The sequence below is a fragment of the Marmota flaviventris genome, chromosome 10, assembly GCF_047511675.1.
Source record: "Marmota flaviventris isolate mMarFla1 chromosome 10, mMarFla1.hap1, whole genome shotgun sequence".
Taxonomy (NCBI): Eukaryota; Metazoa; Chordata; class Mammalia; order Rodentia; family Sciuridae; genus Marmota; species Marmota flaviventris.
The window spans coordinates 103,482,257-103,554,345 of NC_092507.1; positions in this window are offsets into that span (position 1 = coordinate 103,482,257).

The following is a 72,089-nucleotide window of genomic DNA, read 5'->3' on the forward strand; positions in this document are numbered from 1 at the left end:
AGCAGGAGGCTGTGACCTTTCAGAATTCACAATGCTTTGACGGTGGAGTCAGGGCATCTGCAGGGACACTGTGTGCAGCAAGGTTATGATTTAATGACAAAGTAAGTCATCTCCTTTCTTGCTGATTGGTATGCAAGGCATGAGTTGCTTTTCAGCCTGAGGTTCTTTTTACCTTTTGAAGATTGTACAAACCTACTCCTTTCCCCTTTTCTCACAACCCATTTCTTACTATGGACTTTTTATACAATGATAATGAATACCAGGTGTGGTGACAAGTCTTGCTTCCAGAGATCAATGGTCTCCATCTCTCCCTGTCTCTCTCTCTCTCTCTCTGGCAAGATGCCATCCCTTTACTCACTGGGCCTGGGGAGCATGACATGATATAAACCAAAATAAAATGAAACAGCTTCATTATCTTCCAAAAAAAAAAAAAAAAAAAGATTAAACTGGTCTACTTTGTGTCCTGATGAGCTGTCTCTGAACTATGTGTCCATGATCGTTTTCTGTCTAGAGTAGAACAACAGTATGGACTGTCTGTGGGTTAATTAATTTCTTGGAAAGTTTATTCATTTCTTCCTCTCCCCATTCTGAACACATGGAGCGATTCATCCTGAGTCAAAATATTCAGCTTCTATGCCACATGATCAGAACATTAGCTTGAGGTCTCATCACAGTGAGTGAGCAGTTAGGAGAGGTCCCTTTACTTTCTTCTTCAGCATTGTCACCAACTGTCAATGGTGCATAGACCATCACACCTCAGAGGTCCCATCTACAGCGGCTTCCCCTCGGCTCCTGGGAGAGGCTGGAGGGGGTCAGCAGTGATGGCAGTGCCCTTCCCTTCACTTCCTACCCAAATTCATCATTGTCTTCAGGGCTAGATAAAGCCCTCACCACCCTTAGGAAGCCACCTGGATTTAGCTGCACATCCATTCTGGTCACAAAGTTGGTGCAAAACTTCTTTCCCTGCCTTAGTTCTAGTCACAGGCTTTTTGGATAATGGGCCTCATCATTGAGGTCCAGAGGTCTGGAAGGTGACGCCTTTTTGCTGTGATCAAAGGTGTCTTACACATGTGTACGGTTTCTTTCTTGGTTTGTCTGTTAAGGTGATCCTTTCTCATTATTTTCAGACCATGTTCGCTAGTGTGTTTTTCTTGCCCCAAATGCATCACAAATTTCTTCGAGGCAAGACCCACATCCAATTATCTTCTGCTTTCAATACTGGGCAACATTTTCGGCACTCAGATGAGTAGGCAGGTGCTCAAAAGTGTCCACTCCCTCATCAACTTCCAAGTGGAAGTTCAGGGTAAGGTCCTGGAGCCCTCACTTAGCTGTGTGAATGGTCAGTTCAAACCTCCTTGTGCTCCTGCCCCGCCTGTCTATAAAACAGAGAGGCTAATGCTGATCTCACTGGCTCCTGTGTGGATCACATGGGTTAAGGCACAGAAAGTACCTAGAGGGCCTGACATGCCATAGACACTTGCTTAAAGAGACCTTGAAATCCTGTAGGCGCATAGCACCCATCTCCCTCACCCTCAGCCCCTCTCTTTCTTTGGGACACCTCATATCTGATGAGGTGGCAGGTGATCTGGGTCTTTTCACATTCCCAGGAATAAAGTGCCTGGAATCTCCTGCCCATCGCTGCTATTTACGTTTCTATTCTTCCCTCTTCTTCTCCCCAAGTCTGCCCCTGCCAGCGCCTATGAAAGCTTCATTAATCGAAAAGAAAAGAACCATGACTCAGCAATGGTGGCCCTGGAACATGATTGCAATTCCCGACAGATATTTATTGCAAAAACATTTCTCTTTATATAACAATTTAATCAGGCCGAGGTGTGATAAGCAGAGAGGCAGCCATTAAACAAGGCTGTTAATGCGGCAGAATCGCCTCCTGCTGATGGATGTGGCTAGGCATGGCCGTTCCTTAGAAATTAAAGCAGAACCGAAATCCATTTGCTGCCTGGTGGCACGGAGCGCTGTTGTTATGGCTTAACACAGCCGTTTCCTGGGCGCTGTGAGGCCGACATATGTAAAGCAGCCCCCTGCCCCTGCGCCAGCTGTAATTCAGAGAAAATATCACTTTAATACGCTTTTTCCACAGTCACAGACAATTGACCTTAGAGACACTTGATTTTCCTGGAGCCACAGGTTGGAGGCAGCAGGAAGAAAGGGAAGGAGGCAGATGAGGACGATAAAGACAAGCTTCTTTGGGGCATAAAAGAAAAGACTGCTTTTGAAAAGAAGGCTAGGCCGTCCCACCTCCTGTGCTTGCAATAACTTGCCACTCAATAATGCCATCGAGTTTGCTCACCTCCGTCAAAGCCTCTAATACTCCTTTCCTGTGTGTTCTTCTGTCATGGTTATCATAAAGGCAGGGGGATGTTAACAGAAGGAGAGGGGCACATCTCAGGTTCTGCTAGGTTAGGGACTTACTGATGTGCAAGGGATCCAACTGGTCAAGCTCCGGGGCAGGACCTGGCTCTGTTCCAATGGATGCCTCCACCCGATATAAACAGGTGTCCTGGAACTTGGCCGAGTCCTGAGCACATCCCTGCCTCGAAATTCACAGCAGTAGCTTATTGATCTTTGTTTGTATCACTAGTTACTGGAATAACTGTGAGCACACAGTAGGTTTGTTTGGTTATGAAATGAAGGGACATATGAACCAAGTAGAATCATCAGCCTTGGCTATTTACGCTCCCAGAGATTCCTCACTCTTCTAAGCATCACTCTTGGGTTCTCTCAAACACTCAGAGCCTCTAATACATTTAATATCCAATCTGGCTGAATCTGCCCATCTCTCCCCCTGAACACGATCAGATTTCTCTGCAACTTTTTAGAACAGCCCTATTTCATAAAGTAATAGGTTCTTGAACTTAAGTTCTCGATGGAATCTCTACATTTAGAAGCACAAACACCCTGCACCTCCAGGGTGTTGCAGGAGAAGGAACGAGTATGTTTCCCTCAGGTTCTCTCCTGCCCCAAGTGCAGGGTGCTAGCTGGAAGGTAGACTTTTCCAACAGTTACCTAAGACCAGAGCTTCCTAAGCTTTGGTACAGGGCCAGGAAGCTATTAGGAGCAAAACAAAAACAGAAAAGAAAGGCTGCCAGTGTCACCTTCCCTGTTGCAGAATCGAATGTCCATAAGAGTCTATTAGGATCTACTCATTAAACTGGAGGCAACAGTATCATTTGCAAGCAACAACAATGCATTAGTCTAAACAGATCTGAATGTCATCCTATCCAAGGACTCACCAGACAATTAATTACAACACAAAGCTGGACGAAAAAAAATACAGCTCATAAGAGCAAATAGCATTCTCATTGGTGATATTCAAGTTTTCTCCAGGTTTCAGATTTAGAAGGAGGGTCAATGCTGGCAGCTGCAAATCCTCAGAGACCTTGCAGGGTTTTTTGTTTTGTTTTTTTGTTTTGCATGGTGGATTTTTGCTTGCCCCTCTGATTTCCTCTCTGCTGTGAGCTGCACCAAAGGAGTCATTGTGCCAGTCTTGAGTGAAGGACCAGGTATAATCCTGGCTCTCAAGGAGCAAAGAGCTGAGCATTCGAGAAAAGCCAGACACGAAGCATGATAGTACAAGGCAGTGAGTGGTCATGTCATGCAAGGCAACGAGTGAGGAGGAGGCAGCCAGAAACACTTTGAACTGGAAGATCAGAGAGACTTTGAGGAGGAGATGATCTTCCAGCTGGGTATTTAATATCTGGCTTCTGACTGCACCTACACATCGGCAAGCTGATCCATACAACCCAGAAACCAGTGGAATGGCTGCTGGGGCTGCTAATTCTATGTCTATGCACATCTGTTCAGCGGCTCCTGGCTGTCAAAGCCCCAGTGCCTCACTCCCACCCCAAGACTACCTCCGGTTTTCTTTGCAGAAGAGCTTACCTCTCACCCATGTCCACCCTCTGCTTCTGGCCTCAGCCTCGCTGTCTCACAACCATAAGGAAGCTTATCTGGGAGGCATACCAAGGAAGAGCAGGGAACTGACCTCAAATGATGTCTAATTTATTTACACAACATATTTCTATAATAGATTCTATAATGCTCGTATACTCATCAAATTATTTTATTCCCTATCACACTTTATACCACATCTTAAATACTTTACCCCACAGACCAAAAATACCTTTGCTTTTGTTTTTATTTGGGTTTTTAGAGCATTATGCACTGTAAGAGTGAACATTTCTTAACTGTTGAAAGAAAAATATAGTTTATCAAAGTCAGGTAAGGTCTACATATGCCGGATAAATTTTCTTCTGCACTACCTGGTTTGTTTTTGTTTGTGTTTTGTCCAAGATTCCTAAAAACACACTAGAAAATGTTACCTCCTAGTTACATTTGATGGAACCCTTCACCAGGCCCATTGGCTAAAGAGTAAAGTTCAAGCACATTAAAAATGGGAAGGTTTAAGCCTTAGGCAGTGTTGCACACCTGTACTTCCAGTAACTCGGTGGGATGAGCAGAAGAATCTTAAGTTCAAGTTTGAGGTCAGTCTCAAAAAATAAAAAGGGTTGGGAAGGTAACTCCATGATAGAGCATCCCTAGGTTCAATCCTCAGGATTCCCTCTACCACCAACGAGAGAGAGAGAGAGAGAGAGAGAGAGAGAGAGAGAGAGAGAGAGAGAGAGAGAGAGAGAGAGAAATAAAATTTTTTTTAAATAAAAATGAGTAGTTTTAGACATACAGCAGTAACAAGGTGTTGCCCGCAAAGGGGCGTGGTTAGTCCAGGTCCTTTAAGGTTGAAGGTGCAACCTTAACTTTATTTCAGAAAGTGCTTATGTGAAAGAAAATGGTAGCAATGGTGGAGGTAAGGAGCTGGGAGTTGGCATGGCCTGGAGATCTGTCAGACAATGATGTAAATCGGCCCCAGTGAAGGAGCAAGGGAGAGAAGATTGGGTGGAAGCATCCTAGGTTCAAGAAGTCTAAGAAAGGTTGGGTAAAGCCACCAGGGAGTCCTTGAGCCAAAGTGAGCTGGTAAAATAGTCAACAGCCCACAGGACTGAGTCCACCTGGATATTCCTGCTGTGTCCATCGCAGGGCAGGAGTGGCCTGCCGGAAACACCACCTCCATGCAAACAGGGCTGCAGATCTCAGAGTGCAGCGGCTACTTGTCCTGAGGCAGGAGCCTGCAAGGCCTGTTGTGTGGTGTCTACCAGGTGGGAATTATGCCTGAAGGAGTAGCTCCTGGTCAGTGGGCAGGACCCCCTGCAGCTCCCTTTCATGTATAAGAAACATCCTCACCCAGGGTGCTCTTGGGAGACCCAGATGGTCCTGTCCTCAGGGTCATCCAGCATGAACACCTTCAGAACCACCTAGTGTTTTTCTTTAGGACAGTTTGCTCTACCGAGTGAGGAGTGTCCTAGGGAGGAATAACAAATCAATTCATTTCAATCAGTTAGTCTTCGAGATTTAAAAACCATCGAGATCATTTCCAGATTCCAAGGAAGAGGAACATAAGAAAAACCTTGTCATGGGAACTAGGAGGGTGAGGTGGGACATAATTTTTCCTATTTAGCCATTTTGCCCCAGGTAAATCTCGCCCCTGTGGCCACTCCTGCTTCCTGTGCCTCCACCCTGACATGGGCCACAGGTTGCCAGGGACTGGCAGGCCTCCTGGGGAAAGAAGGAGAGAGCACCTAAACGCTGGTAGTTTCCTTTGTTTCTGAGAAACAGAAGGACCTGTTCCTCACTGACAGTAAGTCTAAGGGTGATTTAGCTGACAGAACACAGATGAAGCCCAGGAGGCTCAGAACCCTGAGGAAGAGAGAGGAAGCTGGCATAGAGTGAGCATCTATTCTACACCATGCTCTCCATATGTGTTTATGTGCTTGACATTCAGAGCTAGCCCGTGCCGTGCTATTATTATCCCTATTTTTCAACGATGCCATTGATGCTCAGAGATTTGCTCTAGACCAGACCCTGCCGTCAGGGTGCAAATGCCGGCCAGTCTGAATTCAAAGCCTCTGCTACCACCCAACCCTGGGCTGCATCTGAAAGGGAGGACGTCAGAGGGTGGGAAAACCAGGGCTTCTCCCAGGGGTGAAGGTGGAGAGCCCATATAGAGCCCACAGAGAGCATTCCTGTCTCAGGCAGCCCACAGGGAAGGTAGTGCCCTGGTGGGGAGGGATGATGACTGAGTTCCATGTCTCATTCTATGTTGGAGTTGGCAGGCTGGGGTGTGGGGGTCAGTGGCTTTCACAGTATGTTACTTCCATGGTAAGTGAATGCTTGCTGCCTCGGACAAGGGTGAGTGAGTCCTTAATCAGTTGTCCCAGATGAAGAATCGGCTCTCAACTGCATCATTAATTGCTGTTCCCACTGCAAGAAAGGGGGCTGGGGAGGACACAGGCTTGGACCGCAGTCAGGTCCTAACACCTTGGCGTGTTTCTGACAGGACGCCAGTCACCATTCTCCACAGGTTACTCCCTCCTTCTCACCTCCCACCATTTGCTCTGGCTGGAAACTGCTGGAATTCTACACAGTTCCTACACCTGCTTGGTTCAAGGCAAGATTCTCCATGAAACATTCTACTCCTCTTTCCCTCTTTTGCCCAATTTTGGAAGCAACAGGAGACTGGGGACCTCACCTGTCCAATGTATTCCTGGCTGCATCCCTAATGCCTGTCCCTGTCACCAGCATTGTATTATCATTGCCATCCTCACTAACATTTGGCCCTGAGCTTGGCTACATCCCAGGAACCATTCTGAGCACTTTACCTGTGTTAGCTTATAAATTGCATGCTGTCGATACTGCCCTCCATTTTCAAATGAGAGGACTGAGGCATAGACACAGGAAGTAACTTCCCTGTTGTGACACAAGTAGGGGATTGAATCACAGGCAGTCTGCCCAGTGCCCACACTTCTGAGCTCTGCCCACTTGGACTCAACAAACACTTGCTTAACAGAAGAGGAAGGGGTGGGGTGAGATGGTCTATAGTAACCTTAAACTTCTTTGGAACTCTGTCTTTATCATTGCATCTGTTCTGTCCTGATCTGTCACCTCCATGTGGGCATTTGTCTTACCCCCCCTCTAGTTTTCCTAGAAGGACAGACTTCTGTTTGAACTCTCTCTGTATCCCACAGTGCCCAGCGTGAGACAGGTGCCCTCTAAATGTTGAGTGAACAGGCTCATCTGGACTCTGAAGTGAGTTAAGATGGTGGGAGGATGGGGTCAAGCATTTTGCCCCAAGCCTGCCGAGACCTCTTCTTGTCCTCACTTCCCGTGAGCCATGGGGATCCTGCCTGGGGAATACAGACCCTCTTGCCACGACTGCTCTGAGGGCTTCTTGTTGATTTTTATACAAGTAAGTGCTCCAGTAGATGATGGAACTCAAAGTGAGAATCATTTCCAGAGCTTCAGTGCTGTCAAGAGCTCCACCTCACCATGTGGAGGCTGCTTCTCCAGTCTCTGGACCCATCTCATGTCATTTGTGCCTGCTGACCCACAGCCTGCCCATGTAAAAGGATCAGAGAGATGCCTGGGTGTGGGTCCTGTGTCCTCCCAGCTGTCCCCTCCACTACCCCATACAGGAATACTCAAACCTCCCCCCTGGGTCAAGCCAGGGCTTCCTAGCAGCCCTCCCACCTAACTCAGATTTTGGCAAAGCCCAGTGCCCTCCTACTTCTGCCCCCAGCAATTCTCAGCTGTCTACATGCAGCCATCAATTAGCTCACCTTGCTAAAAGGAAAGAGGGCTCCAGGGTGCTCTGAGGTGTGATAGGCCATAAGTTTCGACATCGGATTCATGTGACATAAAGGATTCTTGTAAAGTGTTGGGGATTTTTATCCTAAAGCACAGGTCCTGAAGCAAGAAGGTTTATAGTACATTGGATGATCAACAGGAATACGGTGACTTGAGCAGAGAGGTATGGACAGGGAGTGGTAACCAAGCAGGAGGAGAAAGGCAGCTTCCAATAAGGTCAGACCCCAGAGAGGACTCATAGTAATTTTGTGTTGTATACATTCCAGGCCAAGACACACCCTCTTTCAGCATTTAGGAGATCACAGGAAGAGTCCCATGAGTCCAGGTTCCCCAGAGCCCTCTCCTGGGTGAGTAATGACCTGATCCCTCCTCTGGATGCCTTAAAGGTACCTTCAAGTAAATATCTTACACTAAACTCACAGCCTTTCTCCACAAAACTGTGCCCTCTGCTCCAGGGTTCATTTCTCAAGTAATGGCCCTGCCATCACCCCTTCAATTGCCCTCTTCAGAGACGTGGACATCATCTTTGATCTGCTTCATCCCTTGTTCCTTACATGCAAATCAGCACCACGTCCTGTCCATTCTATCTCTTGAATACCTCCCGGGTTCTACTGCTTCACTTCCCTGGATCACCTGGACCGTGGCAACAGCCTCCTCGCTGGTCTTTCAATCCAAAGGCCAATGCCTTTTTTCTAGGACTGGAGAAATTTTTTTTTTTTTTTTCGAAATCCCCTTAAATCACCATCTCGCTTCTGAATGGAAGTCCCTTCAGGGGCTTCCCGGAGCTCTTAGGATAAGGTCGAACATGTTTAGTGTTAGGCTTCCCCGGCTTGATCCCTGCCCACCGCTGTGGCCTCATTGCCCAGCCTTCTCCTCTTCACTCCGCAGGCTCCAACCGCTCCTTCCTCTTAGCTTCCTCGCTGTGCGGTTCTAGCACATGCTATTTCCCTGACGGTCCCAGGAGTCGAAAGACATAAAGACAGAGGTGAACACTTGTTCTTTTAGAGCCTCACAAAATGCTCAGCTCCATAACAAGTGCTCAACACACATTCCTTGAACAAATGTGGTGAAACATGAGGCTGAAGCTTTAAGTAAGGTCAGAGAAGCTTCTGGGAGCATTCCCTTCCTACACGATGGTCCCCTGAATAACTGTCCCAATGAAAACAATACAAAAAGCAGGATGAATGACATAAGAACGGCTTCTTATGTGGGTTGCTGAACTAGTCATAAAGTAAGGGTGTGTAAAGGCCAAAAGCTGAGTGAAAGCCAAGACCCTAGGAGGTAAGGAAGAGCCTCAGCCAACTCTTTGTCCTTGGCATATCTGCCAAACCCTGGGGACTCTAACCTTCTATCTTGGTGACCGCAGAGGGACTCAGAAACCAGGAGATAAAGCCTTAAGCTCAATCACGGTATGCAAGCTAATAATATAGATTGCATAAAGCTGAGACAACAAAGGGCTCTATCCTCTGTGAAGGAGTGAATAGAAATAAAGCCACTCTCTGGCCTTCCTCATGCAAACCCACTCCAGTCTAATCGTGAGAGAAACATCAGACAAATCCCAATTAAGGGACAGTCTATAAAATACCTGAGATCATCAAAAACCAAGGAAAGTCTAAAACTATCACAGCCAAGTGGAGCCTTCAAAGTCATGATGTAATTTAATGTGGTATCCGACATGGGACTCTGGGACAGTAAAAGAACACAGGTAAAAACAAAACAAGACACAAAAAGAATCTGAGTTAAGTTAGTTCATAATAATCTATCCACATTGTTCTGTTGACTGTGACAAACATACCATACAAATGTAAGCTATTAACCAGGGAGGGAACTAGATGCAAAATATGTGGATCGATCTCTCTCTCTCTCTCTGAAACTTTTCTGTACGTCTAAAACTATTCTAAAATTATATTGAAAAATTTAAAAACCACTATGCAGAGGGGAGAAACAAGGGAACATGTCTTCTTTTAAAATTTTTTTTAGTTATAAATGGACACAATACCTTCATGTTTCTTATTTATTTATATGTGGTGCTGAGGATTGAACCCAGTGCCTCACACATGTTAGGCAAGCACTCTACCACTGAGCCCCAGCCTCAGCCCTGTGTGTAGGTCTTAATTTAATATTGGGAAGAGGGAAAAACTCTTCCCTGATATGTATAACCATTTATGGTCCAAATCCTCAGGCAAAAAAAAAAAATGATTTCAAATGGCTTTGGGTTGGTTCAACTGCTAAATACTAACACACATTCCCCCCCACCCCTGGAAGAATGCAGTTTCACCTGAGGCTTCAAATAATTTCCCCAGATGAAGTTCCAGCAACATGAAGTTATCATAAAAAATTACAAGACATGTAAGGAAACAAAATGCTATAAGTCAAGTCCACCCCAAAACAATACATAGTAGAGTTAGAATTCTAAGTATTTCAGATATCAGAACTGTCAGAAATAGAATATAAATGTTCTTAATGGGCTTCCACAAATAAAAAAGAAACTTGAAAATACTGAGCAAAAAAAAAAAAAAAGATTATTATATACAAGTAAAAAAATAATTTAAAGAGAAAATGAAACCAAAAAAAGAAAGAAAAAGTAACTATTGCAAATGGCCTTGTTTGAAAAAAGAGCAAATAGAATTTTAATGAGAAATATAATAGATGCTAACTCACTGCACAGTTAAATAGTAGCTTTGACACAGCTGAAGGAGGACTTGATGGATTGAAAGACAGATTCAGAACATAGCCCAGGGAAGCAAAGAAAAGATAAATAGTATAAACTAAAGAAGGACAAGGTAAGAAATTATGAGGTTTCCTTGCTCGACTGGAACCATAACAAAAAAAAAAAAAATGAGGAAGAGGCATTGGAGAAAGGGTTGGCGAGTAGGAATTTTCCAGAATTGTTAAAGAACATAAAAACTCAGTTCCAAGAGTTCCAAAAAATGCTGAGCAAGAATGTAAAATGAAATCTTCACCTCAGCAAATCTGAGCAAATCTGAAAAACACAAAAGACAAAAAGGAAAAAAAAAGCTAGATCAGAAACAGACAAAACTTATTTATGAAACCAGATATAAAACAGTACTTATCTTTGGAGAGATGGGTAATGACTGAGCCTTTAAATCACAGCCATCACTACATGGGTATATTCACTTTGTAAAAACTCAGCCGACTGTACATTTATGATTCATGTACTTTCAAGTAAGGAATATTTATACTTTAATTTTTTAAATATCAAAGAGAAAGATGACATTCAAAGGTAATTAGATCAATGACTGGCTTTTCAACAGCAATAGTAGAAGCCAGAAAACAGTCTATTAATATCTTCAACGTGCAAAGAGAATGACTTGAATTCCATTCCTTGTGAAATCATTTTTTGAGAACAAGGATAAAAAAAAAAAGTGCATTTCAGATAAATGACTCTCACTAACAGTCTAAAGAATATACATTAGGCAGAAAGATCTCAGTTGGAAAGTCTAAAACAAAGAAGAGATGATGAGATATGAGGTTGGAAATACAGAGTCAAACCTAAATAAATGTTGACTGTATAAAGCAAGAATGATCACCTCTGGATTTTAAGGTTATGCACAGCTATAACTCAAAATACTCAAAAGCATTCTAAAATTCTCAAGTTATTTGGAAGATAAAAATATTAACTAATTTTAGACATTAAATCTACAGATTAAACTAGAGTAAACAATAAAAGAAACATAAAGCAATTTTCAAACTAGTAAGAGAAAAACTGTAACAATAATAATATTAATAGTATTTCAATCAATGCAAAAGGTAGGAAAAAATAGGAAAAAAAGGAATTGAGTGGACTAGGGATGTGGCTCAGTTTAAGAGTACTTGTCTAGCATGCTTGAGACCCTGGGTTCAATCCCCAGCAACACACACACACACACACACACACACACACACACACACACACGGTGGTGGTGGGGGGAATAGGACAAATAGGAGGCATAAAATAAAATGGTAGAAATAAGCCTAAAAATAATCAGCAATCACAATAATTAAATTGATAAACTCTTCCATTAAAAAGAAATGATTGCCAGGCCAGAGTTTTTAATTCAACTTAATGGTTTTTTTCAATGCAAGAAGATAAAAATTTAAAGTGGAAAACATGAAAAGAGATATAAGTATTAACAATTAAAAGCTGGTAAGCCTTATTAATAGTAGATTAAATGCATTATCAGGTAAAACATTAACTAATACAAAGAGTATTACTATACAATGATAAAAGTTTCAAATCACCAGAAAGATACAATAATTCTAAACTTGTATACATTCATTTCATAACATAGCCTCAATATATATAATGCTAAGTTTGATGGAACTGCTGGATATTGACAACCCCTTCATAAAATGTGAGATTTTGACATAACTTGTCTAGGTAATTTATAGATCCAGCAAGCAGAATGATTAGGAAGGCCTGAACAACACATTTAAAAGATTAATTGAATGGACACATATGCATGTAGAATATTGCATCTGTTAAATGGTGAATACACTTTCCCCAAGAACCATGGAGTATTTACGAAAAATGGAGTAGCTGCTAAGACCATAAAGCAAGTCTTAAGAAATATTAATTTTATGAGATCACATTATCTGACAATTATGCAATTGAGTTAGAAATCAGGAATGAAAAAGGAAATAGTACAATACCAAACATTGGGGAAATGGAAACATGTTTCTTAACAACTGATAGATCAAAAACATCATAATGAAAATTAAAATTCAGAAATTATTGATAACAAAAATATTACATGCCAGAACATGTGGGATGCAGCTAACTTAGTAAAGTTCATAGCTTTGGAACTTAATTTAAAGGAAAAAAAAGAAAAGGTTGAAGTTCTTAAATTAACTTGCCTCCAATTTAAGAAATGAGAAAAAAATTTTAGATTAGCTCCCCCTAATACACACACACACACAGACACACACATACACATATACACACACACATACACACACACAGAGAAAAGCCATGATTTCCAGAGGGACCTAAAATAGAGAATTGGCATCTGATGAATCATCCCAATGTCACAGATTTCCTCTCCAAGAGCTGATCTTGGGAGTTCAGTCTTCCATATTGATGAACAAAGGATTGTGTGGCCCTTGGAGAAGACGCAGTAAGTAATAAAGCTACTAACTCTACTGTAGGCAGGCTTTGGTGCTTGGAGAGTTTACTGAGAAGGACATCTGGTGCATGCCCCTCCCTCACCTGGCTGGTGATGCACTTGCACCTGTGACATCTGTGACATCATACACGGCCCTTGGCCCTTGGTTTAAGTACCTGATCATCAGGTTCCTCGGGAGTATTTAGTACCCTTTGACTTGTGTTGGGCCAAAGCAAGAAAAGAACAGTATGTCTTGAGTCTTTTCCTTCTTAGTAGGCTTAAAAAAACAAAACAAACAAACCAAAACATTCTGTACCAGGAAAGACAAGGACAATGAAAAAGTCACCACGCAAAGTGGGTGAGTATGATGTCAAACTGGGTGCCTCTCGGGAGGACCGAGGTTGATAATGACTCATTTGAACTTTCTGAGGAGACCATTTGTCAGGGAGGGAAAAGCAATTCCTCCAAAACAAAAAGAAAATGGAAACCTAAATTCCAAGGCCTGGATCCCTGCCGTTTATATTGATTGGAGAGGAGAGAAACATTCTCCCTGGGGGACGACCCAGCACACAGGAGCCTGGACAAAAATCAGCAGACACCCCCCTTCCCTCCAACTTCAGGGGTACCTTGCCCCCCTCTTGAACTCATTCCAGCTAGAGCCTCTGCAGAATTCATTAAAGTATTTTAAAACCAGAGGAGCATAATTAGCCCATATGTTTAGATGAGCCACGCACACACAGCCCAAAAATAAATAAATAAAATATAAAAGTAGGGGGGGGAGTGAAGAACAAAACAACAAAATTAACTTAGCTTTGAGTGAGTGTCTAATAAACTTGACATTTTTAACAGGCACATTGAAATTTCCCCCATGTGCTGGTGACAATGATAATAATTGAATGCATAAGGGATAAAAAATCTATTTAAAATAATGACAGCAGCCAAAGCTGTTGAGAGCTTTCAAATTCAGGTTTCTGTTTGAATTCAATGTCTGTAGCCTCTCCTCACTTGGTTTACCTCAGCCTTGCCTCTGGTGAGGCTCTTCAGGAGGCTCTGAACCCATGGGGAGAAAGCCCACCACGTCTCCCTCCCAGGGGTTGGGCCACAGGACCCATAAGAGTTAGGATCCCTTGCAAGAAGGCCTTCTTGATCATAGGGTCTGATTTCTCTTGGAAAATCACCCTGTTCGTGAGGCCTGGGGCTCATCAGATGAGCTTCTGGGTTACAGTACAGAGGATATATTTTCTTCCCCTGCTGAGCCCAGCCCAGGATCTGAAGGAAATGGAAATTTCAATTAAAAAAAAAAAAAGAAAGAAAGAAGAAAGAAAAAAGTATGTGAATGTTACACAACTACCATCTATATCAAATTTCCAAAAATATTTATCAGCCCAAAAGTAAACTCTGTATCCACTAAATAGTTATTTCTCATTCCTCTCCCAGCCCCCAGCCTCTGGCAACCATCAATCTACTTTCCATCTCTCTGGATTTACCTATTCTGTATATTTCATATTAATGGAATCACACCACATGTGACCTAGTGTGTCTGATTTTTTTTTCACTTGATCTTGTGTTTTTAAGGGTCATTCACATTGTGGCGTGTGTATTTCATTAATTTTTATGTTTCACTAATATTCATACATATCACACACACACATATATATGTCACATTTTGCTTACCTTTTTATCTATTGATGGGAAGAAAGTCCTTTAGGAGGTACCTTGGACCTGCATTAGATAAGTGGCCAGCAGATTATAAAATCATAAATCATCCATTTAGAAGTCCTGATTCAGAGTACATTAGAACTCCAGTTCTTTAAGAAAAGGACGTTGGATAGATGGATGAATGAGGAGATAAATGGAATTGTTGAATAAAAGAACATTGAATTTAAGGTTCAAAAGCTTAAGCTCCAGCCCCTTCTTTGGCACAGATGACATTCAGATATTTCCTTTCTGTGGGTCTTTGTCTCCCCACATGAACAACTAAGTAATTAGACTTGATGGCTTCCAGTGGTCCCTGGATCTCTCTCTTCTTGGTATCCTCCCAGGATAGAGGGGAATCCTGACTAACTGAGCTGAGTTATAAGCGAGACTCCCCAGAGGCAGAGAAATGGGTAAGCTGATTTACAGATGGACCCCCCTGATGTGGGTATTCTGTTGCTGCTTCCCAATTTGAGTTGGGTTATCCAGGACTTTCTCTTTGGTCTCACTGAATCCTTTATCCTCTCATATCTACTCGGTACTACACCTCAGCCGCTCCTCACTCAGTGACACCCAGTGTCTTTTAGTTACTCTGCTCCAGCTGTCTTACTCTAAGCTGCATTTCTCCAAATTTATGCTTTTCTATATCTTGCAAAACAATTGAACCCTCAAGGCTGGACCCTGAGCCAAAAGGTCTCTCTAGCACCTACGCCCCACCATCAGGCAGCACTGCTCCCAGAGCTGACACTAACCGAGGCCACTTCTCCCACCCAACTACCACCAACATCAGGCACTTGTGGGCTATTTTATCAACAAACTCGTGTGCAGCAAGTTGCCATGGAAATCAAACAGTGATTTGTTGGTATTGGTATCCTGAAAACAACTGTGAGCCAAGCTGAAAAAATACCAGGGATCGGGGGAGAGGGAGGGCTGTCAAGATAGAAGAGATGTGTGTGTGTGTGTGTGTGTGTGTGTGTGTGTGTGTGTGTGAAAGGAAAGGAGAAAGTTTCTTGCATAATCTCCATGGGGCTCTGGAAAGAGAGGAGAAGCCCACTAGGTGGTACTTGAGGCTGACATTCACATCCTGGTGTCAGGAAAGAAACTGAGGGTCTGCCCACTGCTTTCCCTGTAATGAAGATTAAAAGCAGTAATTAGGTTAGGCCTGGGAACCTAACCCATTACCATGCATCTTTCCAGAGCAGGGGCAGGTATATTGTCCTGAGCTGGCCTCATGGATCACCAGGACAGCAACAAGCTAGGGACAGGAATGGCTTTGCTTCAGAGCATTTTCTTGGCAGTGCTCCTCCTTGAGGCCCACAGATGGGCTCCTTGAAGAATGGGCCCTGTAATGACTCCCAGAGAGACTTTCCAGGTGGAGCCTGGCCCTTGTAGTGAAAACCTCCAAAGGGAGGCCCAGGCCAGCCCCACACCACCCAGCTGCCAAAGTCAGCTGGGTCCAAGGAGCAGCCCCACCTGATGCCCGAGGGTCAGGTCTGTACACCAGCTCAAGTTTTATGTAACTCTCCGAGCCTAGGATTTCTCATCTTTTAATTGGAATAATCTCATTTGTCTTCTATGGCTGAAGAACTGCATGAAGGGAGCTGACATACTGTTGGACACACAAGTGCTTAACAAATGTGTATTTATTCCTCGTAGTTAATTGCAAATCTAGGAGTCTCTTCCCAGGGAAGTGGCTCTGCTGAGGCAGCCAGAAATCTCCTGGGTGCTCAAGGGTGACAATGGCAGACACAACAGCAAACTCTATGGAGAGGCAGGAGAAGAAACCCTGGGGAACTGGCATTCATTAAGGTTTTCCATGAGAAAATGTTCTTCCCGCCACCACCATGAACACGCTCACCTGTCACTTGTGAGTGATCTTTGGCTAGTCACTTATCCCTTTGAGTGGACTTCAAGTCAGAGTGTTTTTCCTTCTCCCAGGAAGTGGTTGTGGCAGGTTTTGTATTCAGTGAGAGGACCTTCAGTCTCTCTGGAAACACAAATATGGAGGCAGGGGTCCTCCCCTGAGCCTCAGAAATCATATCAAGAGAATAACTTCCTACTGGACTCATGGTCACAGCCAGCCAGGAGTGTGGGTTCTGGTAGGTAGTTTAGCAAGCAGAGGTGGATAAGGGGCATAGAGCCTGCATATCTCTGCCTGGTTCAACAAGGATCTCAGCCCCTTGCCTCTCCTAACCTGAAAACATTTCTCAACTGTCAAAATTACCCAGGCTTCCCTTAAAAATAGGAGGATGTGTAGATCTCTGAAAATGCTCCACATACAGTCAGAGATTAGGGTCCCAACCCCTGGTGCTGGCTTGCCTGGTGTATGGAAAGAGAATCTGATTGGTCATAAGGAGCCTTGGGTTGATAAACTTTGTGACTTTGGGAAAATCATTTACCTCTCTGGGATGCTTCCTCATCTTTAAAATCATTTGGCTGATCTTGGAGCATCTTGTGGATGCAGAGAATCCATGACTCTACTTTGAGGGTGTTTATTCCTGGAAATATTAACTTGTACAATCTTCTCAAGCTGGGAATGGTCAGTGACTCTCACCCACAAATCGCCACCAGTTAATTGTAGCGACAGAGATGGGCCCCAGGGTTAGAAAGCTCACTCGTTCATTCAACAGTTACTCTTCAAGCATCCCTTGTATGCTAGGTACTCCTCTAGACTTAACAAAAGAGGTAAAATTCTTGTTCACACAGAGCTTACCGTCAAGTAGGGGAGATTAAAAGTAAGCAAACATACAAGTAAATATGGTAGGAAAAACTGCTACAGAGAAAACAAAAGCAGGGTGAAAGTATCCCCCCTTGTTCTGGGTGTCCTGGGTGGTGGCGAGGACTCTTTGAGGTGGGGGTGGTCTGGCAAGACCTCTCTGCTGCAGCGATATTTGAGCAGAGACCTGAAAGAAGAAAGGGGCGGATTTATAGGAAGAAATTAGATAGGGAAGAAAAATAGAAAAGTCCAAATCCTCTTAGTAAGCTGTAGCTCAGACAAGCAGCTTTGCTGTCTTTTTTAGGAGGCAATGCAAGTTTTAAGCCTCATTCAAAATTCACTGTAGAAGCAGTATTTGAAAAGAAACTTCAAATGACCATCTTAGTAACCCTTTTCCTGCCTACCCCATCACCTGGGCTCTGGAGTCAGGCTAACCTGGCTCTGAAGGTGAATCTTCACTTAATATCAATCTGGGCTCCATGGATGGTCTTTGCCTCTCTACCTAATTCTATCATTTATACTATAATGTTTTTTATTTCCAAAAATAAGTGCTTCCTTCACAGATTTCCAGAGCTCACACTGCACACCTTGTCAGGCAGGCTCTCCTGGGGTCTCCAGTGTCCTCAGGGAGGATGCATTCCTTGTTACAGATCCCTGGTCCCAGAGCCTCATTGCCTTTATCCGCCCACAGGTTTTCTAAGGGGTTAGATCACCTTCAGCCTTTCCTCCCATCTCCAGGAAAAACCCAGCAGCACTGGACCCTGCCTCACCAAGCAGAAACTGGGCAGGCTTTCTGCAAGGAGGTGAGCCTGGCAGAGCAACCTGGAAGCTAGGGCAGCAGAACTCTAGGACCCACGACTGGTCTGGGCCACCTTGCAGCTCAGCTATGCTCGGTGGCTGGGGACAGGCTTGGGAGCTGCCTACAAATTTGATGGTACAAGAAGCCGTTTAAAGTTTTATTTTACAAAACAGAATAAATTAAAAATGCATTAGGAATGAGGCCCTTACTTAACTACAGGGTGTGCTAATGGGCTTGGAGCCTGCGCTCCCTCCTCCTTTAAGCTCTTAATGACTAAGCTTTAATGTATTTTATTTCTTGAAAAACAATCCCACAAGTGCTCAGTACAGTCGGAAAAAACATTTCTAAAATCATTAGACCGCTGCACGGTAAATATTCATCACAACCGCAGCTCCCACCTGCTCGCAATGAGCATTGATTTTCTTCTTGCCGTGTTTTGCTCTCTCTTGCTTCTCATTTCTCTTCTATTCTCCCCTCTCTCCACCTCCTCCCCTCAGATTCTCACTGGAAGCTTCAGCAAGGCTTGGCAGGGGCTCTCTGAGGAGATATACTTTCAAAGGGAGTAGAAAAGTCTGTCGATATTCAGCCCAATAAGAACTACCATACCACCTGCTGCAAGGCTTCCTGGTGCTTGTGGTGGGTCAGGGGCCCTGTGGCCATGAGAATCCACTGCCGTCCCTCACTGATGCCCGAGGTGCTACCATCAGGCATGATCGCATCAAAGGAAAACTGTTAGTTTGGCCATTCAGAGATTTAGAATCCAGTCCTAATCTGGTTAATATCATCGTGTGATGTTGAGCAGGTCACATCACTGCTCTACCCATTAGGATTGTCATCCATAAGATGACAATATTGGGCAAATCATCACCTAATTGATAGTCTATGATCTCTCTAGCTGAAGAGCTGGGCTTCAATCCCATGCTAGCCAATCACTAGTTGTATGTATATCCATGCTCAAGTTGCTTAGCATTTTTGCCTCGTTTTTCTTTATATATATATATATATATATATATATATATATATATATATATATATATATATATCATAAACATGTATGAACATGTATGTATAAAACACATATCTTGGAATGGTGTTTGAAATCTAAAATTATAATATATACTGTATGCTGAGCACTGACCCCTGCACATATCAGGACTCGACAAATTACCATTCTTTTGTCTCTACCTGCAGTCATTCCTGTCCTCATGTGGGACACACAGAGGCTGAGCATTATGCTACAGAGTTGGAACATAAATGTTCTGGAGCAGCTGTGAGGTATTCTCAGAATGAGAGGAAGGGATAAGACAACTGCCCACTTAGCATCTGGGCCCATGTCCCCAGGTCTAGAGGAGATGGAAGAGGGATCTCTTTGGGTGAATGTATTAACAGAGGAAAACATAACCAAAAAGATGAAAGCAACCAAACCTCCACCTTCTTTGATGCACACACCTATCACTCCCTCATTTGATATCCAAAATCTTGTGAGTCAGAGAAAAGTTATTATATCCAACTTGTAGATGAGTAAACTGAAGTTCAAAGAGGTTTGCACTGTCACAAGGATGGTAAATGACAGAATGAGGTTACACATCCAGAGCCACCAACTCCACATTCAGACATTAACCAAATTTCTCTTTTACTCACAGCTATTCAGAAACACAATTTATGACAGTGAGACAGATCATCACAAACATCATGCCAAATTAGGGCCTATTCTCAAATATTTTGTGTGTAATACCTACCACTACAGAGGGGATCGAGATTGTTGGTAGTTTCTCGATTCCTGCCATCTGCCACCAATGAATGGAGATTAGCAATGTAAGTTCTCAGAATTCAGCTGAGTTTCCAATAAGTGAGAAGTGCTAGGGTGAGAGTCTCTGACTCTGTTCTAAATTAAATATTTCTTTCTCTTCATGGTCTATGAACATTGGTCTAATATACGATTAAAAAAACTTACAGAGAGTTTATAACATGTCAGACACTGTGACAGGATATATGACACATCGTCACAATTAATTTTTGAAATGGCTCAACAAGGTGTACAACATCATCCCCATTTTATAGATGTATGAAAGGGAATGTTCATATAAGTCAAGTTACATAACCAAGGTTGCATAGATAATGAGACATCTATGACTGACTTCTCCTTGACCTTCCTTACTATAAATATTAAAAAGTAAAATATTGTTATGGAGATCCACCAGCAGATGGAAACTGAGAAGGGGGAGATGACCTGTGGGCCTATGTGGGATCGTTATTAAGATCCATGGCATTACTTCCATATAAGAATGGATAAAGAAACTGTGGTATAAATACAAAATGGAATATTACTCAGCATTAAAAGAGAATAAAATCATGACATTTGCAGGTAAATGGATGGAGTTAGAGAATATCATGCTAAGTGAAGTAAGCCAATCCCCCAAAGCTAAAGGATGAATCTTTTCTCTAATATGTGGATGCTGATCCATAATGAGGGTGGGGAGGAGTATGGGAGGAATGGAGGAACTTTAGATAGGGCAAAGGGGAGGGAGGGAAAGAGAGGGTAATGGGGGTAGGAAAGATGGTGAAATGAGATGGACATCATTACCCTAAGTACATGTATGAAACAAATGGTGTGACTACTTTGTGTACAACCAGAGACATGAAAAATTGTGCTCTATATGTGTACTATGAATTGAAATCATTCTGTTGTCATGTATAACAAATTATAATAAATAAATTTTAAATATATGTTACATATTTTTAAAAAAATCAAAAAACAAAGGTCTGGGGCATTATCCTTTATATTTTCCCACAAAGTTTGTGAATTGGCTAGTTTCAAGAAAACACACACATAAGTAGAAGCTTCCATGACTCTGGCATTGACCATCAGGTTGGATCTTGGTCAGCAGTGATGGGGTATGTTTGGTTTTAGGTCAGTGAACTAAGAAACAAACAGGAAATATTGCAACCAACCACAGAGGGAGCTTAATAATAATAATATCTGGATATCCAGATATCTTAGGAGCCTTTCCCACTCCCCACCCTCAGGAAGGATGAGTCACTCCCAGATATCATGAATGCTGCTTCTAAAACTAAATGCCACTTTGCCCTGGGAGCGGGAGAAAGGAGGGAAATTCAAGAGCTCATTTCTCTTCTTTAATTAAGCAGTGAATAGAAGATAAAGCATCTGTCCTGCTGATCCTTCAGAGGATGAGGTGATGACCAAAAACAGTGCAGGTGATGGTGCATCCTTAGTGAGCGCTGCTGTTTCAGCACCTTGGAGAGGGCCTGGACTTTCCTATTCAAAGGTCATGAGCTCCTGGGACTTTTCCTGATGACTTTTTGCATAACCTGCACTTTACACTCTCTTTCTGGAAAGAAAGGAACAGCTGCAGACTGAGACTAGCATGTTAGCATCCAAGGAACTTTCTCAGCCTGAGTGGGGAATTGTCCTGCCCTACTTTCACCCATTCACTGTGGTCACATAGCAAGTTTCAGAATTTATCAGTGCACCACTATCATCAAGCAAGGTAGAAATGAATAAGAACACTGCCTGTCATACTAGGAACTCAATATTATTTAATAAAAGACTCAATTATATATTTGTATCACCAATAATTGAACCTATATCCTATGATAAATAATGCTTATACACTGTTTAATAAGATACCAAAATATAAGGCATGCTTTAAAACTATTAACTATTATCCTAAGAAAATACCCAAAATGTGAACAAAGATGTTTAGCACAACATTGTTATAATAAAAAATAGAAATAACCTAAATGTTTAACAATATGGTAATATATATGATAGAATAAAACAGTTATGAAAAGATGTTTTTAAAATGCCTTTGTGATTAGATGGTACTGATGGAGATTTTTATGCTTGGGAATTAGTGAAATTTACAGCAGAAGCAGAGAACTGTTGAAAACAAAGTAATTAAACATTTCAGTGGCTGGCCTTAAGAGAGATCTGATTCTCAGTCTTGAGTCTCTCAATACTGACAGAGTTGACAAAAGTTGAACTGATTTGGTAGCTTTTTACTAAGGAGATATAAACATGGGGTCCTCATCAGTATGAGTTGTTGAGTCTCCAACCCATCCATATGGACCCAATGACTAAGAGTTAGAATAGTGAGAATGACCAATAGGAGGGACAGCAAATTGCCAAGGCAGTCATGTAAGCAGGGTTTGTTGTTGCTGTTTGTTTTCCTTTTATGTCCTCTGCATCTCCCTCTATAGCAGGGGAGAAAGATGGTTAAGAGACAGGGAACATATGAGAAAGAACAGGCTGTGTCCTCCACCCCACCTTTACTTTCTGGTACAAGCTGCAAGTCCAGCCCACCCCTTGGGTATAAGAGGAGATCTGAGGAGAGCTTGGAGTCAATTGATTATGAGATTGAATTTTTTCTAATGTGAACCATTAGGCTTATAAAGAAAATGAGACCATCTTAATAACTGAATGTTATTGAAAATTGTACTGAGATATTGTCAGGGATGTCTTTTTCTTAGCAAGAGGGGAGGATTTGACATAGCACAGTAGTAGACAATTCCTGAAAATGTAGAAGCATTGCATGTTTATATCCCAATGAGTTTGAGATGTTATCATCAAACTTGTTACATTCATAATATAATGACATATATCAAGACACAAAATAAAGACACAAAATTGTATATGTAATAGGTTTTCATTCTGTAAAATATACAAAGGACTCAAAGAAAAATATATCAGAAGGATATGGGTAGATGAAATGATAAGAAATTTTAATTTTCTTCTTTATATCTTTATTTACCAAATTTCCTCACTGGATATATATCACTTTCATAATCAAGAAAAGAAGTTTAAAGAACTTACTTTTCTCTGTTTCTTTTCCTAAGGCTCCACTTTTGGGGGCAGGCTCTCCATTATTTTTGGCTGTCTTACTGCTAAAGTCCCCTTGAAGGACAGAGAAAAAGTCCTATTTGGGGGTGAACTAAAGCTTCAGTCTAACCACGACTCCACTTCGGATGTTGATTTTAGTGTTTGTCTTAGGGACGGAGAGTAGCAACATTTCAGGGGCTGGACCCTGTGCTCAAGGCTCCGTAGACTTTCCACTACAGGCTCTGAAAAAAAAATTAAAGGAACCATGTTCTCAGGGGCAACTGATTACCGTGTCAACTGCAATTGGTTTTCCTAGAGCCAGAGGAGCAGAATAGCAAGTGCTTGTAGTACATCATGAGAAGCCTGGTGGGATTTCATCCATATAAATAATCCACACAGTGTCAGTTCTAATTTTTCATTCCTTGACATAGAAGCATGCATGGAACAAGGTTAGAGAAACAGAACTTTTCCAAGACACAGTTGTTTGCCTGAAGATGAAGCTTGAATGATCTGCACAAAACCACCACATCAACACCTGAATTACAGGCATCCAAAGGTGCTCAGGTACAATTTAAAAAGCCAGGACCAACAGCCACTGGCTTCAACAGGAGGACGGGAGAAAAGTATGGTCATTCGGGTTTAGGAGAAGCCAATAAAATAAGCATGTATTTCTAACATAATTTTATCTCCATGGATTTATGCTACATTACATCCATTTTACATCAATGAAGAACTCTAAAGAAGTAAAACTAGCAGGGAGCCAGAAGAAGAAATCTTCAAAGGTTTTGGTCATTTATGGGATGTTATTCCAGGAAAGCACCTGGGTACCCTGACCTGCTTCTAGAAGATTGAGGAGGTTGGAAAAGGACTGTATGAAGAAGGATCCGTGGTCAGAGATGCTGAGTCTTCATGATTTTCACCTGGGTGAGGATGACCCTGCTTTCCCCCTCACAGGTAGAAGACATAGTTCTAGGTAGAAATAGTCCTAAAAATTATTAGAGGAGATTCTCATATACTAAGAAAATTTTGTCTCCCAAACCCTTTCCTGCTTCTGAATACCTAAGCTCTTCTAACAGGGATCAAAGCCTTTAACACAATTAAAAGGGAAGACTTTGTGTAACAACACCCCTTGGAGAATAAACACAGTTTCTTAAAGGTGTACTAATAAAATTTCAGATTCCAGGCTGAAGGTGAGTTTTCATGCCAGGTAAAAGATAGAGATCAGGAGGTGGCGTGCCTCAAGAAGAAAAGGAGACTCTAGTTGTCATGAAAGGAAAAAGAAAGAGAATGTCTAAGGGTGCCAAAGAGACCAACTTCACCCTCTGGCCTAGAAGGGATGAAGTTTTCAGGAGGACACAGAAACCCTCTAACTCTTTGGGAGAGAAACCAATATAAATTGAGAAGTCCTTGGGTTGTTCTGAATTCATTTCTCGGTATTCAATTCCAGACTAAGAACCATTAAGGCCAGGGAGTAGCTACAGTGTGTCCATTGACCATCCATGACACGTCAGACTGCACAATTGGCCTTTCTGATAACATGCTTAACTATGGTTAATTGTTTAAATGAGTCAGGCGGGGCAAGAATCAGGAGACACAGGGTTAAGGGTGTCTATCTATATAATAGTTATGACACCAGCTTCTATTTGGAATGAATTTGTGCCTTCCTTTTGAAGAACTTTTCCATTGTTGGCAATGTCTCATCGACACCGTTTCCAAGAACTATCAACATTCTTTGAACAGCATTTGGCTTTGTCATAGGTGGGCCAATAGCCAGAGCTTGGGAAGCTTTTGTTGTATAGCAATTTCCATCACAATAATGCTGGGTCAAAAAGTTGTAATGTGATTTCACCCAATTAGCTCCTGTTAGCCTCCGAAGATCGATTTCATTTCCTTTCTCCCTTCTTTCTCCACTCTCACAACTATTATCTTGTCAATGGCCTCATCCTTTCCCGGGTCCCTTGGAGAAACAGCTGCCCCTCCTCCTTTGCTCTGGATCTTATCCAAACCCACACCCCCTGCCTCTTCAGGAACCAGGAACTTTATTCCTTCAATTGTCCCCGCTCTTTCTGTGTATCTTCACCTTCATTTCTAAAGTTTGCTCCTTCCAACGGTCACACACATGCTCCAGTCACTCAGACCTTAAAATAAACAAACAATCAAACAAACAAAAAAACTCCTTGATTCAATGTCCCCTACTTCTCTGAACAGTTTTTTTTTCTTTTAATATTTTTTAGTTGTTGATGAACCTTTATTTATTTATTTATTTATTTATTTATATGCGGTGCTGAGAATCAAATCAGTGCCTCACACACATTAGGCAAGCGCTCTTCCACTGAGCTACAAACCCAGCCCCTCTGAACAGTTTTTTTTAAAGAGCAAACTGCAATTGATACCTTTTCCACTTTCTTATCTGTCAGTCACTTCTCAATGTGCCATTCCGGCTTCTACCGACCAGTTCTCCACTGAGACTATTCCCATCACTAGATTCTTACGTTTGCCAAGATCAGGGAAGCCTTACCAGGCCATGAATTTGTGTGGCTTTTCTACCTTCAACTTTGATAACCACACCTCTTTTAAATGTTTTTATTTGTTTTTTTTAGTTATACATGACAGTAGAGTTTTGACATATTATATATACATGGAGTATAACTTTCCACTCTTTTGATTGTACATGATGTGGGCTTATGCAGGTCATTTAATAATACATGAACATCCAATTCATTCTGTCTTTCCTATTCCCATCCTCCCTCCCTTCCCTTCATTCCCCCTTTTCTAATTCAATGAACTCCTATTATTCCCCACCCCTTATTTTGTGTTAGCATTGCATATCAGAGAGAATATTCAGCCTTTGGTTTTGAGAGATTGGCTTATTTCACGTAGAATGATAGTCTCCAGTCATCTATTTACCTGCAAATGCCATAATTTCATTCTTCTTTATGACTGAGGGATATTTCATTGTGTATATATGCCACATTTTCTTCATCTAGTCATCTGTTGACAGGCACCTAGGTTGGTTCCATAGCTTAGCTATGTGAATTGAGCTGCTATAAACATTGATGTGGCTGTAACACTTTGTTATGTTGATTTTAAGTCCTTTGGTTATATGCCAAGAAGTAGGATAACTGGGTTAAATGGTGGTTCCATTCCAAGTTTTGTAAGGAATCTCCATTCTGCTTTCCAGAGTGGTTGCACCAATTTGCATTCCCACCAGCAACGGATGAGTGACACCTCTTTTTGAAATGTGCCTTGACTTTGTCACCCTGTTTAATCTTTGCCATCCTCCCATGCCCTGGACACTTCTTCTTGATCTCTCACTGGACCTTCTCTCTGTTCCCCCTGTTGAATGCTGATGCTCCCTGGAGTGCTGTCCAGAGTTCTGAATTTGACTCACTCCACACACTCCTTGGGAGAGCTTGTCCTTTTACGCTGGGATACACTCATGGGATAACTTCCCCTCTTTCTATCTCCTCCCCAAACCTTCACAACTCATATGTCCTTATTGGATAGTTTAATTTGGATATATTTATATTTAATCACAAAGATAGTAACTTCAAATTTAACATACCTAAAATGGAATTCATATCTTTCTTCCAGGGCCTGCAAATGTAAAAAGTTAGGTTATTTTTTTAGAATCTCTCATTGTCTTCCTTCGACTTCAGGATAAACAAAGAGCTCCTTAGTGTGGCTTTCAAGGTACTTTATGCAATCATGGTTAGCTCTTGCCTACCCCTTCTAGAAATTACTTGAGCTTCCTCTGCATTCCTCAGCAAAGCAGGACTTCTCAGAGTGCTACAAGTGCACCATGCTGTCACATGCCTTTCTTTGCACCTGTGTATTCTTTGTCTGGAATGTCCTTTCATTTCTATTTTGAAAATCTTACCAAGGAGTAGCCCATTTTCTGAGGAATCTATTATAGCAAAGAGATGAATCTGTGTTCAGGTTCTCAGTCTTGAACATATTTGGACTATTATATATGTCTCAAGGGGTCCTAATTTTTAATGACATATTTGTCTTTCCTTCATATTTTCCTTTTCTTTTGGTATCTTTATGGGATATAAAGATATGGCTGTATCTTTTTAGTCATATTTACTGAGTCTTTGTCTGGCTTCTATTAGATGCTTAGTAAATGCTTTTGGACTGAACTGACTTTTCCCTTATGAAAAGAACGAATATCTGTGAGTTTATAATAATTATAAACGTTTGAATGATGAATATCTTCAAACGTTTATAATTATTATAAATGAAAAATCAGTAGTTTTTTCCCCCTCCTATCATTCCTCTTTCTTTCCCCTCTTGGTTCTCCTGGACAATTCATTGACAGATCTCAGAAGTGCCAAGATCATGGAAGGACTTGTAGGAAGATAGGCGAGTAAGTAATGCTCAGGAAGGTGCTCACTTGTTAAAGATTTACTCCCAACTGAGCATGCCCAGAAAATCAATAGCACCTTGACTTTATTATGGGACAACAGCTCAATGAGGAAGGCTATCTCTCATTCCAGTCAGCATCAAGGTCATCAATGTCAGCAGAGAGGCAAACAGATCTTCCCAGTTTTGAACTTCTCTGGTGAAAGGGCAGAGGCCCTGGATTTGATTAATAAAGGAGTAGAGAGCCATTTGAGGGATTTTCTTCCTGGTATATTGGAAAAGTCAGTCTGTGAGTAATATTAAGAAAAACAGTGTGGGCTGGGGATGTAGCTCAGTAGTAGAACAGTTGCCCAGCATGTGGGAGGCCCTGGGTTTGATCCCCAGCACCACAAAAGAAAAAAAGAGGGAGAGAGAAAGAAATAAAGAAGGGAAAAAATAAAGAGAAAGAAAAGAAGAAAGGGTGGGGGGAGGAGGAAGAGCAGTGTGGAAGAGAGATGGAGGAAAAGCCAGGTGTCAGTATCTCTACCCTGACTCTTCTTCCCCTGTGGTTCAGAATCCTAGCAGAGATCAGGAGGATCATGAGAAGAAAAAAATAAATCTTTAAACTGAAACAGAAATTCAGGATGGTGGTGCTTGTGGACCAAGTGGGCTTTTGCCTTATGAAAAGCAGATCAGGAAATATTAATCCTTGCCTTGAATCAGAGGTAAACCCAGATCTTTAGTGGACCAAGGTACCCCTGTCTATCTGGGACCACCAGCCCTATGCTGCTCCATCTTCTGTACTATGTGATAATGGAGGTTCTTTTTGGAACTTTAGATCCAACAGATACCAATATCTCTTATTATCAGTTCCTTTCTATCATATTCCCACTACCAAAATCTATTTTTCTCTTATTTTCCCATTTCTTTTGTCCTGGACTCATTTTTCACTCCTTCCCTCTTAGAATTTTTTTTCTTGTACTGAGGATTGAACCCCAGGGTTTCATTCGTGCTAGGCAAACACTCTACCAATGAGATAAATTCTGCCAATGAGGTCAATTGAGATAAAGGGCATTGGATAGAGTTTGACATACAATCAGATTGTGTGTTAGTTTTTCATCACCTTGATCAAAATAAGTGACAAGAACAACTTGGAGGATGAAAGGTTTATTTTGACTCACAGTTTCAGAGGTTCAGTCCGTGGCTGGCGGACTCCATTACTCTGAACCCAGGGTGAGGCAGAACATCATGGCAGAAGTGGGTGGCAAAGGATAGTCACTCAGTTCACAGCGGCCAGGAAGCAGAGAAGAAAGGAAGTGAGGAGCCAGGGACAAAATATAAACCACAAAGGCATGCCTCCAGTGACCTACTTCCTCTAGCCACACCCTACCTGCCTACAGTTGCCCTCCCAGAACAGTAGCTCCTTCAAATCATTAATCCATCAAATGGACTGAGCCACTGATTAGGTTACAGGATCTCATAATCTAATCATGTCACCTCTAAACATTCCTGCACTGTCTCACACGTGAGCTTTCAAGGGACACCTCATATCCAAACCATAACAGATGGCAAATCTCATTTAATCTCCCAACGAAATGTCTCTCACATTCACCCTTTCCTTTGCTCAGATTTCTGAAGAGGCCTGTTTATCTGTACAATAGCTGCCTAACACCTTGACCTCTCTACCTGGCTATTGGAGTCACTTCTGATTATTTTCCCTCTGCATCTTAAAAGCTTTCAAAGCCTCTGCATTGCATACACTATAAAATCCAGGCTTCTTTCTCTAATACTTATGAATCTTTTCGTGTATGGGTGTGCACAGTACAGAGGATCAACCCCAGGGCCTTGAGCGTGCAAAGCTAGCCCTCTACCACTGAGGTACATCCCCAGCTCTCAAGATTCATTCTTAAGCGTGCTCTTTAATATGGATCAGAGCACAATTTACATTTCCAACCTTATTTCGCAGGTTTACTGCCCCCATCCCCCGCCATTGCTTTATACGATTCCAGAATTCCTTCTGAATTTCTGTAACCATTCTGTCTCTCAGCTTTGAAACTTTAGTTTCACAATGAACACATCTTTCAAAGTCAAACTCTATCAAATGCTCCCTATCCCAATTGACCTTTATTTCCTGTCCCAACCTAGGTGACCTCTCCCATATAAGGACCTTGAGCATCTAAGATCATGTTCATTGAAATCCTGGTGACTTGCTTTCTTGTACTGTCGTGTACCAACACTATCACCCCTAAACTGCAAGTACGTAGAGGGAAAATGCTGCGTCTTACCTTATTAGCATTTCTATCATGCTCATAGAAGATTCACATTCATAGAATGAAAGAGGTAACAGAAAGAAGTAGATTTCTGGGGCATACTTTAGGAGGCATGGCTTACCTTGGAGCAAGATTCTCTCTGAAGTGTGGTCTCCATGATTTCTAGGCCTTCCCCCTAGAAGCTCAGTTGGTTCCCCACCAGTCTGACCCCCACCATCCAGGAGAACCACAGATTAATCTGAATCAGGAGATGAGCAGGACTAGGTCAGACCAGGACAATTTCCTGAGGTGGATGAACTGGGGATGATTTTGGAAGGAAAACAAGGTGATATTTCAATTGGAATAGAGGTACAAGGGACAGCCTTCCAGGAAAGAAGTAGCAGATGAGTAGATGTGCGAGGGCACAGGAGTGGTATGGTTTTGATGGGGAAAGTAAGCAGAATCTCAACACTGGGAAGTGAAGGGAAAGGAGGATGTTAAGATGGAGTGAGTGGGAGTTCACACAGGGGCCCCCAAAGGCCAATCCAAGCAAAACAGGGCTTCCTTCTCTGCTTGGCTTAATCCCAGAGAAACCAAATGTCAGGGTGTGAGAGTTTCCAGATTACAACACTAGCTCTAGCACTCCCTACTTTGTGTGGTGCTGGGGAAGTAATATAGCCTCTCTTTGTCTCACTTTCCTCATCTTTAAAATAGGAACAACACTAGCACTTTCTTTATAGGGTTATGATAGAATTAAATAAGCAAAAAAAATTAGAATAGTGCTTGAGTTATCCAAATTAATTATTTTATTAATCCAAGGGGAAACCCCAAGACCAGAGTCTAATACTTTGCATCATACAATTTATTAAAACAGATAAATCTTGGAATTTAGGAGACGTACACCAGAAAAGACCTCTTTATATATACATTTACCTACAGAGAACAGCACGAGACCCCAGAGGAATGGCAAAGCCATAGCTAGCTGGTCTTAGGGCTGGACAAGGAGTTCCTGAGAGTCTGAAGCCCAGTGTGGGGATCCACAGAGAGGCCTGACCTGGGCAGGAGCCCCAGAGAGGTACTCAGACCAAGGCTAAGGCAGATACCACCAGTTCCAGTGGGCAAAGGATCAACACAAAGGGGAAAGGAGTGGGGCAGAGCTGGGAGCCCCCCTTCTGCAGGGTGTTTGAGAAAGACTCTGAGCTGGAGCCTCATTAGCAAGAAGAGGCTGACTTCAGAGCCCCCCTCCCCCAGCCCCCAACCTGTGCCATCTCAGAAATGCTCGAGAAAGTCAGTAAACAGGTATTTGGGGAGGCTTTTAAAAAATCCCTGTGAACACATTCTTAGCCAAGAATATAAGTTGAGAGCAAGGAGCTGCAACATGTGAGAGGGGCTGAGCATTATGGAGAGAGCATTACATCCCCCTCTGGGAAACACGACTGACACAGCAAAGAAACTTAATGAGACTCAATATCCTGCTTCCTCTAGCTGCTCCTTTGCAGGGATGGGAACGCAAATCTCCAGTGAGGGGAGGTTATCTGATGCGGGGTAAAAAGCAAGGTGGTTTGCAGCAAGTGTTTGTTAAGTTTTCCTTGGGCTTAAAAGGCCAGCAGGGGCCTTTCTTTGCAAAACAAGAAGGAAGCGGAAAAGACAGCCTGTATGTGGAGGTCCTGACAAGTTTCTCCCCTCGTTAATTCTACCAGAAAGGAGCCTCCAAGGCTGACCTGATGCCATCAGCTCTTGAAAGTGTCCCCAATGGGACTGGGCTAGGCCATCTTCAGGGAACAGCTCCCCAAGCAGGGGAGACACAACCAAGTTCAAGACACAGCATCTCTCCCCACCATGTGGCTGGAAGAGTTGTCCATTTTCTATTTACCAAGGAGGAGAGGGAAATAGTGATTAAAAAAAAAAATCTCTAGGTGTTTTGGAGATGAAGTGAGATGGAGATTAACAAGATTCAAATGCCTAGAGTGAGCAATCCCAGCGCTCAGGAGGCTGAGGCAGGAGGATTGTGAGTTTGAAATTGACCTCAGCAGATTAATGAGGACCTGAGCAACTTAATAAAATAAAATAAATAAAATGTATTTAAAAGGGCTGGAATGTGGTTCAGTGGTTAAGCATCCCTGGGTTCAATCTCCAGTACCATATATATATATATATATATATATATATATGAGATTACCTCTGAAGAATGCTAAGATACCACTGTAACCTTAGCTGAATCAATACATAATCAACTGGGAAAGAAAAAAAGAGAGACAGACTGAGGGAGGGGAGAAGAAGGTAAGAAGGAAAGGTCTTATTGTCAAACAGGATTCAAATCCCAGGTCTACTCATTGCTAACAAGCCAGGACATCAGCTTCCCTCCCTTATAAAACAAGATTGTCGATAGGTGGATGTGAAAGTTCTTAGCCTGGTACATAGTAGGTGCTCAACAAATGCTTACTCCTTTATTAATTTCCCTAAAATGTAGGGCTGTAGTCATGAAAAGAGAATGGGATTTATAAACTGCAGATCTGAATTCAAGTATAACTTTGCTGCTTGCTGTCACTATTTGCATGACGTCTTACAAATCGTTCAGCCTCTCTAAGGCTTCAAATTTACCTACATTGTGACTGATAAAAACAATCTATCAATGGGATTGGTGTAAGGTGAAATGAAATAATACCTATGAAATTCATAGCATGATACCCTGTCCTTTGAAAGTCTCTGTAAACTATAGTCATTATTACCAGCTACTTGGTAAAAGCACTTTGGGGATTTGGGGTGAAGGGCTGGGGGAATGTGTAGAGAGCAATTAGCATCCCAGGCACTGAGTATTTAAATAGTCACATGTATATCTTAAGATATCTGGAATATCACCTGATCTTGCAACGCTGTACCTGGAAGTTACAAAAGTGGAAGCCCATCACCTAAATGGGCTTTTCTTATGAATAGGGAGGGCCAGTGAGTGGGCAAAATGCTACAAATCTGCTTCCAAAGAATCTGCTGATCATCTTCATAGGAGCCAGCTGATCTTCCCAGCTCAGGCGGAAAAAAAAAAGTATTTGGGGCTTTGGGAGATCTGTTTCTACTTATGGTACTGTAACATCCAACTTGGAAAACACTGTTCACCCACCACTCACTGCTAAGAAGAATGTGTTAGCACCACAGACCACACACCAAATTGTCTTGCTAGAAGAAAGACAGCTGAAAAGTCTCACTTTGCTGCAGACACAATGATGTCACTGAGGAAATATTTAGGGAAGAGAGAAGAGGAGGCAAAGGCAGCTGACTTTCCTACTCCATCCACAGGGACCTGTCCTGGAGGGCATTCCCCTCCCGACTCCTTGCCCTGTTTCTTTCTCTGCACTTGGCAAGCCGGGAAGTTGGGAAGCTCCAAGCTTTCGCAGACTCATCTTTCATCTTCAATGACACTTTGAGTTTATTAAGAAGTAGGTGCTGCATCTCCCCTGCCAGGTCTTGGGGGAAGGTTGAAGTTGATTAATGTTCCTGGGGCCAGGAAGAAGAGAAAGGGAAGAACCTCTGTTTTGGCCATCACACAGAGAGGAAAACGGGGTCAAATGGGAATCTGAAGGGTAGCGAGAGGGGCAAAGTCAGCCCTGCAGGAACTAATCCCTGCAGACTACCCTGTCTGAAGGTCCCATGAACACAGTCAATCCCTACCCTGGATTTGTAGGGACTCAGCTGAAGTTCATTATGTTTGCTATCAGTCCCTCTGATTGGGGCAGCCTTGTGTTCTTGAAAATATCATGTGAAACAATGAGTGGTTCTTGATTTACCTTCCAATGCTTTTTTAGATACATCAAGTTCTGAAAGGAACTGACTTGGAAAAAGCTGAATAGAATTTTTAACTCTCCCCAGGAATATCTACTAAGAGGCTAATTGAGAGCTGATTACCTTCAGCCTGGCTAGGAAGAGACCCAAGGCCAAACCTCTGCTCTTTTACTCATGGATTGGTTGAATTTGGAAAAGTCAGTGACCTCATCTGTGCCTTGGTTTCGGCATCTACAAAATAGAGAAAATAATACCACTCATTCAACTGATGTTGACAGATTTATGGATTAACATAACTATGTGCCAAGAATCACGTTAAGGATTCTAGGATGAATAAGATATGGTCCCTACCCTTGAGGAGCTTATGATCCAGTCTATCTACTTTTATCAGATACTCTTATGTATCACTTTAGTTATTTTTGGCCTCACCTGTCTTATCTCATCTGCCACTAAAGTTTCCATCTTTATGTAGGCTCCAACTGACTTCATATAGGCACTACCTAACAGTGCCTTCTCTCATAACCCTGATACACAACTCTTGCCTCCTACCTTGAGAGTTTCCCATTGACATTGGGGCATGGACCATCTCCAGACCCTGCTTACTACACATGCAGATGCAACCCAGAAATGTAGGGGAGTTAATGCTCCTTGGGGGTAAAACTTTGACCACTAGATAATGAAATGCATAGATCAATTCTTCCCCAGTTCTTTCTCTGAAAGAATTTCACTAAGCTACATTTTGCATGGCTTCTTGGAAGGCTAGCCAGTGAAGTCAAGTCATCAGTCACACTTTATCACCTGTCAGTTGAAAAAATGCATCCTCATAATCACTTTCCGTTCTTCCTTGATTCACCCCCTTGATATTTCTTGCTCCAGGGGATGCCACTCCCTAGTAAAAATAAAAGCATATCAATCTCTTTATCAGTCAATGTAGTCTGAACTTCAAGTTTTTCCAGGCTAAGTTGGTATCAGAGTAATCTAAGAGGTAAACTCTGAGGATGCTCTTAGAGGGTAGCAATACCATCTATAGCATACAGTGGCATAAAAATACTAAACTTTTACCTCTTGTTAACTGGGGTAAAATATAGGATGAGTTACTGAAATATGTTATAGTTGTAATGCTTGAAAAATGTGAAAGCATAGCTAATTGTACAGAAGGAGTTGGATTTTATTAACTACATTGGAAGTCTTGACTAAAGATAATGATAAGTTTAGAAAAACTATCAAACTAAGGCACCATGTGAAAGTGAGAAAACCTTCTATGGAAGTTTTAAGGAGACTTATTTCCTCTAGTTGCGGGATACACAATGTTGAAAATTAAACCCAGGATCTCATTATAAGGGTGCTATAATGCCAAAAAGAATGTAGGCACAATCTCTGCTCCCTTACATTTGAATCAAGGCTCAGATGGGAAAAGAGAGGGATTATTAAGCCTAGAATAGGTGTCATCTGGGTAAATGAGCCCAAGAATCTTGAACTTGGATTGTCTTGAACATTGCAAGTTGGAAAAATCAATTCCTTCTCCCTTGCCAGGGAAAACATCATCCTCTTGCCTGGTGACCATGAAATAACTTCACCTGTATCTTGCAAGATAAGAACTGTTCTCTTCAAAATCTTCTGCTATTCCTTGATGACTCCAGAGATAGGGAGTCAGGATCAGGATAAGATTTCAGCATGGTTCAAGCACAGAAGTACAGTCCTTGGTCTGGGAAAAATAGTTATCTTCTGAAGGAATTATAGAACCTTGCTAATATGTAACAGCAGGGACCAGGATAACCTGTAGAAATGGACCTTTGTTGGAGTGGGAGTCAAACAGAAATCTAGAAAGGAAATATTTTTTGACCTGAAAAAATCTCACTTATATTTTGGCAAAGACACCTATAGCTTTTCATCACAATCTTTTTGGGATGTTTCTTTAAAACTTGGACATGATAATGACTCATAGGAAATTAGTGGAGATTTTGGAACTTCTTTGGTGTGGTATCAAAGAGATTCCAAGGTTCAAGAAAGTATACTATGAGATCTGAGGGTCGCCACCTAACAATACCTTCCAGGTTTGCCCTGAGCACAGCCTCCTCACTGGGGCATTAAGGAATACTCAGATGGCGGGGGGGGGGGGGCATTAGCATCATTGAGAAGTTCAAAGGCAGCTTTCCTCTGTAAGCTGAAATTGCTGGTTGAAGATGCTCCCATGGAATGGGGATTCCTAGTGTCAATGAATTGGATAGGATTGAGGAATAGTCGAAGTTGGTGGCTGCATTTAATAGAGCACAGTGGATATTATTTCTGTATTGTACAGAAAGGTCAGAGCAGAAATCGGTGCCTTGAGTGGGAGGGATCTGTGGCATTGGTGGTGATATGCTGGTAAATATCTAGAAACCAGCTTCAAAAACAGATAACCCTTATTTGTAGCATTTTCCAAATTCCATAGTATAAATTCCTAAATTCCATAGTATAAATACTCCCACCATGACCGTTTTCAAGCTACAAGTCTGACTTCACTGAACTCTGAGTTGGGCAGAGATATGTACGATCAGTCTTTTTGAACTGACTCCACCATACCAGTGGGCAACAGTGCTTCTAGAACCATGTGGGGTGGTTCTCAACTTGTGTATATAAAAAATTCATTAAGCCATCAAAATGAAAATGCATGTTCCATTATTTACCTTCTTGATCTAAGGTCGTACATATACTCAAAGCCCAGATTCAAGAGAAGACTGAGTCTGCTCTAGGAAGGACTCTGCAATGTCACTGCAAACATGCCTGCTAACTGTTTCTTTGATCATTTTCAATAGGAACATGTGGCCACTTGCCAGTGTATAATCAGGAGCATATCCTGACTTTCCAAGAACTGTTCAGTATGGGTTCTGACACTGTTTGATATTAGTTCTGACCAAGGACCTGAAATGTCATCATGGTCCTAAAGCTAGAGAAGTAAATTAAGGATACCAGGTGATAAATAGAATCTTGGCCTTAGTTTATCTCACAATGGATCTGCAGACATATTTCTAGGATTCTATCTCTGATCTCCAAGTGTATAATAGGGATAGTTGTAGCTGAGTCCTCACATCCATTCCTGGACCTGTGAAATAAGGGTCACTACGGTAGTAATGGCCAAGCGGAAGTCCCTGAAATTGACTAAATTTTCTCCTTCTACTCTTATCAAAGTAGTAATCAGAAGCTCAGAAGAAATCACAGAGTTAGCCCTACCATCAAAGGCTTAAAAGATATAAGGGTGATGGTCTCATCATACCTTCATTCAATTTGCTTACCTGTGTGGTCCCTAAAAAAAACAAGAGGGGAAAAAAAATCCCAATGAATTAAGGCAATTTTGCCCCCAAATACCATGAACTTAAGGAAGTGATAGTTCCTTGTGGTGGATTTGATATCTTCACTGAGAAAATCTAATAGTAGTAGGTATGCAAAACTATTGAATTGCAAATGCATAGTTCTCAACTCCCATCAATAAGAAGATCAAATGTAGTAACCTGCCTATAACAGAGAAAGCAGTGTGCATTCATTGTCTTTCTCCAGGGGGCTATGTTAGCTTTCTCTCCATCACAATCAGTCCATCTGAATCTCTATCATCTTAGAATTCCACAGAATAACATTATAGTCCTCTATATGGTATCTTGGTAAATGGACTGAGTGTGCAGGATGTGACAAGTACTCTAGATGTAGTAGTAAAATATTAAAGGGTTAGAGATGAAACACAAGAAGATTCAGGGGTCTGACATATTGGTGAAGTTTTAGGTGTGCAGTGGTTTGGGGCATACCAGGATATTACCTCTAAAGCAAAGGACAAGTTAACAGTGCTTTGTATCTCCTACTATTAAGTAATCCCAAAGACTCAGGAGGCTGAGCCAGGAGGATTAAAAGTTCAAGACCAGCCTCAGCAACTTGGCAAGGCCCTAAGCAACTTAGTGAGATCCTCAAAATAAAAAAATAAAAAGGATTGGGGATGTGGCTCAGTGGTTAAAAAAGGGAAAAAAAAAGAAAAGAAAAAGGCATAGAGTTGGTAGAACTTGGGTTTGGGGGTAGTAGTACTCCCACACTAGGGAGTACTACTCTGATTGCAATTTCAAATGACTCAGAAGACTGCCAGTTTCAAATAAGTCCTAAAATAAGAGAATTCTGCAGGAACCCCAGTGGCAGAATCACCCTACTGGGGGTATATGACTCAGCACAGCCAATGGTGTCTGAGATACTCCTGCTGGGTAAGGTTGCTCCTGTTGCCAAGCCTTAATTGGACAGTTAAAGTCCTGAACCTAAGGTTCTGTGAAAAGGCAATAACTTCTGTACCAGAGAACTAATTTACATTTGAAAAATAGCTCCTTGTGTGCTACTAATGTACTCCTTAGGACAAACTAGATGCCAAGTGATACCAAGCAAGTTAAACAAAGATATGATGAGAACATCACCCTTCTATCTTTTAAGCCTTTGAAACTAGGTGCCTGACCATGAGATACCAAGTGATTATGTGACTTGAGCTAACCACCATGAGCTGAAATTATCAAATTCACCAAGTTATAAGGTTATGTAAACACAGCAGCAATCACCTACCCAATAGAAATTTTATTTTTAGAATCAGGCCCAAGTGAGCTCAATATACATACATAAATCATATTAACATGTGGCCCGGAGTGCCATGTCTTCTATAATGCACTGATGTCTCTCCTATAATGCACCTATAGTCTCATGGGGATTTCTGTATGAGCAACTGATAAAGGAGGAAAAAAATCAGGCCAGTTTACAGATGACTGAAAACAACGTACTGGCACTAACTGAAAATTAACTTCTATCATAACTTAACCCTATTACTCATGGCCCCAAATATGTGATGGGGAAGATAAATTCTCCCAGGGGAAGGAGTATACTTGCTCATTCATTTGAATGGAGGGAGAAATGACTGAAAAATACACACACACACACACACACACACATATATCATATGTAAATATAGAGAGAGACCTTTGTGTATATGTGTGTGTACATGCAAACACAGAGACTTCTTCTCACTAGTGAATTGCTTAGCTGGTTAGTTTGAGGTTGAAAAGAAATAAGATTGGAAAATTGGGGGACTAAGTCTTCAGAATGGGAACAAAGAATGCAGATCTTGGAGTTCAAGTTATAATACATCCTCCAGTGTGTATTTACCACAGATGAGGCTTTCAATAATCAAGCAAATAAATGTCTCATCCTGTGATTGTCCCCAAGCAGCTCTTTAGCCACTCCAGTCCTGGCACAATGAGTAAACATGGTAGCAAATAGAGCTAATAGACTCCCACTCACCAAAGCTGAGCTGTAGAATATAAATTTCCAGTTTATATGACCCGTTTTGTGGAATAGAAAAATCCACAGGCAATACAGCAGGTAAACACATGCTCTCACCTCACTCCCAATTCTTTCTTTGAATCATCACCATCCTGAATTATACAGTCCTTGTCACTCTGCTTTCCCTCGTTTTAAGTTTTAAAGGCCACCAACATATTATATATCCTCCAAAAACATTCCTGAATTGATCCAGCTCTTTATACAACCCTGAGATGACTACTACCAACAATAATCTCAGACCACAGATTAATGGAGATCTTTGTTGACTAGAACTTGGTCTTGTATATTGTGGGTAAGTTTCCTGAGAGCAATCTGTGTCCACCCTTTAGTGTGGCTCAAGGGCAGCTAAACTATTAACTTCTGGGCTGTGCAACTGATTCTCCTTCGGGATGGCAGATTTTCCTAAATCAGTGGGTCTGACTTGTGCAAACAGTTCTGCATCTGAGTTCCACTCTAAAACAAACTAAGTGTGATCACAGGGAGGCAGTACAGTATGGGGAACACTTCTAGAAAGAGTAGAATCTACTAAGAAAATTTGCATTCAGGTCCTGGGTCTATCTTTTAAATGCTGTATGATTCTGAGCTTCAGTGTCTGTGATGGTTAATTTTACGTGTCAACTAGATTGGGCCATGGAGTGACCAAATATTTAACATTATTCTAAGAGTGTCTTTGAGGATGTTTCTGGATGATTTTAACACTTGAATCAGTAGACTGAGTAAAGAAGATTGCCCTCCCAAGTGTGGATAGAACTTATCCAATATATTTAAGGCCTGAATAAAACAAAAATCTACATAAGAGAGAATTCACAAAATGTGGAATAAGAGAATTCAGTGTCTTTGAATAGAGCATTAGTTTTTTTCCCCACCTTCAGACTCAAACTCAGACTAGATCTTACACTATCAGCTCTCCTGATTCTCAGTTCTTTAGATTTGGGCAAGACTGTCTCACCAGCTCTTCTGTGTCTCCAGCTTGCCAAGAGCAGACCCTGGAGTTTTCGGCCTCCATAACTGCATGAGCCGATTCCTTATAATCTCTGTGTGTATTTATATTTATATGTGGGTGTATATATAGAACCAACAGAATATATGTAAAAATGTATATACAGTATACATTACATACAATATTATGTAAAATATATATTGTACAGACATTACATATTCTGTATAGATATAGATAGATCTACTGGCTTTAATTTATATCATTAGTATATAACATGAACATTAAGTATGTACTACATATTATATATATAAAACATTGTGCAATATTATATAATATATATCTCTTATTGGAAATATATGTATATGATAAAATACGTAGATATTAGTCAGGGTTCTCTAGATGAACAGAATCAACAGGAAGTATAATTATAAAAAGGAGTTTTATTAGGTTGGCTTATGAACCAGAAGCTGGATAGTCCACAATGGCCATCTGTAGGCTGGAGAGCTGGAAGAACCAGTAGGTATGCAGTTCAAGAGGCTAAAGCCTCAGCACAAGAGGGGTCAATGGTTCTACCCTAGTCCAAGACTGAAGGATTCTGGAAACTCCCTGAAGAATCACTGGCATAGTCCACTTTAGAAGAGGGAAGAAGCAAGAGTCCAATATCCTCAGATGATCACAGCAGCAATCAAGAACCCATTCAAGAAGAATGGAGCTTGCATCTGCTGCTGCTTCCTAGTTCTTCCAACTTTCATTCCATCCAAACCATCATCCTATTGGATGGTGCTTCCCATGCTTAGGGAGAGTCTCCATTTCAGTTGGCTATCCCACATGCCAATCATTCCTAGAAACACCCTCATTGACACACTCATAAGCCTCTTAATCATTGGCATCTCTTAATCCAATCAAGTTGGCCATTCAAATTAACCACTACAATATATTATATAAAATATACATATATTATTTATACTATTATATGGTATATATTATATAGTAAGCATTACATATAGCATTATGTAATAAATATATCCATATTATTTATATACATGTATGTGCTATCATAATATATCTTTCCTATTGGTTCTATTTCTCTGGAGAGACTAGTATCTTTGTGTATCAAATGGACATATATCTAGACAGAAGCACACCTTAAAAATCATTGTTAAGACACATGTGAGGGAGTATATTGAATATGTAATTTTAAGTTTTATTTATTCGCTTATTGCTAGAACAGCTTTACCTGGATATAATTCACATGCCATACCTTTCACTCATTTAAAGTGCACAATCCAGTGGCTTCCAGTTTGTTCACAGGGTTGCACAAAACTTCACCCACTTCTCAGCTGGAGTTATCACTGCTCTCCATGCAGAGGGAGAGAAAAAAAGAATGGGCCTCTTTCCCTTGAAGAAGGATTTGTTTTGCAACTCACAAAACACAGTGGGGACCTTTTCTGACATTTGACTTCAGGGCCAAGAGATTTGCTCTAAGTAGCTGGGATCAGGAGAAGTGAGAGGAATGTAGCAAACAAAGCTATGGTCTAATATTTCATTTTAACCCAAAATAACTTATATTTGTAAAGCTTGTTAGCATTTACAAAGTACATTTCACAAAGTGCATCTCATTTGATTTTTCACAACTCTGTGCGGCAAGTATGGTTTCCCCCATTTTACAGACAAAGAAACTGAGTATTTACAAGAGTTTGGGATCCGTCCAGAGGTCTCACAGCATGAGAATAGTGGGGAACTACTCAAAACTTCTTGGTACTGATTACATGTGTTTCTCATTAACACTTGCTTTGCTAAACTTGTCCTCCCTCATCCTGCTCCCTTTTATAAAATCTTGCATCTGGCTACAGATCTTATATTCTGCTAACCTTTTGGAGAAATAGTTGATTGAGAAGAAAAGGTTTTCTCCTGTTTTCCCTCACAGCCTAATGTACTGCTTAGATGCTGCCTAATATCTCTTGAGAAAACAACAAGCAACCTATTTGATGTCTGTCTTATCACTTATTGAAGTTAAAATTATGTTTCAGTCTTTTCAGAAAGAAAGCCAACATAAGGGAGCCAAAGTTCAAAGTCTCCTGTCATTTCGGTTGTTCCTAAGTTCAGGATTAAAATACCCACTCCAGTCCCATCCAACTCACTGGGACACTCATTCGGGTGCAAAGATCTTGATCTACAAGCAGGAAACTTTCTGCCAGTGCTTTCCTCCTTGAGCTTTGCCTAAGTCCTCAAGGTTGCCGGAGAAAACAGTGGTCCAATTAGGAAATCATCTCTCAGGGAAAAAAAAAAGAGGCAGCATATGGAAACTGGAGTGAAATTCCTTCAGTGAGGTTCTTTCAGGGGAGGTGAGTAATTTACCAAATGTAGGGCCATTTTTGCATCTGGCTGGTGCGGTGGGATACCATGGAGTAATTGAGACTGAATTACAGAGACTTTGATTATGAGATTGGGTTTTTCATAAGGCCACTCAGCTCACACAAGCCACTTGCATCTTCTCCAATGGGAACCAGAGGAATTCACATTGGCCCTGAACTGCAAATGACTCTTCCCCTTCATTAGCATCCCCAGGATGGAACAGAGTTGGTGGTGAGATTTTAATGAAGTTAAGTATTTAGAATCCTTCACTGGGGCCAATAAACATTATCTCCCTTCATCAGACCAAAAGAAGGGCAACCAGGTCCTTTAGGGGTCATCCATCCCTCCTCCTGGCTGTCTTCCTTGTAGAGCTTCCTAAATATTTGCAGGAACAGAGGTAAATCTTGAATTTTCAAAGCAATTTTCCTCCACTCATTCCAGTTAGGGTCAAAGCCATAACACGTGGGATGGGAGAGGGTTGTCTAACGTGTGACTTGGGAACCTGGGACAAAGTAAATATCAATATAGTATCAAAAATTGTTATGGTTTGGATCTGAAATGTTCCCTCAAAAGCTCATGATTTGGCCAGCGGCCTGCTGAGGGGCAGATCCGCCCCCCAACCCCCTCGCCTGCCAGGTAGGGGAAGGGTGACCACCGACAGAAAAGGCCCAGTGGCCCGCGGCGGGACAGAGCTTCCAATCACTCCTGCAAGGTAGGCGGGCCTGCGACCCACCGGCAGAAGAGGAGCAGCCGCCTGCTGAGAGGCTGAGCCGCCCCCTCCCCCTGCGCCGGCATAGTAGAGGGAACTGTGAACACGCACAGAGCAGGCCCAGCGGCCTGCTGAGGGGCAGATCCGCCCCCCAACCCCCTCGCCTGCCAGGTAGGGGAAGGGTGACCACCGACAGAAAAGGCCCAGTGGCCCGCGGCGAGACAGAGCTTCCAATCACTCCTGCAAGGTAGGCGGGCCTGCGACCCACCGGCAGAAGAGGAGCAGCCGCCTGCTGAGAGGCTGAGCCGCCCCCTCCCCCTGCGCCGGCATAGTAGAGGGAACTGTGACCAAACACAGAGCAGGCCCAGCGGCCGGCTGAGGGGCAGAGCCGCCCCCCACCCCCCTCGCCTGCCAGGTAGGGGAAGGGTGACCACCGACAGAAAAGGCCCAGTGGCCCGCGGCGGGACAGAGCTTCCAATCACTCCTGCAAGGTAGGCGGGCCTGCGACCCACCGGCAGAAGAGGAGCAGCGGCCTGCTGAGAGGCTGAGCCGCCCCCTCCCCCTGCGCCGGCATAGTAGAGGGAACTGTGAACACGCACAGAGCAGGCCCAGCGGCCTGCTGAGGGGCAGAGCCGCCCCCCACCCCCCTCGCCTGCCAGGTAGGGGAAGGGTGACCACCGACAGAAAAGGCCCAAAGGCCCAGTGGCCCGCGGCGGGACAGAGCTTCCAATCACTCCTGCAAGGTAGGCGGGCCTGCGACCCACCGGCAGAAGAGGAGCAGCCGCCTGCTGAGAGGCTGAGTCGCCACCTCCCCCTGCGCCGGCATAGTAGAGGGAACTGTGAACACGCACAGAGCAGGCCCAGCGGCCGGCTGAGGGGCAGAGCCGCCCCCCACCCCCCTCGCCTGCCAGGTAGGGGAAGGGTGACCACCGACAGAAAAGGCCCAGTGGCCCGCGGCGGGACAGAGCTTCCAATCACTCCTGCAAGGTAGGCGGGCCTGCGACCCATCGGCAGAAGAGGAGCAGCCGCCTGCTGAGAGGCTGAGCCGCCCCCTCCCCCTGCACCGGCATAGTAGAGGGAACTGTGACCAAACACAGAGCAGGCCCAGCGGCCTGCTGAGGGGCAGAGCCGCCCCCCACCCCCCGCGCCTGCCAGGTAGGGGAACTGTGACCACCGACAGAAAAGGCCCAGTGGCCCGCGGCGGGACAGAGCTTCCAATCACTCCTGCAAGGTAGGCGGGCCTGCGACCCACCGGCAGAAGAGGAGCAGCGGCCTGCTGAGAGGCAGAGCCGCCCCCTCCCCCCCGCGCCTGCAAGGTAGTCGGAACTGTGACCACTATCAGAACAGGTCAGACCTGCAACCGAGAGACAGAACAGGCCCAGTGGCCTGAGGAAGGGTAGAGCCGCCCCCCCCCCCACGCCTGCAAAGTAGGCAGACCTGCGACCCACTGGCAGTACAGCCCCAGAGGCCTGCAGAGGGGCAGTGCCGCTGCCTGTGCCTGCAAAGTAGGCAGAACGGCGACCACCGACAGAACAAGCCTAGCGGCCCGCAGAGGGACAGAGCCGCCGCCCGCGCCTGCAAGGTCGGCGGACCTGCTACCGACTGGCAGAGCAGGCCCAGCGGCCTGCCGGCGTGGTAGGCACATTGCCCCAATTGGAGGAGGGGCAGAGCCGCCACCCGCGCCTGCGAGGGAGACTTTGCAACTATACAAGACCAATATAAATATATAGGGGGAAAATTCAATAGCACAACAGTTTCACCAAGTAGAAAGGAACGCGAACAGTATGAAGAGACAAGGAAAGAAAGGACCACAAGCATTGCAGGTCAACTCAACGTTAGAAGAGGTAATAGCTGCAGCTGATGGAATGTCAGATAAAGAATTCAGGATATACATGCTTCAGATAATCTGGAGTCTCAAGGAAGACATCAGACAGCAAAATCAGACAATGAAAGATCACTTCAACAATGAATTACATAAACAAATCCAAGAAGCAAAAGATCAACTATACAGAGAAATAGAGGTTATAAAAAACAAACAAACAGAAATCCTAGAAATGCAGGAAGCAATAAGCCAACTTAAAAACTCAATTGAGAATACTACCAGCAGAGTAGAACACTTAGAAGACAGAACATCAGACAATGAAGATAAAGTATTTCAACTTGAAAAGAACATAGACAGCTCAGCAAGACTGTTAAGAAACCATGAGCAGAACATCCAAGAAATATGGGATAACATCAAGAGACCAAATTTAAGAGTCATTGGGATACAGGAAGGAACAGAGTTTCAAACCAAAGGAATGAGCAATCTATTCAATGAAATAATACGAGAAAACTTCCCAGACTTGAAGAATGAGACAGAACCCCAAATCCTAGAAGCCTACAGGACGCCGAATGTGCAAAATCATAAGAGACCCACACCTAGACACATTATAATGAAGATGCCCAACATACAGAATAAGGAGAGAATTTTAAAAGCTACAAGAGAAAGGAAGCAGATCACATTTAGGGGTAAGCCAATCAGGATAACAGCTGATCTTTCAACACAGACTCTGAAAGCTAGAAGATCCTGGAATAACATATTTCAAACACTGAAAGAAAATGGGTTCCAACCAAGAATTGTGTTTCCAGCGAAATTAAGCTTCAGGATGGAAGATGAAATTAAAACCTTCCACGATAAACAAAAGTTAAAAGAATTTGCAGCTAGAAAACCATCTCTTCAAAACATCCTTGGCAAAACATTACAGGAAGAGGAAATGGAAAATAACAATGAAAACCAACAGTGGGAGGTAGGACACTAAAGGGGGGAAAATAATCAAAGTGGAAAACAAACCATGTTTAGTAACATAAATAAACAAATATGGCTGGAAGAACAACCCATATCTCAATAATAACCCTAAATGTTAATGGCTTAAACTCACCAATCAAGAGACACAGGCTAGTAGAATGGATCACAAAACAAGACCCAACAATATGCTGCCTACAGGAGACGCATTTGATAGGAAAAGACATACATAGGCTGAAGGTGAAAGGTTGGGAAAAATCATATCACTCATATGGACTTCGGAAACAAGCAGGAGTATCCATACTCATATCAAATAAAATAGATTTTAAGCCAAAGTTAATCAAAAGGGATAAAGAGGGACACTACATACTGCTCAAGGGAACCATACACCAACAAGACATAACAATCATAAATATATATGCCCCAAACAACGGTGCAGCTATGTTCATCAAACAAACTCTTCTCAAGTTCAAGAGTCTAATAGACCACCATACAATAATCATGGGAGACTTCAACACACCTCTATCACCACTGGACAGATCTTCCAAACAAAAGTTGAATAAGGAAACTATAGAACTCAATAACACAATTAATAACCTAGACTTAATTGACATATATAGAATATACCACCCAACATCAAGCAGTTACACTTTTTTCTCAGCAGCACATGGATCCTTCTCAAAAATAGATCATATATTATGTCACAGGGAAACTCTTAGACAATACAAAGGAGTAGAGATAATACCATGCATCCTATCTGATCATAATGGAATGGAACTGAAAATCAACGATAAAAGAAGGAAGGAAAAAGAATACATCACTTGGAGAATGAACAATAGGTTACTGAATGATCAATGGGTTATAGAAGACATCAAGGAGGAAATTAAAAAATTCTTAGAGATTAATGAAAACACAGACACAACATATCGGAATCTATGGGACACATTGAAAGCAGTTCTAAGAGGAAAATTCATTGCTTGGAGTTCATTCCTTAAAAAAAGAAAAAACCAACAAATAAATGATCTCATACTTCATCTCAAAATCCTAGAAAAAGAAGAGCAAAACAACAGCAAAAGAAGTAGAAGGCAAGAAATAATTAAAATCAGAGCTGAAATTAATGAAATCGAAACAAAAGAAACAATTGAAAAAATTGACAAAACTAAAAGTTGGTTCTTCGAAAAAATAAACAAAATCGACAGACCCTTAGCCATGCTAGCGAAGAGAAGAAGAGAGAGAACTCAAATCACTAACATACGGGATGAAAGAGGCAATATCACAACAGACACTTCAGAAATACAGAAGATAATCAAAAATTATTTTGAATCCTTATACTCCAATAAATTAGAAGATAGTGAAGGCATAGATAAATTTCTTAAGTCATATGATCTGCCCAGATTGAGTCAGGAGGATATAGACAACCTAAACAGACCAATATTAATTGAGGAAATAGAAGAAACCATCAAAAGACTACCAACTAAGAAAAGCCCAGGACCGGATGGGTATACAGCAGAGTTTTACAAAACCTTTAAAGAGGAACTAATACCAATACTTTTCAAGCTACTTCGGGAAATAGAAAAAGAGGGAGAACTTCCAAATTCATTCTACGAGGCCAACATCACCCTGATACCTAAACCAGACAAAGACACTTCAAAGAAAGAAAACTACAGACCAATATCTCTAATGAACCTAGATGCAAAAATCCTCAATAAAATTCTGGCCACTCGGATACAAAAACATATCAAAAAAATTGTGCACCATGATCAAGTAGGATTCATCCCTGGGATGCAAGGCTGGTTCAATATACGGAAATCAATAAATGTTATTCACCACATCAATAGACTTAAAAATAAGAACCATATGATCATCTCGATAGATGCGGAAAAAGCATTCGACAAAGTACAGCATCCCTTTATGTTCAAAACTCTAGAAAAACTAGGGATAACAGGGACATACCTCAATATTGTAAAAGCAATCTATGCTAAGCCTCAGGCTAGCATCATTGTGAATGGAGAAAAATTGAAGGCATTCCCTCTAAAATCTGGAACAAGACAGGGATGCCCTCTCTCACCACTTCTGTTCAACATAGTTCTCGAAACACTGGCCAGAGCAATTAGACAGACGAAAGAAATTAAAGGCATCAAAATAGGAAAAGAAGAACTTAAATTATCACTATTTGCAGATGACATGATTCTATACCTAGCAGACCCAAAAGGGTCTACAAAGAAACTATTAGAGCTAATAAATGAATTCAGCAAAGTGGCAGGATATAAAATCAACACGCATAAATCAAAGGCATTCCTGTATATCAGCGACAAATCCTCTGAAATGGAAATGAGGACAACCACTCCATTCACAATATCTTCAAAAAAAATAAAATACTTGGGAATCAACCTAACAAAAGAGGTGAAAGACTTATACAATGAAAACTACAGAACCCTAAAGAGAGAAATAGAAGAAGATCTTAGAAGATGGAAAAATATACCCTGTTCATGGATAGGCAGAACTAACATCATCAAAATGGCGATATTACCAAAAGTTCTCTATAGGTTTAATGCAATGCCAATCAAAATCCCAACAGCATTTCTTGTAGAAATAGAGAAAGCAATCATGAAATTCATATGGAAAAATAAAAGACCCAGAATAGCAAAAACAATGCTAAGCAGGAAGTGTGAATCAGGCGGTATAGCGATACCAGACTTCAAACTATATTACAGAGCAATAGTAACAAAAACAGCAATGGTACTGGTACCAAAACAGGCGGGTGGACCAATGGTACAGAATAGAGGACACAGAAACCAATCCACAAAACTACAACTATCTTATATTTGATAAAGGGTCTAAAAGCATGCAATGGAGGAAAGATAGCATCTTCAACAAATGGTGCTGGGAAAACTGGAAATCCATATGCAACAAAATGAAACTGAATCCCTTTCTCTCGCCATGCACAAAAGTTAATTCAAAATGGATCAAGGAGCTTGATATCAAATCAGAGACACGCCATCTGATAGAAGAAAAAGTTGGCTACGATCTACATACTGTGGGGTCGGGCTCCAAATTCCTCAATAGGACACCCATAGCACAAAAGTTAATAACTAGAATCAACAAATGGGACTTACTCAAACTAAAAAGTTTTTTCTCAGCAAAAGATACAATAAGAGAGGTAAATAGAGAGCCTACATCCTGGGAACAAATCTTTACTCCTCACACTTCAGATAGAGCCCTAATATCCAGAGTATACAAAGAACTCAAAAAATTAGACAATAAGAGAACAAACAATCCAATCAACAAATGGGCCAAGGACCTGAACAGACACTTCTCAGAGGAGGACATACAATCAATCAACAAGTACATGAAAAAATGCTCACCATCTCTAGCAGTCAGAGAAATGCAAATCAAAACCACCCTAAGATACCATCTCACTCCAGTTAGATTGGCAGCCATTATGAAGTCAAACAACAACAAGTGCTGGCGAGGATGTGGGGAAAAGGGTACACTTGTACATTGCTGGTGGGACTGCAAATTGGTGCAGCCAATTTGGAAAGCAGTATGGAGATTTCTTGGAAAGCTGGGAATGGAGCCACCATTTGACCCAGCTATTCCCCTTCTCGGTCTATTCCCTAAAGACCTAAATAGAGCATGCTACAGGGACACTGCTACATCGATGTTCATAGCAGCACAATTCACAATAGCTAGACTGTGGAACCAACCTAGATGCCCTTCAATGGATGAATGGATAAAAAAAATGTGGCATTTATACACAATGGAGTATTACTCTGCATTAAAAAATGACAAAATCATAGAATTTACAGGGAAATGGATGGCATTAGAGCAGATTATGCTAAGTGAAGCTAGCCAATCCCTAAAAAACAAATGCCAAATGTCTTCTTTGATATAAGGAGAGTAACTAAGAACAGAGTAGGGTCGAAGAGCATGAGAAGAAGATTAACATTAAACAGGGATGAGAGGTGGGAGGGAAAGGGAGAGAGAAGGGAAAATGCATGGAAATGGAAGGAGACCCTCAGAGTTATACAAAAGTACATACAAGAGGAAGGGAGGGGAAGGGGAAAAATAATACAAGGGGGACAAACGAATGTCAGTAGAGGGGGCAGAGAGAGAAGAGGGGAGGGGAGGGGAGGGGAGGGGGGATAGTAGAGGATAGGAAAGGCAGCAGAATACAACAGACACTAGTATGGCAATATGTAAATCAATGGATGTGTAACTGATGTGATTCTGCAATCTGTATATGGGGTAAAAATGGGAGCTCATAACCCACTTGAATCAAATTGTGAAATATGATATATCAAGTACTATGTAATGTTTTGAACAGCCAACAATAAAAAATTTAAAAAAAAAAAAAAAAAAAGCTCATGATTTGCAAGCGTGGTCCCCATTGCAGAAAGTTTCATAGGTGGATCTTTTTTTTTTTTTCATAGGTGGATCTTTAAAGCAATGATTAGGGTTCTGATCTCATCAGTGGGTTAAATCCATTCGCTGTATTAATCCATTGAGAGCTGAATGGATTACTGAATAGTAACTCTAGGCAGGTGGGGCATGGTTGGAAAGGAGAAGGTCACTGGAGGAATGCCCTTAGAGACTATATGTTATCTCTGGTTCTCTCTCTCTCTCTCTCTCTCTCTCTCTCTCTCTCTCTCTCTCTCTCTCTCTCTCTCTCTCCCCAGCTTCCATGAGCTGACCAGCTTTCCTCCAACCATGTCTTTCTGCCATGCTGTATCTGTCTTGGAGTAGCTGACCATGAACTGAACCTCTTAGACCATGAACCCCAAATAAATCTTTCCTTCTCTAAGTTGTTTTTGCGAGGTATTCTGGTCACAGCGACAACAACAACAACAACAAAACCCACACAAGAATGCTTAAAGGGACACAGTAGCTTAGTCTGACTGCTGCCACCTATCTCTTGCCTTGGTACCTAGCTAGTCTCTGCACACAATCTCCTCTTTGTGCCCTGGCAGCAAGTAACTGTCTGAGTTACCCACTCTGAACCTCCAAAGCAGAAGGGCAGAGTTCCCTGGTCATTGAATTTTTCTTCAACTATCTTTAAAAGAAGGAAGAGAAGGAGGAAGAGGAATGACTGCTTTTCTTTGTTGAGAGCAATTATTAATTGATCACTAGAGACACAGGGTTTTTTTTGCATATTTTATTTCAATTAAAAATCAACAACTGAAGGATAAGTAGTAGTATTTCTATTTTACTAATGAGGAGATTGATACAAACAGAGATTAAGAAACTAATTCATATTCACATAGATAGAAAGACCCAGAACTTCACCCCACCTCTGATCAACTCCATATGTTGCTTCTTATTCCGGACTGCCTTCATTTACAAAGGCAGCTGCTGGAAGAATTTTATCTTCCTTGGGAAAAATCAGTATTTTTTTCTTAAGGTCTTCAACTGATTAGATGAGGTTCATTCATATTATGAATTACTCATGTAATCTGCTTTACTCAAAGTCTACTGATTTTAAGGTTAATCTCATCTTAAAAAATACCATCACAGAAACATCTAGATGAGTGTTTGGACAAATATCTGGATACTGTGGCCTGGCCAAGATGATGCATTAAAATAGAGATCATTCTCAGCACTGGCTTCCCAATTTAAATATGTTCAGTATCACCCAGAGCCTGCAGGGCAAGGCCCACAGTCTTCTCCGTCTAAGCAGAGATGAATAAATAATCCCAGAAATCTGACTTTAGTGCAGCCGGAGGCAGAAAGAAAAAAAGAAGGAAGGATACACAGGCTGGCCTTAGAGGCACAGTGACTGGTGTTTAATATCTCTTTCCTTGCCTAGGGCTCATTTTCGCTCTGAAACTCTTTAACGACATCACCAAACAAACAAACCAAGGCAAGAGATGGTGGTGGGCAACTGAATTACAAGATAGAAGAGTTACTACAAATGCTTTGGTCAACCAGTAACCAAGTCTTTAAAAAGTAGTTGGCCTTTCCCACTTCATTCCCTCATGTCCACATACCCCAAAAGTATGCTCTGGGTTATACAGACAGCAGCCACCTGGAGAAACTCCAACATTATCCTAGGGAATTTCAGACCCTCCTAATCAGAGGATACAGTATCAGAATACAAAAATATTTTTTTAATATATTTTTTTAGTTATCAATGGAACTTTTTATTTTATTTATTTATATGCTGTGCTAAGGATTGAACCCAGGGCCTCACACATGCCAGGCAAGCACTCTACCACTGAACCACAACTCCAGCCCCAGAATACAGAAATTCTTGAGAGCTAAAATGATAGTCTGACTCTAATAAATGAACTGTAATGGAAATAAATGTACAATCCTTCAACTAGGTCCAAGAGGAAGTAACGTAAGATAAGACACCTATCAAGAAGGATTCAAGACTTTCCATTTTAAAAATTGTACCTGGCTTGCATTCCCTGCTGAAGCCTTTATCAACTTTCCTACTAAAATGCCCATGGAAACATAGATAAGAATAAAAATTCACAACATTGAAAACTAAGACTGATGGACAACTTAATGACAAAATCTGGAGGGAATCTCTGTTTTGAAGAGGTAAGCAGAACGGGAATTTGAAGAACCTTCACAGACTTAACCTCACGTCACATGGAGGTTTTGCCTCTCTGTGGAAGAGCCTACTGGTGTTCAACAATATCTGTGCTTTCCTCTGCTCCCTGGGCCCTCAAAGAGACTATATTTTATAGGCTTATTTATAGCCAGGTATATCTATATGCCTGAGTTCTGATCAATGGAATATGAACACAATGACGTGGGCTACCTCCATGTCTGGTCCATAAAAACCTCTTGAGCATAATCTTCTGTCCTCAGACTGAATGGAGACAGTTCTAAAGACCTAGAGGGGGATGGAGGCCCACATGGAAAAAACCCAGCTCCCTCTCTGAGTAAGTGACTCAGAGTCCAACCCTGGCCTCACCCCCCAACACCAGCACACACTGTACTGTGATGTGAGAAATGACCTTTTCCTGTGTTTGCACAATGAGATTTTTAAGTTTTTTTGGTTATAGAATAGAGTCTACTCTGTAATATTCACAAAACAGTTTAGAAGACATGATATACCTGTCATTCTCTGGCTCCTAATAGATTCTATTAGAAATAAGAAAAAGGTTGTATCTGGAATCAGCAACAGGAAAAAACTTGATGTCTGAATATACTGCTAGTCATAATTTTCCTTTTATTCATCTAGTCAACAAATACTTATTTTATACCTACTGTGAGCTAAGGTCTGTGCTAAGTATTGGAGAGATAACAATAAATGAAATAGATATAAACTCTGCTGCTTTATAGCTCAGAATCTAGTAGTATATAACAACTAATTACCAGACATTACAAACCAACTTGAAATACAGAGCAGTCTCATACATAAAAACCTCTTGAGCATAATCCTCTATCCTCAGACTGTGAAGTGAGATCTAGTGTGTTTAACAGTACAGCACATCTGAGAACCAGGATATAGGAGCAGAAGAGCTCATGTTGCTGAGGATTAGACCAGAAATCACGTACATCAATCTGTCCACTGACTTGCTCCAGGGGAATGCGGTCCACACACCCTAAAACACCAAGCCTACACGATCTTGCTTTGCTAATAAAGGTGAGCAAGAGAAAATGTCTGATAAGAAGCCTGAAGTGTGGTCACAGTATTATCTAGGATACTCAGCAAGACATGTGAAGCCCAGGTGAGGGGATGGGCAGGGCCAAGAGGTGAGTAGATCAATCTTTTTCTATTAGAAATACAATGAAACCATTGAAAGTACTTTAAATCGTTTGTAAGAGAAAACTAATGGTTTATGATTCCATTTAATCTGAAATCATATAGAACCTATGATCTTTTCATCTAGACAAAAAAATTAAATCCTACCACTTCCATTTTCAAACAACTTATGCAACAAACATTTTCATCATTCTATTTCTATACCTCTGAAAATAATATACCACTGGACCCAGAAGGAAATTTCCAGAAATTATTTGAGATATTTTTATAGAATACAAAAATACAATGCCTTTTAGAGACATGAACAAAACTCAGAAATTAAAATGACATGACTAAGAGATGTATGACATATGGAAGAATTTGAAAGAAATGTACATGTACATATATGCGCACACATACATACTTGTGCACACACACACACATATGAGGAAGTCATGAACAATCAATGTGTACATGGCCGATATTTGTTTTTCCTGGCTACTCAGCATGTCAGGTTGCTGACTCCTAGAAGCTGAGGCTGACCCATCACCATCTTCCTGGCACTTGGGCCCAGGCTTCCATCTTGGTTCAGCCAGTCAGATGCTCCTTTGAGAGCTGAAGAAGTGGCACATGTGTAAGTGAAATCCGAGATTATTTAGGGGTGGCTGCTATGAAGTCAAGACTCCGGGAGCACAGTACATGTAACCCCAAACAACAGTGAAATTCAGGGGCAGCTGCAGCAGGAGTATAGCTGCTGCGTCCTGCCATGTCCTGCGGCAAGATCTTGACTCTGTCTCACCTCCCACAGTTCCTGCTGACTTTGAGAGCCTGTTTTCCTCTTTCCAGATATTCCTCTGAGATTTTCCTTTTCTGCTTATGTTATTTTGTTTCTGTTGTGTGCAAACAAGAACCCAATGGTTACAGCATAAAACCAGAGGATCCGGTAAACCTAAATATATCACCTATAACAATAAAAGTAAGTGGATTAAAAATTCCTTTTAAAAAATCTCAGGTTGAATTTTTAATTTTTAATAATGTATTATTAGAACAGAGATACTTAAAACAAAATGACTCAGAAAGACTAAAAGAAAAAAGATTAGTAAAGATACTTCAGTTAAATGCAAATAAAAGAAGCAAAGGTGGAATGTTAATACAAGTGAAAATGAAGTTAAGAAACACAAAAAAATTGGATGCAGAGGTTAATTTTACATTTGTACTTATTTTTAATCAGATAAAATTATTATGAGAACAGATTATTATAAAAATTAAATGAATACAGAAATATATGAGGAAAAATGTGAAAATGTTTTCTTCGGTTCTATTATTCCATCTCTAAGAAGTAATCTCTGACTAATTCCTAAGACGTATTTGGTGAATACATTTCTAGACTTTTATGCATGTATATACTCACATATAAGCCTTTGAAGGTTTTGTTAAGTCACAGTTGTGATTTAACAGTGATGTGGGGAACAATGAATACAAAGTCAGTGGGATCAGCTGGTGATTACAAAGTTGCATGAATGTCCTACAGACCTCCTAAGCATGGTTAACAATAAAAAACTAATTTGAGAACCAAGGGCGTCTTTGATAAAGGACCTCATCACCTATAGTGGGAGGATGCATACAACTCAAGATCACAGTTTAGGCCAGGAAGGGTCAAAGATGATTTCAAAATTCAATCAAGACCGTTTTATATGCTAAAGCCAGGGTCTCTACCAGGGAAAGCTGGGTCCCTGAAAAGTGGTTCAGGAGAACTGGGTAAATATCTCAGAGGCCTGGGTCTCTGTAGATTCCCCTAAACCCTCAGAAGCTACAGAGTAGCCCACCCTTCTCTATTAAGAACTGGAACTATGCAACAGTACTGCAGAGGCTTCTCTCATACAAGGTCAAAAAAGCTACCCTGCAGAAGGCATCCCTACCTCCTCCTGGCTGCCATTCTGATAACTAGAGGTAAGTCTAACTGGCAAAGAAAATGCTGGGCCTGATATGGGAGGAAAGAGATTATATTATACTCTAATAAGAATTAGCTAATGCATTCAGGCAGAAGCCAAAGGAGTACTCATGGGATTGAATTCTTAGGATGCCTGCTCAAGGGACATAAGACTGGATAAACAAGGGTTCATCGACTTAGGGGTGTTCTCTCAGGAAATTAGATTTAATGCCCTGGTAAGGACTCCATCGAGGAGGTGGGGGCCAGACTATCTACTAGAGTGCCTTGTAGAAGCCCAGAGAGAGCGATGGCTTATGCTGAGCAAAGTTGAAATTTCTAAATTGCTATGACAGATGGAGGCAGGGATTAAAAAGGCTCAGAAAGTAAGGACAGAAACCACTTAAGGATTATGTGACTTGGGAAGACACAGGACATTAGGAGTGACCTGGTGAGACGGGTACCTGCATCACTGTAAAGTTCAGCTGTGGCCTTCCTCTCCAGGCCAGGGATGCTGGTAGAAGTTGTCACAGAGCCTAGCTGCATGGCCATATGGAGAATGCCCTTCAAATACCTCTATACCAAGTGAGAGAAGTCAAGTGACAACATTTAACCACCAGAAGCCAAAAAGTTTCAATTTCCATAATGACTGGCAAAGTCAGAGAGACAGCCAAGGGAGTCTGACCTATGGAGAATTATGGAGATGGTTAACAGAACACAGTGTCCCGAGGGGCAAAATAGACAGCCAATAAAGATCTGCTTAATATATACAATCAAAGGAAGGTGAGAATGTGTGACCAGGAGGGGGAGATCAGTTGCCTGAATAAAAAGTCAATTTCTTACAAAGCCAATTTCCAAATTTGGAAATTATCTGATGAGACATCCATGTCCCCAGGATAAAGGAAAAATGGCAAACCAGGAGAAATGACAAAGACTAATGCTATCTTTAAAGGATGCAGGGGTGATGGGCCCTTTGTATCTCTACTTGATTCACCAGTCTAACCCCAGAAGAAACTAGATGGATCCTGAAGAGTATAAACTCCCACAGCCTCAACCAAGTGGTAGTTTCTGTCACTAATGCTGGGTCAAATGTAGCATTTTTGCTAGAGCAGAGTAATAAGATCTTAGGTATTTAATATTCTCCCATGGTCTGGCAAGTACATTCTTGTCTTCACTGACCAAGAAAGAGATCAGAAATAGCTCACACTCACGTGGAACAGACCATACTCGTTTTCAGTTTTTCCCCTAGACTGTAATTCTCCCACTCTCTGTCACAACATAGTCTAAGGAGGTCTGGAACATCTGCTCATCCCACAGGATACTGTGTATTTCATGTACGTGAGCAGTGATATATGGCCTGGCTGGTATCAAAGGCTAGTCAAGGAAAAAGACTGGTACAAGATCTGGGAGATAGGCATATGGAAGGTATATGGAAGTGGACACATACTGAGAATTTTTGTACTACCTATCATTGTCCCGCAGAAAGCATTTACTAGACAAGAGGGAATGAAATCCATGAGATTCACTGATCATATCAGAAATCATACCATTCCGAAGTTGCACGCCTGAGAGAATGTTAGAATGTCCTCCTGAAGGAAGGCATAGTTGAAGCTTGGAAGCAATATTCTTCAAACATACAGTGCCACCTTCCAGGATGCGGCATATGCACCAAACCAGAGACTTCAATATGGCACCGTTATCACCTACAGGGAAGAATTCTATGAATCTTCTACCAAAGGGTAGAAGCAGAAATGGATCCACTACCATGATCCCTGGTCCACTGAGAGATTTGGGGCTTTTCAGGTCTAGAGGTCCTAGTCTCCAAAGGAGGCTTGTTAGGGGACATGGTAAAGGTCCTATAGAACTATAAGCTATTGCTTCTACCTGGTCACTTTATTTCCAGATACCTGCAGCTGAGGAAAAGAATCATCACCTTGGCAGGGGTGATTGGAAACAGTAGGGTAGCTGCTACACATGGTGACAGGGAGAATAAGGGAGCAACTCAGGTGTTTCACTTTAGTGTGTCATGACTGATTGTGACTACAAAAGGACAAGCAAAGCAACTCCAATCCAAGAAAGATATAGTCCCTAGGGTTCAGGCTCCTCAGGAGTGAGGGCTTAGATCACACAACCAGGTAAGCCACCAATGTGCTGATGTGATAGGCAGAGTAACAGAGAGGAGAGTGTCAGGCAGATGGTGAACACTAACCACACTGTGGAGGGTCTAATAACCTTCCTCTTCTTGGGAAAAGAGGCTCACGAGAAACAGAAAATTTGCTACCCCAACTTGTTTAGAGAAAGGGATCTCAGCAGTTCAAAGGGCAGCCTTTGGCAACTGTGGATATGAGCTGTCCAAGTCTTCCTTCAACAAAACTTTCTGTGAGGAGTGTAGTTTGTGGATCCAGCAGCAGCATTCAAGCCAAGGCACACTTTCCTCTGCCACTTCTTAGCCACTGGCTGAACACAGACAGGGTCCTATAGCCTGAACCTTTCTACCAAGTGCAAGATGGTTCTATTGGAACCTTTGCCCATTGCTCCCTGTGGGGCTGGTGGCCAACACTCCCTCTGTGATGCACACCTGTCTGAGGTTCTTCCTACACAATCCTCCTTCCTTCCCTCGCTCCTTTCATGGGACACAGCTACACTGTGGTCTGAAATCTATTTGCTCCTGGATCTTCTCTCTTGTGGGGTTTCTTGGGTATTATCCCCAATCACTGTTGTGCAATTCTTACTCTACACTCTCTTGGCATTCTGTTTCCCAGAGGACCCAAAATGATTTTACACACACACACACACACACACACACTCCAACTTTGTTTATTGGATTTTTTTCCCCACTTAAAATTGTATTTTAGGTATCTTTTCATTTGGGACATACAAAGTCTCTCTCTCTCTCTCTCTCTCTCTCTCTCTCTCTCTCTCTCTCTCTCTCTCCCTACTCCCAAGCTACACCTCAGCCCTCAGCTCTTTTTTTTTTTCCCAGTATTAGGGATTGAACTCAGGGGCACTCCACCACTGAGCCACATCCCCAACCCTATTTTGTATTTTATTTAGAGACAGGGTCTCACTGAGATGCTTAGCACCTCAGTTTTACTGAGGCTGGCTTTGAACTCCCAATCCTCCTGCCTCAGCCTCCCAAGCTGCTGGGATTACAGGTATGCGCCACAGTGCCCAACCCCCCAGCTCTTTTTTGTTCTTATCTCTGCTATATAACATTTTTAGGAAGGATATGCTGTAACATATTTTGCCATTTCCCTATTGATTCTAAATTTCTGGTTTTCATTTTATTAAAATTTTTCCTGCTGGACACAGTGGCACACACTGTGGAGGCTGGGGAGGCTGAGGCAGGAGGATCTTGAGTTCAAAGCCAGCCTCAGCAACTTAGCAAGGCCCTAAGCAACTCAGTGATTCCCTGTTTCTAAATAAAATACAAAATAGGGCTGGGGATGTGGCTCAGAGGTCAAGTGTCCCTGAGTTCAGTCGCCGGTATCCACCCTCACAATTTTTTTTTCCTATTTTACTTTGTTTTGTTTGTCCTTTTCTAACTTCTTTATTTAAATTCTAATTTTAATTATTTTTATTGTTTATATTTGTTAATTCAGATACTTAATTCTATGAGTTTTCTCATAGAAACTTTGCTCTAGGTCGATTCTAAGTCTTTGCTCTTATAAACAGTGACATAACAACTTTTATGTACATGTTCGAGTATTTTTGAAGTACAGATACGTAGAAATAAAACTATTGACTCAAAGAATGTACCCATTTAAAATTTTTAATTTAAAACTGGCAATTTGCCTTCCTCTCAAAAACTATATTAATTTTACTCTTGGATTATTTTATTGGTTAAATATTATTGACAATGAAGATATAACACTCAAGACTTTTAATGTACCAAATGATATTGCACTGAACTAAACTAAATAAACTAAAATGAATGCTATAATTACAAGGAGATACATATGTTCAATTTAATAATGAAGAAAGCCACTCAGAAAAACACACAAAAATGTTTTTAATGATCTGAACATAATAGTCAAATAATATTGTGTTCACCATAAAGATCCCACAATCTTGGTCTTATCGAGTGCTCAGTAAAACCAACAATGTATTATGACCTAAAGAAAGTACAGTGTATTTTAAAAAACAAAATTTGCATAGTTTTGATCACCATCTGTGATCACAGTATAATAAAACTGAAATCAAGCACAAAATAATTAAACACATATAAAAAGCCCTTAACCACTTTGAAATTTAATAAAACAACGACTTCTATATAACTACTAGATCAATGATGAAACCAAAGTCACAACTGCCAATCATTTAGAAAATAATAATATGAATATCATATACAGGCAATTATGGAATAGAGCCCAAGTTTTGCTCAAAGGAAAACTCCTGGAATTGAAGGCTTTAATTATACAACAAGAAAAAAAAAAATCCAAGTTAGCCATTTGACTCAAGAAGGTAGCAAAGAAGTAAACATAAGTAAAACAGGAACAAAACAATTAAAGGCAAAAGCAGAAAATGATGAAAATTGAACAAATTGTTAAGTAAATCCAACAGGTGATTTCTCTGAAAAATCCACAATGAGAGAAACCTGTGGCAAATGCAATCGATGAGGAGATAGAGAAGCAGATAGACAAAGTGTGAGCGTGAACTTGACCATGGGCAGAAAGGAAACTGAGAAAAGAGAGCTAATAAAGCTGAGAATTTAGGTGAGATGAACAATGATTTTATAAAATACAGGTGTTCAGTATTGCCTTATGGAGTAGAAAACCCCACTAGATGACAACTAGGGAAGAAATTGTAACTTTTTCTTACTAAGATCTTAAACACAGACTTTGATTTCTTTCAAACATTCAAAGAACTGAGATTTCCACGTTGGTCAACTTCTTTCAGAGCCTAGAAAAAGATTCAAACCTTCTACGCTCAGCTTGTAAATCCAACTGTGTTTGTCAACTTTCTATTGCAATGAAGCTACAACTGAGATAATTAATTTATAAAGAGAAAATATGTGGGCTCATGGTTTTGGAGTTGCCAGTCCATGAAGGATTGGTCCTGTGGCTTTGGGCCTGTGACAGAGCTGTGCATCGTGGCTGGAATGAGCAGCAGAGCAACCTGACCGGCTCATCCCCAGGAACCAAAGAGAGGAAGGTGGGGCTGGAGTCCTACAATCCCCTTTGAGGGCGTGCCCATAGTGAGTTACAGTCCTCCCTAAGCCCCACCCACTAAGGGTTCCACCACCACCCAGTATTACCACCCAATATTGCCACCCAGGGAACCAAGCTTCTAACACGAGGGGCCTTTGGGGATATTTCAGATCCAAACTGGTGCGCCAACATATCCCCAAACTAAGTCATAAACTGAAGCACAAAGAAGAGCGTGGCCAAAATATCATCTATAACAAAATAGTAAAAATCCTAAGCAGGATACAAACCAATGAAAATTAGAATCATATTACATAGTTAAATACACTGTGACTAAGTAAAGCTTATTTCAGAAATATAAAGAGAGTTTAATACTGGGAAATGTATTAATCTAATTTACAGCGTGAACAAATCATTGGAAGATCAAAGGAGAGAAACTGATTTTCTTGATACCCTGAAATCAGGTAAAATTCAAGATCTAATTTTTGACTGTGTTTTTATTTTTAAAAAGTCTTAGAAGATTATGTGGGGAAAAGTGCTTCCTTAATAAGCAGATTTTTGTCTCACATTAATCTCCAACATCATACCTAATATCTTAGACACAGTTTCAAAAGCAATGGAAGGGTGCCTGAGGTCACCAGTACTATTTATCATTACTCTGAAAGCCCCAGATAATAAAATAAGGGAATGTGCACAATTAGTAACAAAAATGGTTAAAATTTCATTGTGTGCTTAATATATCCCAAGCACTGCTCCAAGGACTTTTCAGTTTTCAACTTAATTCACACAATAACCATAGGGATTGATAGAATTATTGTGCCCATTTGACAGATAAGGAAATAAATCACTGAATGGTTAAATAACTTGTCAAGGTAGGAAAAAAAATAGTAGATGTTGAAAAGCAAGGACACAACAACAAAATTTGTAGGTGTCAGGCTTGCATTCCTAGAAATCCTGAGATTTAGCTAGAAAAATCTATTTCAAAAGTACTATTATTAACAAAGCATCTCCATCCCACCCCTCTCAATCTTCTCTAGGATGCTACAGGGACTATTAGGCAAGGCAGATGTTTAATTTAGTCCTTCTAAGAGGGTAAGATGTCTGTCTTCCCATTTACTCATCTTAAATCCTTAATTGCCACCTGTCTTCCCCAAACGTCTGCCTCATTTACTTTGCTCCTACTTGCAATCAAGGGTTGAGCCCCAAAGACATCTGGAGTCTTAAAACCCAGTAATGATAAGCAGAAACAAACACAAAACAAAATAAAAAACCCTTTAGAAATCTCTGGCCCTCGATGGTATGCATCTGATGGTCCTGAAAGCTCCAGCCCCCAGGCCTAATAACAGCAGAGGGAGAGGCAGGCTGGGCAGAACGGCACCCCTCTCTAAGTCCCAGACTCAATTGCAGGATCAGCTGTGGCTGCCAGTCAGCTCTGCCCTGGATCACGATGGCCAGCATCTGCGTGTTCTCTCAGTGGCCTGCCTGAGAGAGAGGCCTGTTGGGGCAGCTTAGCAAGGGCTCAAAGAAAACCGAGGCATCACAAGGACCCTGGATATCCATGGAGGCAGTTGCAGAGGGGAAAAGGGAAAAGGAATAAAGAGATGAGCACAAAAAACTAAAGCTGGCTCCGCCAGAGCAAAAATCACTGTCTTCGGGATACCCAGCTGTGTGCACTATATGATCCCCGACTGTTCAGGAAACAGCAAGGCCCAGGGGAAAATACCCTCCACCAAGGTCTAAAAGACCTGCATTCAGGTCTCACGCTATTGCTTTGGTGAGTCTCTTTATCTTTCTGAGGTTATATGCCACATCAATCAAGGGTTGTGGGAAGTATGGCAGGAAGCTGTAGTTGACATGGATCAGAAAAATAAGAGAAGTCTATTTTCTGAGTCTGAATTTTAATATTTTAACTTCAATTTTCCAACCTTTCTTTGGGGATATGCTGCCCCAGCTTCGCTCTAAGGCCTGGGACACTGTGTTCAATGAGTCTTTGTTGTAGGATTTACCCTACCTCTCCTGGGGAGAATAATACCTAACACACAGACTTCTGGGTGGAGAAGTACTCCTCTGCATTCAGTACAGTGTGCATTCCAGAAATACATGATTTATTCTGTAAAATGGAAATGGCTACTGCTTTCCGTTTCAGAATTGTTGTATGAAAAAAAGAAGATCTGAAAGTGTTTTGTAGATGCAGTGTATACAAAGGTGAAAGACTTATTGTCACTAGGCTGATGCATCATTCCTTCCTATTGGGTTATCAGCAAAATGGGCATAAATATACCTTTTCAAATTGTCTTTGTGAGGAGCAACGGAGATGACACGAGTAGAGCATATGTAAAGTGCCTGGTTAATAAAGGTCAGGCAACACCAGTGATCAGTTTCCGTGGGCTCAGACCCCCACTACTCCTTGTCCCCCCACAGTGTCTTTCATTCATCCTGAAGCCTACAGGTATTTGCAAACTGACCAGTTATAGTCCTAGAAATAGGTTTCCTAATGCTTCTATTTCTCCTCTCCCTCCCTAACATCTTTCCATCTCCACGCATATGTTCCCAACTTAAGAGGTGGTACACATTTTGCATTTAGATTGTGGGAACACTTTCTGCCCACAGGTAGGATAGGAGGAATCCTTAAGAAGAATTCAGGGCCCATCAGTCATTTACCCTGTCCCTGTGAAGTATTTTCTCATCTCAAGTCATGAATGTGCTTTCTGCCTTCTACATTATCCCATCCCTTCCAAAACAATAATGAATGCATTGCATACCCAACCAAAGAATCAAGGTCTAGGAGATGCAGGTTACCGCACTTACCAGAGAAACTGAGGCAGGTATTGCCATAAAGAACAAATAGGAGAGGGGAGGAAATAAAAACCCCAAACAAGATGGAAGTTCCTTTTCTTAATCATAAAATCACACTACTTCCTGGGTCCCCTGAGTCATGTCCAAAGACAGGACTTGGGAGTAAAGGGTAATGGAAATTTCAGACCCAGGAGGCCCCATCAAGCAAGAATGCCATTCCTAGAAGTGGTTGCCTCTCCCAGGAGGCTGGATGGGTTCAGAGCTCTCCAAGGTCCTGACCAGGAGACCCTTGCAATGTCCAGATTTTCAGGAGGTGATGGTGAGGAGTGGAATGGGCAAAAGTAAGGCAGTCACCACAAGGGGCTGAGCTGAAATGGGAGGGAAGAGACGGTAGGCATCCAGCACAGAAGGTGGGGAACTAGCTGAAGGCTGAGTACAGGTGAGCTCACCCTCTCCAGCCACCTCTCTGTGTTTCTCCAGCATGACTTCTAAGTCACCAGAAATGTCTCCTGCTGGGAGAAATTCAGCATGCATACATGATACAGAGATTACCACTTGAATGATGCCATGAAGGTGATTTGCTTCTCAGAAAGTCACTGAGGTTTGTGAGGGTGGGTGGGGAGACTACAGGGGAAGCTATTCTCAAGCAATCTGTCTTCATCTTCCAGTCGAGTCCCTGTGCCTTTGCCAACCTTTTTAACCTCATTTTCTCTTCAGACTCCATTTCACCAGGCATCCTCCAAATGGGGCTGAGTGTCTGCACAGTCTGGTCTGGGGTCCGTGGGCTCTGAACTCTGAATTTCTACCTGAAGGTGATAGCCAGCTGCCCCAGGATAGCTCCTGTTTTTTGTTAACATTGCAACAAGGGTCAAACAGGACTAAAGCTGCTTTCAGTGACAAAACTGGAAGCAGCCCCAGGCTATAATAAAAAGTTCTGCCATGGGAAGGAACCTGAGCTTAAAGCCTGCCTTGAAGATCCAAGGGCCACCTCATAAGTATTCTGTCTGTGCGAGAGACTTCTGGCATCATTGTTCCATAGGGGGCCTGTTTATTTATGCTTGGCATCTTTAAAAGGTCTGCGTGCAGCCTAGATTAAACAGGTGTAAGGTTTTATCTATAGCCCATAATTTTTGGCAAACCTATTAGAAGATGGGTGTGACCTTTGACTTCTGCTCTCAAAGACAATTTTCCAGGGTTCTCCCCTCCCCAGGTCACCTATTCGCCTCCCCACCCATTCCCCAGTATGTTCTCTAACCCTTAGACCTAGAATGTGGTTAGGTCCTCAGGATTACTTAGAATCTCTCTCAGGATGAATTGGCCCCGTAGGTAGCTGGAGAAGACAGTTACCTATGCTATGAGATTTTACAGTCATGAAAACATTCATTTCCTGGTAGAACTTTCTATACCAGTTGCCAGAATGTCTGGAATCTTCCCGGTAAAGATTCATTCCAACAGAGGACAGTACCTCCAGAGTCCTTCACTCAGTGAAAACACCCTTGCCAGAAATAAACTCACTTATATCCCAGTGCAGTTCACCTCTTCTCTTCAAAATAATGCCTGAGCATTCCCAGGTGAGCTAGGGTCAAAAGAACATGCAGCTCTGGATGTTAAAAAAACAGGTCATGGAAGGTTGTCTATCTAAAGGCTGGGAGTTAGATTTAGACTCTACTCCCAGCTGAGATCTGGTATAAAAGTCACTCAACCCTAGATCTCAATGTCTACCCCCAAATTGCCTCTATTCTAACTCTCAGGGAAATCATTAAAATTTAGCAGGAATGTTTGGAGAACACACACACACACACACACACACACACAATAGTCATTTATTGCACAATTACCATATACCAGTCCTAAGACAAGGCTGGAAATCCTCAGATGACTGGAACTTGGTCCTTCCCTGAAAGATGCTCTGAGTCCAGTGGACAGATGATGAGCATTGATGCGCTAAGAGTAGCAATAGCAATAGATTATGCAAAGGAGTCTCAAGCCCTCAGGGGGCCATCTAACCCAGTCTTTGATGCAGTGTAGGCAAAGGTGATGACCCTGATGTGCAAGTGTAAGAAGAACAGACTAGGCAAAGGAAATTGGAAGAGAGAATGAAATCAAGAGGAGAAGGAATGACTTGAGCAAAAAGCATGGCAGTGGAATATTAAGATGTATGTGGGTAAATATGACCAATTAAGGATGTCTAGAGCCTAAATTAAAAAGAATGCAGTGTGAGGAAACAAGGCTGAGAAACTTGGAGGGCTGTGTGTACTAAATTAAGGAGCTTGGAGTTCCTGTTTCAAGCAGCCCACCCCAGAAGGTTTAAGCAGGGGAATGATAGAGCCAGTTTAATTATGAATCCCCTTGAGAGTAATGTGGCAAGTGCATCATAAAAGAGAATAGAAAGTGCTCTTCAAGTTGATGGAGATGGGAGGCTGCTCATCCACCCCTTTTGACCGGTGGTCCAACTAGGTTAGTGATTAAATGTTGTTGCTGAGAAGTTATGGCTGCCTGGCCCCAACTCAGGCTGAGACCCCTCAAGGAACTTCTGGAAACATCCACAGAGTGTTTTTCCAGTATCTGTTTTTATCCTTAGAAGTCCTAGGTGCAAAGAAACATCCTTGAGTAGGCTGCCACAATTCTCTCTCTTGGTCAACACATTTGTCAATAAAATGAATGACACCCAGACCTATAGGTGACCCAAAGTTGGATACGATAGCTAATATACTGTGCGATGAAATAAAGGCTCTAAAAATATTCCGACAGGCTGGAACAATGGTTAAAACATTTAGATCCTCGTAACCAGATGAATGTTAAGCACTTCTTTCAGATTTCTTTAAAGTCGGTTAAATAAGTACAAGGTTTGGGATCCCTGGCTTGACAGCTGAAATAATTGTCCATTCATCAAATGCTTGCTATGAACCTGACAGATGACAAGCTCACAGCTTCCAGTGCTTACTTCTGTCACCACCTATAGCACATTTCATTAAAACCAGGTCCACTTCCTTTCTTATACTATAAGTTTTCTAGTAGAGAACTAAGCCTCCTCTTTGTATTCCAGGAACCTTGGACCAAGTACAGAGAAAGACTTCTTGAATGCCTACATATGCAGCAATTTGTGTTTATAATCTGCTTAATTCTTACAGCAATCCTATTACATTTATTTCAGGCTCCAGGATGTTAATTACATTGCCTACGACTTTGTTGCGAGTAGATGTCTAGGTTGACATTGGAACCTAGACCCAGGGTTCCAAGGTTGATTCTCTTTCCACCGCACTATGCTGGCTCTGCACTTGCTTAGAAATTCCAACAATGTGCTTTGGTATTGAACTGTCTCCAGACCTGTGCACACTGAGCCTCTCCCTAAGATCTGACAGCTTAGTTGGTTTATTTTGCCTGGAGGAGAAGACTAGAGTTGGTCATCGAATCCATAGGAGCCTCCAGTATGCTGCAGCTGCTCAGAAGGGGATGGCAGCCAACAAACTCAGAAGGTCAGGAGTTGTATGTTTTCTCTCCTATGTGGAAGCTAGAGAGGAAAAAGGAAAGGAGAGGTAAGGGAGATCTTATGAATACCAAAAGGAGATCAGCAGAGCAGATCCAGAGAACCAGGTGTAGGGAGGAGGAAGGGAGAGGGGAAAGTGCTGGGGAGGATATTGCCCATATTATATTGTGTGCATGCACAAATATGTGACAGTGAGTCCAGAATTATGTACAATAATAAAAAATGTTGGGGGAGGTGGAAGGTGATGGCAGCTGAGCAGCTCTGACAGGATAATGAACCAGAGCGAGGGCTACGATGGCCTGGTTGTCCCTATATGCTCAGATGATATCCAGACTTCTGGTCTAGTTCCAACCAAGAGACTTTCAGTAAGAATAACTGCCACCTAGGAATTTTTTTTTGAAGGGAGGTGTACTGGAGATTGAACTCAAATATTTGAAGATGCAATTGTATGGCTTTCCCGCTAAGTCTGTAGACAATTGAACTCAGGGGCACTCAACCCCTGAGCCACATCCCCAGCCCTATTTTGTACTTTATTTAGAGACAGGGTCTCACTGAGTTGCTTAATGCCTCGCTTTTGCTGAGGCTGGCTTTGAACTTGTAATCCTCCTGCCTCAGCCTCCCCAAACCACTGGGATTACAGCTGTGCACCACCACACCCGGCCCCACCTAGGTATTTTTAAAAAGAGAACATTCAGCATCATAAGGCCCTAGAAAGTACATCATATAAAGAATAATTGGAGGGAAAGGTACTACTTAGCCTGAGAAGAGAACGCTTAATAGGCAAACAATAAATGCACTCAAATATTTGAAGATGCAATTGTACGGCTTTCCCGTTAAGTCCATAGACAATTACTGGTGCTGATGTGTTGGGATTTCTGAATATTGGAGAGGTTGAGTTTATTACCATGGGTCAAGCACTTCACATACATCTACTCTAATTCTTACAGTAGCCCAGCCAAGTCCTCTACAGATAAGGGCAGCCTAAGAAATTTGCCCAACATAAAGACTGGAGCCGAGACTCGCCCTGACGTTGTGGTTGCTGTTGTGCAGCATGACCCTTGTTTTCCTATGATTCCCCTATAATGGTGTTTGGCAATGGGCAGGCATCTTGAAGACCTTTGCCCTGCATGAAAAAGAGGCCTCACAAATTCAGAAGAATCCCTCTGCTCATGTGTCAACTTCCACGGCACTGCCAAACACCCAGGGCCCTCCGTCCAGACCCAGAGCTGGGTTGAGAAGCCCGAGGCCTTGGAGAGACGGCATAAGCTGGGGTGCAGCCCCTCCCCAAGACCTTCAAGGTCCTGGAGAATGGAGTCCCTGCTTGCCTCCCCTTCTCCCCTTTCACTAGCTCCTCTCTTGCTCCCCACCCCTCCACCCTCCCCACCAGATCACTGGCTCATTTTCCCACCACACCTTGGCATGGGCTCTTCCCTTTGTCTGCTACACATGCTCTGCACCCCCTTTGTCAACTTGAAGTCTGCTCCCTCTTCAGATGGGAGCTGGTGTACTATCACCCCTCGGTAACCCCCACCCTCAAAGGGCACCCCTCCCATGTGTGTGCATGGACCCTGTGTCTATCTGTGTCCTGACACTTTCTTCTCCCTGTTGTAGCTATTCTGTGACCCTGGGAAAGCAGGGGTGGTGCTGTGTTTGTTCTGTGTCTTGGGCACCGTTCAGGGCCTAGCACATCGTGCTGCTGAATGAAGGAAAGAAGGAAGGAAGGAATATGGGCTTTGGGGTCTGTCAGATCTGGTTTTGAAGACAGGTTCCACCAATCACAGATTGGGTTAAAAACACAGGAATTTTTTTTTTTCAGAGTTTCAGTGACCTTAGTCTGTTCATTGAGAAAAAATACCTATCATAGGGATTATAATGAGAATTCAACATATCAGCCAAGAAACTGGCCCACACAATTTACGTAGGGTTAAGAATGACAAGACCAACAGAGTACAATATTTGTAGATTTCAAACTGATCCACTTACTAAACAGTTTCTCTTATTCTGGAAGGCATCATTTTTAACGTCATATCTTGTAAAAATATTAATTAAAGCATTTGACTTCATATCTCTGTTTAGACAGGGTCCAAGGGGGACAGTCTTGCTGACTGTGACCTATCCAATGCTCTCATGGCCAGTTGGGCCAAGGAGATGGATGGTGCAGGCCACCTGCCCAGTGACACCAGAAGCTACCAGCACAGAGCTCCCTGAGGGTGACTGAAGACCTCACTCTTTCCTTTCTCTCTGCCACCTCCTATGAGATAGAGCCCAGGCTCCTCTCCTGTCCTTGTCCTGACCCTTATCAAACTCGCTGGGGCCCCTGCCAGGTCTGGAGAGCCCCTGTGATCACCCTGAGAACATGGGTTCTCACTACCCTGCTCCCTCATGGCCTGCTTCTCTCTCGTGGGCTGTGAGCCTCTAGAGCAGAGGGAAGACAGCTGGATCATCCTGGCAGGTCCCATCCCTGGGCTTTCAGACAGGGACCAAGAGCACTTCACAGCCAATTGTTTTTCTTGGAGCCTAAAGAGTAAAACTTGGCATTCAAGGTCATGTTTCTGACATTCAGAGAAAACCAGTGCGGAACCAAAGAGAGTCAGAGGGATGAAGAGTCACAGTAGCAGGAGGGACCTGGTTCCAAGTGTTCCTGATGCTCAGCCACCTCCTTGGCTTCCTCGAAGCTCAGACTTGAAACATTCTATGTCCTAATTGGTGTCTACCCTGCTCCCCCTCCCCCACATTGAACTTGGCCCAACAGCAGTGGGTCCATTCAGTTAATCCAGTCAGAGCCTGGGCTGGGGTGTAGCTCAGTGGCAGAGCACTTGCCTAGCTTGTGCAAGGACCTGGGTTCCATTCCCAGCACAGCAAGAAAAATACATAAGTAAAGGAGCCATCTCCTAAATAGAAGTCCACATTAAAAACAAACAAACAAACAAAAAAAAAAAACTGCTTCCTGTCATCCTGCAACCTCTCATTTCACCCGGTCCTTCATTTCTTAGAGGATCCCCAGAAGTGACTTTAGTTGTCCACAGCAGTCACCTACCCATTGGGCACCTTTTAAAGGTGACATTTCTTCTCTGACTCACTCTGCATTCCCTCAGGATATTGCACCTCTAAATATTCACAGACTCTTTCTCCCTAAAATATTTTTTGCAGTAAGAAGAGATGCTAAGATGACACCCCGGAGAAAACACTAATCAATTTCCCCTAATCTCTCTTTTCCCAAACCACCATACAGACAGCTACTCTTGTATCTGGTAGTCTGGTGACTTTAAGAATCTCTCAATATGTAAATATGTTTTGTTAAGTCATTAAGCTTGTAAGAAATAAGAAATTAATTAACATTAGCATGTTGAATCACTTAGGTGTCAGTAGCTAATATGGCTAATTGACATTTAATAAGTCTTGCTATCTAATTTACTATGAATTACATTAAATGTTAATTAATTGCTTAGTTATTCTTTATGCAATTATTATATGTTAATGTGCATTTAATAGCTTATTATTTGGGTGATTGTCTTAGTGGTAAACAAGTTACCTGTTAATGCTGGTTTAGACATATTCAGATAATTCCTAGAATTATTCTCTTAAACATAATCAATTAATGGATTAATTAATACAATTTAAAATCACTGGTAAAATAACTGTCAGTTTTTGAGCCACAATACTCTAGTTAAATTGGCAGAGCTTTCAGGGGCTTTTTTATCTGCTATATGCATCCATATCATTGCTCATTCCATTAAGCTACTTAAATTAACTCTGATAAAGCAGCACACTTTATGGACTATTATTATTGGCCCCTGTTTAAATCTCAGAAGGCTCATTAATAGAGCCATGTGGCTGATACAAAAGCAGATGTGATTTTGGCTGCATTAGTTGAAGCATAATATCTAAAACAAAGGAGGTGGTATTCCTGCTCTGCCTTGCACTGGTTCGCCCCTACTCGGGATAGCTTGTGAGCTCTGGAAATGACATATTTAAGAAGATATGAAGTATATCACGTGATGAATTGGTAAAGAACTTGGAAGATGGTGAGCCAGACTTAAGTGAAAACTACAACAATAAAATTTCTCTTCACATATAGGGTGAGGTTTGTGGAAGATAAATTAGTTTTTCTTAACTTATGGACTCAATTGACAGCATGTGGATCTCAAGTTTGAAGTTAGAGGGAACAGATTTCAGACTCAGAGCTGTCTGAGGATGAAATGAGCTGCCTCTGGAATAATGAGCTCCCTGTCACCAGAGGAGTTCAAGCCCAGCCTTAGCAATCACTTGTGCAGAAGGGACTGGGAGCTTCGGATGGGTGGCAGGAGGATGTGACCTTTCCAATGCCTCGGAGACAGAGATCCCTTGATTCTCAAGATAAATTGCTCGTTCCACCCAATGCACTGGCCTGAATGCAGTGAGAGTCCACATCGTCTCGTTCACTTTCAAGCTTAGAGAAAGACTCCTGGGTGCGCTTTTGAATTCATCTCTGATTGGGGGCCGAGCAGCGGGCAGCGTCTTGCACTTGGTCTTGCTGGGGCTGCTGCACTGCAGCTTCCCTTCAGGTGTCCTCCAGCAGCCCACGGGTGGAGGGGAGGCTCGGAGGGGACCAGCTGAACCGCTGGAGTCATTTATCTTGGGCAGGACAGGACGGGAGAAAGGGCAGGCGCCTGGCAGGCAAATAAACTTAATGAAGTTTGTAATAGACTGCGGAAATATCAGCCTCGTGATCAAAGCAAGAATAAGCCACAAGAAACTATTAATTAAGACTCTCCCACTATCTCCCTCTTCCCATTTCCTGCTTCACCGTGGTGGGAACCATTCTAATTGTTCCCAGGCTTTCAAGATTTAAAGGCGGCTTTTCTTTCCCCAGATTTCAAAGTGCCTTTGGGGGTCAAGCATCTGGTGCAGTCACTGGCAGGCCCCTGGGGTCCCCTCATTTCAGCTCTGCCCTGTGCAAGCAGGGAGGTATCCTGGGCTATGCACCTGCTCCCCGGGGCCCCACACCCGCAGTGTTCGGCCCCCAGAACGTCCTTGCTGACTTTCCAAGCCTAACTGGAAACTCCCCTTCCCAGGAAGCCCTCAGGGAGACCAGCAGGCCCCGCCCCCTTCTCTATGGTCATGGTGCTGCCCAATGACCTTTACCACTGGATGAGGGCACTGAGCTTATGTCTGCTATTCTGGCGCTGAATCTATTCCTAGTCTTGGGGTGCATGTATCTAGGCAAGGGTAACATTCAAAATATTTAATAACCAGAATGAAAACATAAATCAACACATAAGTCAATACATAAAGAACTTTGAAATGTTTCATTTTGTGCTCTAACTAAAGCTGCTTACCAGGTGATGCAAGCTGTACTACAAGTCATTCATCAAACCATTCCAATAGCATCCTGCTCCTTTGTTGATTTTTAAAAAATGTCGATGTGATCTTTTGTTTGATGCAACTGTCACCAGCTAAATGATGGCCCTCTCTGACTGTGGTCAGATACGGGGAACTGCATCAAACCCTTCTGTAAGTCTCCTATTTACTTGCTAGTCAGGAGGTCCCCAGAGTTAGGAGCTTCGTGCCTAAGTCACACCATGGCTAGATGCGCACCTGATGCCAATTCTTCCCACATGGTCCAAATTCGATAGCCTGTCCTAGGTCCCTCTGACAATGATGTCACCAACCTGTCTACTCTGTGTGTGCTCCCA